This window comes from Gossypium hirsutum, chromosome A02 (assembly GCF_007990345.1).
Source record: "Gossypium hirsutum isolate 1008001.06 chromosome A02, Gossypium_hirsutum_v2.1, whole genome shotgun sequence".
NCBI classification, from domain to species: Eukaryota; Viridiplantae; Streptophyta; class Magnoliopsida; order Malvales; family Malvaceae; genus Gossypium; species Gossypium hirsutum.
This window is the reverse complement of record NC_053425.1, coordinates 83,027,384-83,099,472: the sequence shown is the minus strand read 5'-3', so window position 1 is coordinate 83,099,472 and position 72,089 is coordinate 83,027,384. Positions and strand designations below refer to the sequence as shown.

General features: G+C 36.6%; 1 protein-coding gene and 1 pseudogene across 3 annotated transcripts; both read left to right on the top strand.

Moving 5' to 3' along the window:
• Positions 1-21,996: 21,996 nt before the first annotated feature.
• Positions 21,997-25,645, top strand: LOC107951809 (ATP-dependent 6-phosphofructokinase 6-like; annotated as a pseudogene).
• Positions 25,368-28,573, top strand: LOC107951808 (protein CHUP1, chloroplastic). 3 transcript variants are annotated; one of them, XM_041085705.1, is made up of 5 exons: positions 25,368-25,441; positions 26,167-26,234; positions 26,314-27,054; positions 27,125-27,876; positions 28,194-28,570. In XM_041085705.1, exons 3-5 carry the CDS (start codon positions 26,320-26,322, stop codon positions 28,228-28,230), a joined length of 1,524 nt encoding a protein of 507 aa, XP_040941639.1. In that variant the 5' UTR covers positions 25,368-25,441; positions 26,167-26,234; positions 26,314-26,319; the 3' UTR covers positions 28,231-28,570. The 3 variants fall into 3 exon arrangements, with proteins under 3 accessions (XP_040941639.1, XP_040941634.1, XP_016742442.1); XM_041085700.1 differs by lacking the exon at positions 25,368-25,441 and adding an exon at positions 25,760-26,070 and having other exon boundaries at positions 28,194-28,573; XM_016886953.2 differs by lacking the exons at positions 25,368-25,441; positions 28,194-28,570 and adding an exon at positions 25,760-26,070 and having other exon boundaries at positions 27,125-28,116.
• The last annotated feature ends 43,516 nt before the right edge of the window (positions 28,574-72,089 follow it).

Here is a 72,089-nt window from a genome sequence, read left to right as displayed (position 1 = left end):
AATCAAGGGAACTTAATGAAATTAAATTCTCTTCAATTTTGGAACATGTTGTACGTCACTAAGTGTTTTGACAACTCCATCAAACATCTTAACTTTAATTGTTCCAACACCTGCGATTTTACACAAAGCATTATTTCCCATCAAAACAACACCTTCAGACACAGTTTTGTAAGTTGTAAACCAGTCCTGATTGGGACTCATGTGGAAGGTGCAGCTCGAATCAAGGATCCACTCCTCGCTCACTTTAGAATTGTTGACAGAAGCGACTAAAAGTTCACCATCGCTATAGCCTTCTACAACATCAGCTTTACCGGAATTCTCTGGTTGTTTTTCCTTTTGATTCACAGACTCTATTTTGATTTTGTTCTGTAGCTTATAGCACTCAGATTTAATATGTCATTTCTTCTTGTAGAAGTTACAAGTTTTACCTCTATTTTAAGACTTCGATCTACCCTTAGATTTACCGCAAGGATTCCGTTCCTGTGTCCTTCCATGATCATCATCAGTATTCTGATCTTGTCTCCCACGAACAATGAGACCCTCTCCCTGAGAGTCGGTTTTAACCACAAGATGCTTCATCTTATCATACGAGGTCAAAGAATCATAAACCTCATCAACTGTGAGAGACTTGCGGCTATATAAGATCGTGTCTCTAAATGTTGAATAAGAAGGGGAAAACGAACAAAGTAGAATCAACCCTAGATCTTCCTTATCATACTAAACCTCTATGGCCACCAACTTTGAGAGAATTTCTTTAAACACTGTTAAGTGTTCATGCGCAGGCGCACCTTCCTCCAAACGATGAGCATAAAGACACTGCTTTATATGTAGCTTGCTGGTTAGAGTTTTCGACATACATATTTGTTCCAACCTTTTTCATAATCCAGCGGTGGTCTTCTCCTTCATGACATCCTGCAAAATTTCGTTAGACAAATGTATATGTAACTGTGTTAACGCCTTTCGATCCTTGTTCTTCTTCTCTTTCTCCATCAATGTCGAAGGCATCTTATCTACTCCTAGTAGGGCTTCCTCTAAGTCCATCTGCGCAAGAACTGCCTGCATCTTTTTCTACCACAACGTGAATCTGGTGTTGCGATCCAACAGTAGAATTTTATACTTCAAAGACACCATTATCGTGATTGAGATGAACAACCCGGAAGCTCTAATACCAATTTGTAAAAAAATAGAATGTCGGCAATGACAATATATCATAAAGAAAATATAAATAAAAATAAAGAGTACAAAGATTTTTACGTGGAAACCCTTTTGAAAAAAAACCACGGGCAGAGGAGAAGAAAATTCACTATGTCGAATTCGAATGATTACAAGAGAAGAAGACTATGTCTATTTATAGGCTTTTAAAACTATATTCTAATAGGAGTGTAGTAAGATTGAAACACCTTATTCTAATCAATATCAAATAGATGGAGTTTAATAAGGTTTAAAAAACCTTATTCTAAAATAAAATAAAAGAAGTGTAGTTCTATATGGATTTTATTTTTAATTTATTTTACCACTGTATTTTATTTAAATAAGGATTTGGGTCACTTAATTCTAACATTCTTTAATTTTTTTATTGAACATAATCAAGAGCAAATAATAAAAGCATAAACCCATGACCCTTCTTTCTATTTATCAATTAATCAAATAACTTTTTATAACCAACAACAACAACATATATAGTTTAGGTTTTATAACCAAAAGTGAAAAGCCGTAGAAATTAAATTAAAAAAATAATCGAAACAAGATTGAATCATAATTAATCAAACCTAAAAAAAAATTATCAAGAATTTCAAAGATTTAACATGGTATGTAATTAAAATATCAGATTTATAAAATCTGAAAAATGAATTAGTCCAAAAGAATAGAGAATCAATTCATTCCAAAAAGAATAGAAACTTAATCAATTTCCAATGATTTAATATGATGAGGCTCGGATACCATTTATTAAAACCGCAAAATAAAATTTGATATAAAACTTAACAAACTAGGATCTATCATGTCAGATCATTAAGAACAAAACTGTATGCGAAAGCGTACCTGAATCCATTATTGAAGATTACACAAAAGGTTTTGATCTTCCAAGAAAATAATTTTTATCTTTGAATAATTCTCTGGGATGGAGAAAATATACGAGATAACCTTATTTCTTGGGGACAACTACCTCTTTAAATAACTGATTATTAAATCAACTTTGGGTATATACAATTTGGTTCCTCATCAAATTAAAAATACAACTTTAGTATTACTCATGAGATAAACAAAGAAAATGAAAATGAATTTATAAATTTTAGATACTAAATATATGCTAATTTGTTGGGATTTTAATTTTGTTCAAAGTTACGTGAAAAGAAATTAAAGAGAAAAGGAAGTTGTAGCACTTTTTACATGTTCCGATGGCCAATACAATTAAGTAATGCCACATTAACATGTTCCAAGCATTTAGAAGTTTTCTTTAAGCAAAATCACCATTTAATTTAATTAATTTAGTAAAATCCATTGGAAAACTTGCAACACATTTTAAAATAATTTGAAATCATTTTTTTATTGTTAGGACATGGAAAATAGATAAAATGGATCTTTGGATAACTTAAAACAACTAAAAATTCACATTATGTAAATGTAAAAGGGCATGTATTGAGACATTAGCTTCAAACTTTCAAGTCACAAGAATATGGGCCTCTAGAAAAAGAATTGAACCTTTGAACTTGTTTGTCTCAAGACATAAGTGACGTGTTTCCAGACTTGGGTGCAAGGAACCAAAACTTAGCCCCTAAAACACATTTAAACCATTTCAAAACACACCTAAACATTACCAACATATGACACAACATTTCTAAGGCATTAAAGACCTTTGAAAAATCACCCATTCACTTGAAATACCACATATTCAAGGCTTATAATCAATAATGCCACATCAATGAACCAAAATTATACCAAATAGTTATAGAACATGCATGCATCTCAAAGTTAATTGATCATTCAATCACCACTTCAAGGTCAAAACACATGTAACCATTCAAAATATAGTTTCAAAATCAAGCATCAATAACCTCCAACATCAAGACATTCAAGTAATATGAAACTAACACAAGTACAACTTAAATGAACCCTTAAGTACATGCCACTAGAGGCAACAATACACTACTTTCATACTCTTAGAGTCTCATAATGGTGTGGTGAAGATGTAATCCAAAAGTTGAGTCGACTTTTGATCTGCCACAATTCGTTGTGGCAAGTTAGAATTTTTTCGGCACTTAAGGAGCTTGTTTATGAGTCATTTTGTGTTATTTGGTTATGTTTTCTATTTCTATTATCTTTGGTTTAATTTTAGTAAAATTCGAGTTTTTACACATATTTGTTTTGATGTAATGACCAATTGGGCCAATACGGGCCAAGGAACACTAGGGACGACTCCAACGTTGTAACACCAACATACAACGTCACAACATTGCATTACAAAGCTAAAGAAGTTCTCTGCAAATTTCAGTGTCGCGACACCGGTGTGACGGAAAGTAATTAACCCAAAGGTGTTTTTATCTGCACAATGCAACTTATTCAACCTAATGACTTGTATTTGACCTAATTAGGGTAGAAACGATTGCTATATATATATTAATACTTAGGTTAACTTAATGAGAGTTTTTTAGAGTTGTTTTAGAGTAGATTTTAGGATTTTATTTTAGTTTTAAGTTTATTTCAATTTAGTCTATTTTAAAACACAAAATTTTCTCTATTGTTTAAACTTGGATTCAATTAGACTCCAAGGTTTTATTCCTTTAGTAATTCATAGTTTCTATTTGGTCTTCAATTGCAATTGGTATTATCTTGACAATTGTTAGGAAGTGCGAACTCTTTGTAAGGCGATCCACAATCACCTATATTGCATCTTTCTTTGTTGAAGTTAGGGGTAAGCCAAAAACAAAGCCCATGGTGATCTTTTCCCACTTTCACCCTAGAATTTTGAGTGGTTGTAACAATCCTAAGGGAAATTGATGCTCTGCTTTCACCATTTGTTAGACCAAGCACTTTTCCACAAATTTTGTGACATCTCTCTTCAACCCAGGCCATCAATACAGTTCACGAAGGTCACGATACATCTTATTGCTTCCTAGGTGCATTGTGTAAGGGTTGTTATGAGCTTTAGTAATGATCACCTATCTAAGCTCTTTGTCACAGGGCACACAGAGTTTTCTATGAAAATAGAGAATCCTTGATTGGGCACAGTTAAATATCGAACGAATTATAAGTATAGTATGTTGTACATATAATGAAAAATATGGTTAAATTAATATACGAATTTGATTCTTATAAAATTTAACTAAAAATAATTTTTTGAAATCCTTGTTATAATTATTGTAATTATAATTTAGGATCAAATATTATCATAATTATTCTAATTGTAATTTTTTGGTCAAACATTATTATAATTATGGTAATTATAATTATTATATTCGATTAATTATTATGATTTGATTTATAAAAAAAATATCAATTATTCTTGAATTAGGATATATAGGGTTTTTAAGAAAAAAACCTAAGATTCCCTATGATAAACCGTAATTTATACATATTTTTATCCCATGCTAAGCACATTTATGGATGATTTCTCCTTAAATTTGGTGAATTCAATGCTCCTAATCCTTTAATTTCATGTTTTATACTTAGGTGAGCATAGAAGAGTAAAAAGAGCGAGAAACGGGCCAAAAACGGAGAAAATGGGTCGAGGTGAGAAATCAACACGGCTTGGACTTCCTCACATGGGTAGTTCACACGCCCGTGTATATTTAACAGATTGCAACACGGCCTAAGCCATCTCACACGGGCATGTCCCTGTCGAGCCCAAGTCTAGTCCTATTCGGAAAAGGACACTCTTGAGGGTTTTGAAGCATTCTAAAGCATATATAAACATTCCAGGAGGTACCTAGAAGACACATACGAAGTAGGAGGCAAGGAATTACTCGAAGAAAGCCGATTGATCCATCTCAGAAGCCGAATTCACCTTTAAGACTGAAGATCTGCCTTAATTCCCTTCAAGAGTTCTTAAGTTTTCTTTATGTTTTGTTATCATTATTCTTTTGAGATGTTTTCTTTCATAAATATGAACTAAACCCCCTAAATACCTAAGGGGAATGAAACCTAAGACGAATCTTGTTATTATTATATGAATTACATGATAAATATTTGACTTGTTCTTAATTATGAGTTCTTAATTCTTGCTTTAATATTCCAGGATATTGATTCAAGTATTGATGTGCTTATTCAGAGGAGCAAAGTCCCTGTCTAAGAGTAGATCTAACATAATTAAGTGGAGTTGATTGCACGCCTAGAGATAGGGTGACATAATTTTGCTGGATTAGGGTGAAACCTAATAAGGGAATCCAGAGATCGAGTTAATGCAACACTAGGGGTTTTAATTAGAAAGAGATTTCAATTAATCAACCTAGGGTTAGATGTTGTTAGTCTCGAGAGAGATAATAATATAACTTAGGGATTTCTACGGATTAAGTCAAGTGAATAAAGCATCTGATTCAGAGTCAATAACAAGTGAAGTCTAGGTGGACGTTTCCCTTAGGTATTGTCCAAATCATTCAATTTTACCAAAAGTTATTTACCCAATTTACTTTCTGTGCATTCTTAGTTTAGTAATTAGTTTAGATAAAACAAACCCCTTTATTTTTAGGCTAGATGATAAAAAGAAAGTTAATACTAATACTTTTAGTTCCTTTGGGTTCGACATCCCGGTCTTGCCATAAGCTATACTATTGTTCGATAAGGTGCGCTTGCCTTTGTCGTGATAGTAGTTAGTTTTCAAGAACAGACATTCATAAATTATAAAACTTATCACGATTCACATCATATCACCCTAAATAAGGTGTGTGTGAGGTCTAGCAGTCGTTAAGAGATTTTTCTCTCTCGAAAAAAGTTTTAGAGAGTGCTTACCGTTGGTTGTCACACCGGGTGGATTACGTAGAGATCGAAACGTTTTGTAACTGTTTGGAATTGACATACAATTGTGTAATCTGTTTCTTTAATTTTTCAGATAATTAAAGGTAATCATTCATACCCTTTTCACCATAATTCATTCCTTGCACATGGATCCCTAGATGTGATTGTCAGACTTAATTTTTTTACTGCGCCATAGAGTGTACCGATGATCCATCACCCATGTTAATGAGGCAGTCAATCTTTTGCCTTTCATGGTGATGTCTACAAATATAAACCATTTTCTCTTACTACCTTTCTTGGTTTCAATAGAACTCAAGATCATACCAAGCTTCATCGTTGCTTTATCTGGCTTATCATCCCATTTGATGGTTGGAAATGCAAATTTTTTTGGACAATCCTTACCATATGCAGACCATCACAAAGGAAGCGCTTCACTGGGCCCTTTTCATTATTCTTCTCCCACTGTTTGTTAGGTTTAGCCCTCTAGATAGTCTAGAACTTACCATTATCATTCTTAGTTGGCTTGTCTTTGTCTCCGCCAGTAGTGCCTTTGGGTTTGAATTTGATCTTGAAAGACTCAAAATTATCTGACTTTTTACCCCTAAACTTACAAAATGCCTCAACCTCTACCATGGCTATGGTAAGTTCAATGATGCCCTATTGGCACAACTTTTATTTTTCCCACGTCTTTAACCCATCCTCAAACCAGTAGAATGTTTTTTTCTCACTCAAGTTAGAAATTTGAAGCATCAACTCACTAAACTCTAGCACATACTCCCAAATAGTGCTTTGTTGCATAAGACAGCGCAACTTAGCCCAAGCCTCCTTCTTAGTATACTGTGGATAAAACTACTTCTTGAACTCCATTTGGAACTCCTCTCAAGTTCCTATTGCGCTCTCACCTCGTTTCTTAGCTGTGGCCCTACGACACCACCACAAGTGAGCGCTATTAGTAAAATAGATAGCATCAATGTTTACCTTAGTGGCATCATCCTTGATGCCCATTGCACAGAAGTATTGCTCCATCCCCTAAAGAAAATTGTCCACATATCTTGCGGACCTCATCCTGTTAAACTTTTCTGGCTTGGGGACATCCATTCTAGGATGCTTTGGAGTCGAAGCCAACATTCTATTACCTAGAGCAACTTTACAGATAGTGAGCTCGCCCTTGAGCTCCACAACCTGTTCTTTCAAAGTCGTTACCATGGCTTCAAGAGCATCATTTTTCTCTGTCTGATCACCCTTGGTGCCATTGAGGGCCTCTTTCATAACATCTCAATTGGCACTAAGATCCTCCGTTACATAGTCCCTAATTTTCTTTTTTATGTCCAACTCATCGGTGCGTCTCTTGACTATCTCAAAGGTCTCCCTCACATCCCCTATGGAGCCTTCAAGTTTGGCAACCCTACCTTCCAAAGCTAACATCATATATCTCGAGTTTCTAGCTTTATTGCTCCTCCCACGGGTTTCTATCGTCTCAACTTGTTCTTCTACTCCTTTCAACATCCCAATAAGGTCCTTCAAACAGTGGCTCAGATACCAACTATCGTGAAGCTAGAACTTTAGTTTGACAAATCGCATGATCTTAGGAGATTTCTTGGGTTCAAATCTTGCCTAAGTCAGCCTACTCTCGAAAGATGAGAATTCTTACAAAAATTCTTTAAGGCACCAAAGCAAAGCTAAAGCAAACTCGAAACGGAAAAGCAAATAATGAACAAAAAAGCCAAAGAAAAATATCCATTACAAGAATTTACGGTTTTAGCGGCATTTTTAGTGGCATTTGAACGGAAAATGCTACAAATATTATACGTTAGTGGCGCTAACAAAAAAACGCCATAATAGGTAAAGCAGTAGTGGCATTTTTCTCATAAATGCCGCAAAAGGTTAAGCATTAGCAGCACTATGAGAAAAATGCCGCAAAAGTTCTAGCATTAGCGGTGCTATAAGTAAAACACCGTAAAATATCATTTTTTTAACAAGGTAAAATATCATTTTATTTTAAATGAAGCGGTGTTGTTTTGGTCTGCTCAGTTTTATCCCCAACTCATCCCCAAAATCCCTTATTTTTTTCCCTAAAAATTTTCCCCAAATCAAAATCCCTAAATCTTTCCCCGACCATCTGCTGCATCACCGTCAACTGTCCCTTCTGTTGTATCGCATTCAACACTCCTCTGTTGTATCGCCCTGTAAGTTTTTACTCTTTGTTTCTCGAGAAAAATCACCAGTTGGAAGAAGTTCAACGGAGTTTGAATTCTAGAATCATCACCGAGGGTTTTACTTTTACCTATATATCACTTCAGTTTGAACAAGATTAGTCTTCAACCGGACTAGTATCTTTAACTGTAAAACAGACAAAGACATTTTTTATTAAACCAAAAAACGAAATCAAAATTAAAAGATTTTAGAGCATGAAAACTTAAAAAGTCTTTCTATGGTAGAATCTTTGTTTCGAAGTCATTTTTATTTGTGTTAGTTAAAAAGGGTAGGGTGGGTGTTGCTACTTGAATTAGTTTTGCAATTTTTGGTACTTTATTTCACGTGCAAGCCTATGTTTCTTTTCCCAGAAAGTTTGATTTTCCATTATTGTTTTTGAACCACTTGTTTCTTCAATTTTCCCTTTACATGCCTACCAAACACGGCTGAGGTTACTTTGTTATACATTTATTTTCTGTCCAATTTACTGCAATTAACTATATAGGCATGTTTTACGATCATTTTTAATGGTTCTAAAAGCAAAACATATTGACCTATTGGCATTAATTCACATGCTAAATTTTTCCTTAAAATTTGTAAGATCATCAAGATATTTATATTCTATTGTTGTGGTATTAAACGATAGATCAAGTTTAAGTTGTTATCGTAGCATAAAATTATTTTATTAACATATTAAAGAACATAATTCCTGGATGATTGAATTGTGTGTGTTCTTGTTAAAAAAAGAAGAAACCATATACATTAAAGTTCATAACACGGCATGAAAATTTGTGGGTTGCATGCCAAGGTGTCACTAGTTCATTGAGTTCTTTTTTATTTATTTTTATTTATCATAATATGATTTATGGAAAGTGTGATGAGAAATGGGTGCATTTATGATGTTGTTAGGAAACTCTTTCTTTTCTCCATTTTTGGATCTTGCCAGATTAGGAAACTATTGCTTTCTCTTCGCTTGGCTTTTATGTGTTCTATAAGCTAATGATATGTACTTAGCGATGTCTATTATATTAAGATATTGGATATTTGATGCTTTAAAATATTGCAATATGCTAAATACAACACATTTTCTCTGGTAGATACTTTGAGAATGAAGTTGAATTTCAATAGGTTGTTTAGTTGTAAACCTTTTTGCATGCTTTGTCATTTCATGAAATTATAAAAAAGGATATTGCTTGGCTCATCTCTGTATAGATGATCCCTTTTTTTGTCCATGAATTTAATTCTTTCCCTTAATGATCATTTGACCCAGTATAATGTTTTTGCAGCCAACTGCATTAGAAAGTAGCCTTTTCGATCATTTGATAAACTGCTGGGAATTCAATCCTGGAGCAATCCCAAGAACTTTCAGCCTTCACTTCCTTGTGGACTTTAAGTTCCAGTCACCACTCGGCAGGTAATGTCCCAATAGGCCTTTGTAGGATTGCTCTATTAACAAACTTACGTACTTACCAAAGATAAAAGAATATCTACTATTAACTATTATCTCTTACAACCCTGAAGTTATATAAATTAACAAATTGGTTTATTCTATTTGAACTCATAATTTTGCTATTTATACTCTTTTATTTTTCATTTATTTTATTATTTTCGCTATTATGGAGTTTCTTTTTATTCTTCTTGTAGCATCTCAAAAGTTTTGGGCGTGTTTTGCTCACCACAATACTAATTGCTGGAATCAACTCTACCATCCAATTTACAATTTCTAAGAGGTGTGTATATTTAATTTGCTAAATTTAAATTGCACATAATATCATTAAATTATTGACCCTTGCTTCCAATAATAATTTAGTTACTTAAAGTTATGTTTCTCTCCATTGCAACTGTTATTGTATATTTTATGTGCAAAAAAGTATGAAAGTACCTTATGTTTGTATGTTAGTTAAGCAGATTATAGATAGAACATGGCAAATTTCATTTTGTGAAGTTTCCAATAGTGATTTCATTGAAATATCTAGAGTTTGATTGCTACTTTTCAAATTAAGATGAAGGTGCATACATGTGAATGTTCTCTCTTCAAAACTTGGAACCAGAAAATAAAGTAAACTGACTTTATTAATTCTTCCTAATGAAAACTTTAAAGGCATTTTCCATATATAGAGTGATTGGTTTTGACTTTATTCTGATAATTGAATAGTATTTTATATGCATGTTGAAGGTGGACTTTCTATGTTCATCTTGCTCAAAAGTTGCCCAAGTCTGCCTGTAGTAGGATCAACTAGTTAGCTGATAAAAAACTACACCAAGTTTTGTAATCGTCTACTTGCATATTTGCATACTTAATAATAATCTCATGTCAACTAATTATTCTATTTTTTATTTAATTGTTTTGTTTTCAACATTTTATTTTTATTTGAGTTGAAAGAAGAAAAACACGAACTGAAATTTTGACTTAGAAAAGAGAATATTCATTAGCAGCCCAAATTGATCAATTTAAATAATCGTTTGGTACGTCTCTTCGTTAAGTTTTGATATTAAGTAAAATTGTTTATTCAGTAATATCATTTATATGGTTAATTTTAGTATTGACAAAATAAACAAATGAAAAGAAGTAAACAAAATAAATAACAAATCTTTAATGTCTTTAATAAAAAAATAGAATAATCAATTTAAATAATCAATGTTGATATTTCACATGGGAATGGATATTCAAATCTTATATTTTACATGGTTATGATTTAAGTCCTTAATTCATTTAAGTAACTTTATTATAATATCTTATTTTATTAATATCTTTATATTTAATCCAATTTTTATTATTTATTTTAGTTTTAATTCTAAATTTTTATTTTTATTTTAAAATCTAAGATAACTTGAGTTCTAACTTTTGGATTTTAATTGGTTATTAATTTATTATTTTAAATTCTAAATTTAAATTCATTAATTTTTATAATTAGTTTTAAAGTTAAAACTTTCATAGAAAATTTAATTTAAATAATATTTTTTATTTATACTTAATTTAAATAATATTTTTTTATTTATACTTAAAAGTATATAGTTTAAATTTCAAATTTCAAAAATAAAACATAATATAATATTTATCACAGGAATAAATATTATTTAATTAAAATAAATTTTTTAAAGGAAAATAATATTTATCTTAATGTAAAAATTATTTTAATATTTTTCATAAATATTATCATAAAAATAAATTGATCGATTTTAATGTGTAGTATAAAGTTAAAGAAATCATCGAAATTTAATTTAAATATTAACTCAAAATAGATGAAAATTTAACAAATATTAACTTTATTAACATATGATTATTAATTTGTTAATTTTTGTCTTTTTAAGTATAGTAAACATAAAGGTGATAAAAAACACAAATTTATAAATTAAAGAGTATAATTAAAGGGTTAAAATTTAAAGTTAAAATTTAAAGATGATAATCATAACTTACATAAACATTTAAAGAATAAAAAAAACTTTGGATCATAAGTTACATAACTTATATAACTTACATAACTTACATAATACATAAATATATATATCATATCATAACTTACATAAAACTTTGGATCAAAATATATAAAAATCATAGAAATTTGGGCAACACTATTGTTTTTCCCTACTCTTAATTATACTTATAAATAAACAGCTTACTTGAATTAGTTTACACCCATTAGATACTTGATACTTGATATTTATTATCTATTTTAGTATAATGACATGATTTAAATCAATTTAGAACACTTAAGTAACCATAATTTATTGTCAACTTTAGACTCCAAGAACTATGAAATGGATAAGAGTTGGATGAATTTGTCAAGGGTAAGCAACGACTATCGAAATGAAGTACAAACTTTTCTAAGTTTTACATTTCAAAATGCAAGCCAAGAGAATATGATTCTTTGCTAGTGTAAGAAGTGTGACAACATCAATTGGCATATTCGTCAACTTGTCTACGAACATCTAATTGTTGATGGCTTTATTCGGGGGTATAAAAAATAGATTTTCCATGGAGAGTGTACACCTCGTAGAACCTCTTCAACAATTAATCCAGCTTATCCTCATAATGCTTGTCATTAGTCTGTTAGAGAATATGACATGGAAGGTATGTTGCAGGATGCATTTAATATGCGCAGTCATGGTTTGCAATCGTTTCCACCTAAAATTATTGCATCTGATGATTGTGGTATTGGTGGAAATGCTTTTACCGAAACAGGAAGAAGTGTACCTGATAAAGAGCCAAATGGAGAAGTGGTGAAGTTCTACAAGTTACTTAATGATATAAATGAAGAACTTTATGAGTGATCAAAATTTTCAAAACTATCCTTCTACATTCGTCTTTTTCACTTAAAATGTTTGGGAGGGAGGACCGAAAACTCTTTTACACTGTTGTTAGAGTTTTTGAAAGATATGTTTCCATTTGTAAAAATCTCTCATTCATACAAAGATATGAAGAAACTGATAAAAGATTTAGGCATTGGGTATGACAAAATTCATAGTTGCCCAAATGACTACATGTTGTATTGAGGTGATCAGAAAAACCAACAGTCTTGTCATGTTTGTAGTAAATCTCATTGGATGAATAGGAATACGAAGATGTGAATGAGGATGAAGGTGAGACACAGTCAAGAAAGAAGCCAATAAAGATTTTGCGATATTTTCCACTAATACCAAGGCTTCAAAGGCTTTTCATGTCGTCAAAGATAGCTGAGTCCATGAGGTGGCATCATGATCAACGAACCGATGATGGATTATTAAGGCATCCTACGGATTCTTTAGCTTGGAAATCATTTGACACTAAATTTCCAAGCTTTGCAAGCAATCCTCGAAATGTGAAGCTTGGGTTAGCATCTGATGCTTTTAAAATCATGAGTACTTCGTACAGTACTTGGCCTATAGTGCTTGTTCCTTACAATTTGTCTCTATGGATTTGCATGAAGCAATCTTCTGTTATTTTATCTATGATTGTCTCTGGAGAGAAAGGTCTTGAAAATGATATTGACATTTATAAGCCACCAGTTATTGAAGAGTTAAAACAGTTATGGCCAGGTGTTGAAACATATGATGTCCTGAGAAAGGAGAACTTTTATTTACATGTAGCTTTGTTGTGGACTATTAATGATTTCCCAGCTTATGGCAATTTACCTGGTTAGAATACCAAAGGACATTATGCTTGTCCTTGTTGTGCGACACAAACATGTTCGAAGTGAATATATAATGGGAAGAAGTTATCTTATATGGGGCATCGTCGGTCGTTAGATGGAAATCATAGATTTAGATTTTAGAGGATTGTATTTGATGGTACTGAAGAATTTAGAGAAGCTCCTGAGTAGACTATTGGATTTGAAATCTTGTTCATAGTAAAAGATATCAATTTCAGTTATGGGAAGATGAATCAACCACCCCACACGCAAAAAAAAAGAGAAGACCGAGGGAGGCGTATGTTGGCGATGTTGACCGGCAGATTGATGATAAATCTGATGAATAGAGTGGTCCTAATAAGGCAGACTTGTGGAAAAAAAGAAGAAGTATTTTTTTAGTTTCCTTATTGAGAGCATCGCATTTTGCAACATAATCTTGATGTCATGCATCTTGAAAAGAATGTTTGCAAGAACATTATTGGGACAATTCTGAATGTCGATAGAAAATTGAAAGATAATTTTCAGGGTCGACTTGATCTAGTTGACATGGAAATTTGACGTGATCTTCATCCCTAATTACTTCCAAATGGAAAATCTCAGGTGCCGCCTTCTATTTTTGCAATGTCGAAGAAAGAAAAAGAAGTGTTCTGTACGGTGTTGAAGGATATAAAGGTCCCAGATGCGTATGCATCAAATATATCTCGATGTGTGAATCTTTGTAACAGTCTGGTTTAGACCCTAGTCGGAATAGTGGTTTCAGGACCACATATTCAAGTCAGAAAAATAGTTAAATATTATTTTCTGTGTTTATGATGTGTGAATTAGTATGTGTGTAAGTTTCGTATGAAAATTTAATCGTTTGTGTGCTTAATTTGATAAAAGGACCTAATCGTGAAAATGTAAAAGTTGCTTGCTATATGTTAAAAGTGCCTATTTGATTTGGCTTATTAATTGTGAGGTCCTTATGTGGTTATTTGACCATTAGAAGTTTGAATAGACATTAATAACCATCCATTAGGTGATTTTATAATGGTTATTAAAAGGGTAAATTAGTAAATTGTTTATTAAATGAATTAAAATAAACAAAGGCATGAAAATATGGTCATTTTGTGTTCATAATCAATCAAAAATCATAGTAAAAGAAAAGAAAAAGAGAGTTAGGGTTTTGAAACACACAAGGCTTAATTCAAGGTTCATTTTTTATTCATTTTCGATAATTTCTACGTTTTTGTGATCGTTGCTTTGTGTTTTACTAAACCCATGCCTCAATTTCTGATTTTTATGATGAATTTGAAATGTACCATGGATAAATTCATGAGTTTTATGTTGTTATATGATGAAATATGAAAGTTTGATGTTGGGTTTATATGTTTTGTCTTTGGATTTTTGATGATTTTGAGTAAAATGGGCTAAATTGTGAAATCTGTAAATTGAGGGACTAAAATGTCAAATAAATGAAATGTTTGGACTTGTATGAGAGCTATGAAAGTTTGGATAAGCTTGTGTACAAGCAAACTTTGTGTATTTTGTGATTTTGTGAATTAGGGACTAAAGTGTCAAAATGTGAAAATGTGAGGGCTAGTTTGTAATATGCCTTAATTGTGTGTATATGGATTGGTTTGAATGATTTAGTGAATAAAAGGGTTAATTTTGAATACATATAGATCAAGAAAAGAGGAATTTAGATTTAGACCGAGGGAAGTCGAAGGTTATTGAGTAAACAATCCGAGTCGACTACTCCGAGTACAAGGTAAGTTCGTATGTAAAACATGATGTTATAAGTATGTTTTGATGCTTTGTTTATACATAGATTGTATATACATTTAGTTTGGATGAATGCAATGAGAAATCAATGGTATTTGTCACTAAATGTGCGATTTAAACGAGCTTTGGCTATATGAGGCACTAAGTGTGCGATACCGAGATAGCTTTGGTTTATTGAGAAAGCACTTAGTGTGCGAAATTATTATAGCTTCGGCTAATCTTTAAAGCATTAAGTGTGCGGATGTTTAAAGCATTAGTAATCTTGGGAAAGTCTTAAAATCCGAACAAGAGGTGAGAATGAAAATGAATACATATGGGAATGTTCAAGTAAGTTTAATATCTATGTGGTAGATGGTATAATGCATATAAAGTTTATTGTATTGGTGTAAATATATAGATGATGTTGGAATGAAATTGATAGATGAGTATAGAATTTATAAGTACTTATGTGTTGTTGTTTCATATTTTATATATTGTTGTTGATTTTGGTACGAACTTACTAAGCTTTTGAAAGCTTACTTTGTGTGTGTGTGTTTGCATTGTTTTATAGATATCGAACTACTGTGAGTTGGGGATCGTCTAGGATCATCACCACACTATCGAACCTCATTTTGGTACTTTGAAAATGTATATATTAAAGTATGGCATGTATAAGCTAGAAGTGTTTAGATTATGTTTTGTGATTGTATATATTTAGCCATGTGATATGGCTTGGTATGGATGTGATTATGATATGGTTTTGGTATATGAATTATGAGGCAATATGATAAATTTAGTGTGTTTGAGTATGAATATAAGAAATGGTAAGATATGTAAGCTTTTGGCATGTGTTAGCTATGGTAATTGATAAGGTTTGGTCATGAAGTTGAAACTTATGTTTGGTATGATTTTATTTTAGATTTGTTATGATTTGGTTGATGTATTGAGATGGAAATTTGGTTGGCAATGATATGTCATGAATGGCTTATGTTTTGGTTGTGAATTGGTCATAAAATGTTGTGAAAATATGCTTGGTTTGGTGCTTGTAGGTTTGACTCAATTGGGGTGGAAAGTTGGCTATTCAAATGGCCTATTTTTGTCCAAACGGGCAGGGACACGGGCATGTGTCTCAACCGTATGCTACACACGACTATGTTGCATGGTCGTGTGTCCCCTAGGGTACCCTACAATTATAAGTCAGGCTCAAGGACAGCCAAGGCACACGGGCGTGGGGCTAGCCGTGTGGCCCAAGTCAGATTCGACCACGGCCAAAGCACACGCGTGTGTCTTGTGGCCGTGTGGGCAAGTCAGTATGTATGCCCTGTTTTGTCATGGCCTAGGAACACAGGCGTGTCTAATGTCGTGTAAGGCACACGGCCTGTTCACACAGGCGTGTGACTTGTACTTGTTTGAAAAATGTTTAAATTTTGGAGAAATTTTGTATGTGTTTGGTTTAGTCCTGACCCCTTTCTAATACATGTTTAAGGTCTCGATGACTTATATAAGAGACTCTATATTGATGACTGATCTTTAATGCTTTGATGCTTATGAGATGAATGTTAATATTCTGATTTTGTCCGGTAATACCTTTAACCCTAGTTCGGCAACAAATACGGGTTAGGGGTGTTACAGTCTTAAAGATCAAAAACTATATTCCCTAGATTACATGATTATCACATCTTGATGTAAAGTTTACTGTCAGTTGCTTTAAGGTGTTGTATGTCAAAAAAGGTGACGTCTTGTATAATTGAACTAACCAATATAATGAAAGCTATTTGTGGAAAAGTTTCGATTGTTGAAGAACTTGAGAAAGTACAAGATCGAGCCACCTTGACTTTATGCAATTTGGAGAAGATCTTTCCACCTTCCTTCTTCACTATTATGGTGCACTTGCTAATCTATCTCTCTCATGAAGCAAAACTTGGTGGACCGATTTTCTATCAGTGGATGTATCCTATAGAGAAGTGTTAATTTATTTGTAAAGTTTTCATTCATTCATGAATATACCTTTAGTTACAACTTTTGATAATGTTGTATATTGTGTTTAGGTTCTTATACAAATTGAAGTTTTATTGTTGTAATAAACATTATCCAGAAGGAGCAATTGCTGAAGGTTACTTGGCAGAGGAGTGTATGACTTTCTGCTCTAGATATTTAGAAGATGATGAATCAAGACTGAATAGACCAAGTAGAAATGCTGGGCTCACTAATTATAACTTAGTTGAAACTTATCTATTTCGAAGTTATGGAGAACCAATCAGTAAAGTTAAAATTGCATACTCAAATGATAGATCTTGGGTACAAGCACATCGATATGTTTTTTTTCACCACGATTCAACTGAACCATTCGTAAGTAAATTTTAGAATTTGATAAATATTCATCTTTTTAATTTGTTTATCTTCGAACCAAGTAATCTACTTTTTAAATAGTGAGTACAAACAAGTCTTGAGATCTCGTTCACTCTCCCGAAGATTACAACATCGAGAGATTCATAAGTTATTCACAGAATTTTTTTTTGAATAGTTAGGGCAAACGGTATGCAACTAAAGCTTTCATTGACAAATAACAATGTTTTTGTATAACATTTATAATTAATCAATTTACTTTCGATTCAATAGGTTTGGAGTGGAAAAGACGTCAATGACGAAGTTAAATGGCTTTCCCAAGGTCTGAAGAGAGTAGTAAAAAGAAATATTGCCTTTCTCATTAACGGATTCAAGTTTTATACAAAATTTCACGAAAGATTGAGGAGGACTCAAAATTGTGGAATAGTTGTTAATTCTTCAATTACAAGTTATGCTAGTGCTAGGGACAGTAATCCTGTTGAGGGAAATGTAGAGTATTACGGACTTCTTACTAACATTATTGAGTTGGATTACTATGGCAAACAGAAGGTTGTCTTATTTTGATATGATTGGGCTGATGTTAATACTGCTCGCGGAATTAAAAAAGACCAATTTGGTTTTACAATGGTGAACTTCTCTCAATTAATTCACATGGACAACAATTGATAGATGAGCAGTATGTATTTTCTTCTCAAGTCAAACAAGTTTTTTACTCGAAAGATCCAACTGATGAGGGTTGGTACATTGTACTCCGTAACACCCCTAGAGGCTTGTTTGACATGGGTAATGGAAGTAGAGATGACATCGATGAAAGATCAGAAACTTTTTCTTTTCCAGAACAAAACTTAAATGAAACTATCCCTAGTACTAGTACATAATTTCAATGGGTTCGCCAGGATGTGGACAAAGATATTTACGAATCATGATGTAGTAAGATTTTACGATTTTTTAATTATATTTAATATTATAATTTAAATCTTGATCTTGTTAAATATTTCAAATATTGTATATGTACTATTATTGTTGTAATTAGTTACTAATATTTCAACTATTTTATGTGTATTGCAGATAAAATGCCTAGAAGAAGATTACAAGATCTCAGTATTATTCAAAATCCTCCAAATTCAGAAGAAACAAATAATGAGTAACAGATTGCTATTGAATCTTCGAATGTTCCAAATACAACTGACGAACTTGCAAAAATTCAAAGTAATGTTAACTTTAATTTATATGAATGTTGACTTTTATTATTGATTTTTGTTTCAAATTCTTATATTATAATATACTATTTTTTTAGCTGAAAGTTGTGGGAGGCGCAAAACTCGAGAACGTACTCTATTAAAATATTTATACGGGTTAAATTCTGTTGAGCATGTCAAAGTAGCTAGAAACAATCTTAGTTTTGTCAGCCTATTGGATCAAAAGCTCGCCTTTTAGCAAGATACTTGGGCATTATAGCACGAAATGTCAATCTGTTGCCTATCAACTACGAGTCCTGGCATCATATGCCTGATAGTAACAAAAATCAAGCTCTCGATAATATTAAAGTAATAACGTGAATGTAATTTATAATACTTTGGTTTAAGTTTTATTTATATTTACTTTCTAAACTTGTGTTATTTGCAGGAGAGATTTGCTTTAAAGATCTCGAATAATTATGTGAAGTAGGCATTAGGAAACAAATGGAGAGACCATAAAAGTGCTTTAAAGAAGAAATATTATAAGAAAAATATAAGCCTCGAACAAAAATTGCGAAATGTCCTACCGGGATTGCTGAGGTACCAATAGGAAGATGCAATTAAATTTTGGAATTCAAAGAAATGTGAGGTATTATGTACTTCCAAACTCTTATAAATATTTTGGTTTATAGTATTTACTATATACGTAATAATAATTTTATAATGTAGGATCGTGAGCGAGTTGGAACTACAAGTAGGCAAAAACAAAAATTCATGCACACAACTGGGTCGAAAAGTTTTGCTTGTGTAGCTGATGAAGAGGTATTTTGAATTTATTAATTATGTCAAATATCAATTACTTTCTACTAAATAATATTTTTCCTACTATATTGTAGGAACTGTCGTCTGGTCAAAAAGTTGGATGCCTTCAGCTTTTTAATATTACATATAGAAAGAAAGATAGATCTCTTATGACTACTGAAGCTGCAAAAATTATGGTATATTTACTTAATAAAATTTGAATTATTTTAAATATTTATCATGTTTAATTATAATGGTTTAATTCGTCGTTTGTAATGCAAATAACGTTAAGTTATGTTGCATTTATTTTGATTATATATTTCATTTCTAACTCTTTGATTGACTTATTAGAAGAAAATAAAGGATAAAAGGGTGGAGTATGAAGCGATCGCTTCAAGTGATAGTTTTGTTAATCTTCACGACATTGATAACCGAATTATTACTGAAGTTTTGGGTCCTGAAAGGTATGGTCAGGTTTGATTTCAAGGATCTTTTGTTAACCCAACCCAATATTTTGGATCCAGCTCGCAACAATAAATGCCTTCGGGGAATCAGGCTCAAAGAAAATATGAAAAACTCCAGCTACAACTTAAAGCCGAGGCAGCAGCGAGGGAAGTAGAGGCAAGCAGAAAATATGACAAACTCCAGCTACAGCTTCAAAATATGATGAAGATGTTTCAGTAGTAGCAGAATCCGCCATTTTAGACGTCTGTTTTCTTATTGTGAGAGTATTTTAACAATATAACTTTTTAATATAATTTATTTTGTGATTTCATTTATCAATTTAGATCACATACATATTTCTTTCGTTGGATTTGAAGTATCATTTAGATTTGCAATTTTTGGTTGAATTTGATGTTACAGGAAATTATGTTGACAATTCGGGTTCTATATGAATGAAAATGGGTTGGTAAAAATCTGCTAAAGTTAGTGGCGTTCGTGGGGAAAGCACCTATAAAGGTTATGTTCTATAGCAGCGTTTTTCCACATAAACGCCACAAAATTTAGCGGCATTATTTATAGTGGCATTTTTTGCCGCGCTTATCAAAACACCGTAAATTGTTTTAGCGGTGCATACCCTAAAAAAATGCTACTAAAAACCTGCTTTGCTGTAGTGATCGTGCACCAAGTATTTAAGTAAATACTCTCAATGTATTATTTAACTCAAGAAAGGAATGATTACAAATGAAAGGGGAAAACTCTATTTATAGTTGAGCTTTCCTAAATCTGACGATATAGATCAAATTATAACAATGATTGAAATTAGTTCTCATCTGCAATAAGAGATTCCTCAAGGATTTAAATTCTATACATTTTTATCCTTTAAGATTTACAATAATTTCCTTGGTAAAATACAATGTTTACTATTTAACCAAGATTGAAGAAGATAGGCCTTGGGTCTCTTCCAACCAATGGGCGAATCCTGTCGGGCCGCATGACCCCTAATCAACAAGAGGGAACATCATAGTGTGCCTTGGTCATGAGCTTCTTTGTGTGGCCTGTGACATTAACACACACAAAAACCTATTTCAACACGATAAGTTAGAATGAATATTTTTAAGAAAAAATTTGGCCTTAACATTTTAACCATAATAACTAAGGTTGTCAATTATTTGATAATAAATCCTAAATTCAAACATAGTAGAGGGACCATTACCATAATTTGATCTAAAATAGTCTATGCCTACTGCAATCATTTGTTATTTGATTTAATAGAAAATTGATTTTTTTCAAAGATTATTTTTAATTTAATCTGTACTATTATAATGTGCTTGGCTAAGTTGTTGACATCCATCAATCAAACTCTAACTCAATTATGAAATTATCAAAAATCCATTCATTTTATAAAGCAACAATTAATATTTTAAGGGTATTTAGAAAAAAGTACCATGAAGGGCCCTGTACTAGGAGTCAGATTGCATTTTTGTCCACTTTACCCAAAAATAGGCAAATTAGTCATTGTATGTTAAATCAAAAAGCAAATTGGTAATTTTTGTTAATATTTTCATATATTTGTACTGTTAAAAACCGACGTGGTTGACGGAATATTCAAGTGACACGTGGCATGTCATATGTACCTCATGCTGATGTAAGGACTAGTCTTTAACAGTAAAATTGGATGAATTTTTTAATAGAAAGATCAATTTGCTCTTTGATCTAATGTGTAGGAACTAATTTATCTATTTTTTGAGTAGAGAGTGCAAAATGCCATTTAGTTTTTAGTATAGGAGCCTCTATGATACTTTTAACGAGTATTAATTTTTTTAATATTTTGTTAAATTTAAATATATATATATATTACAAGAATCATGAGATATGAACCTATAAGTACATCATAATTTTTACCATATCAATTTTACTCTTTCAATTAAAGTCATATTTCTTGTTATATTGAAAATTTTATAAATTTATTATATAAAATTTTTAATCATAATCGCTATAATCTAATTTAATTTAATTGATATAAGTAATTATATATTTACTATTAAAAAGAAAAAAAATACGATGAATGATTTTTATATGTGAGAACCATGGATAACGAAGCAGAAAAAAGAAATCCTTAGGATAATATTTGTTGTTGTAAATAAAATCCAATTATTTATTGTTAAAATGATTTAATTTGCCGACCAACGGACAATAAGCCCATTTATTAACAACTACAAATACCTCCACATGGTTGGCGCCTGTTCTCGCAACTTGTCTGCTTAACACAATTTGTAATTCATCTTTCTGTTTCAATGGATTCCACTTCCAGTTCTGCTTCGCTCATAATTCCCAGCTTCAGGTGCTTCGACGCTACCAATCACCGCCGCTACTACTCCACCTTGCCTTCTTGTTCCCCAACTCCCAGGGGCGGTGCTGGTGGCTCTGCCAGCATCCATGTTATGGGCAATTCAACGACTATCGCCGACCCCAAAATCGTCACCGGCGACTGTGGCTACCTTCTCGATGATGTTCCTCACTTGTCTGATTATATTCAAGACCTCCCTGTAATTATATTATTAAAAAAAATCGTTAAGCATTCAAAAAAGTATGCTATGTTAATGTTTCTCACTTTGTTTTACTTTTTTAACTGGAGCAGACATATTCGAATCCATTGCAAGACAATCCTGCATATTCAGTTGTGAAGTAAGTTGTTTTTTTTTAATGGAATTTCTTTTAAACCTCTTTAGAACTTGACAAAAATTGTTCTGTTTCACCAGGCAGTACTTCGTTGATGTTGATGATACTGTTGCCGAAAAGGTAAAAACCTCTTGTTATGTTTACTTTTCTGCATTACAATCCGACTCAGCCCGCGGACCGTATCGTGAGAATATAATTCGGAATTGTACTCTTTGAGCCAAGGGGCATGGGTCAGGTTGTGACAAATACTATGATACATAATTTTCATTTTCTGACACTTTTTTTTTTTAAACATTGATTGATTCATAAAATATAAGATGTTGCTTGTAATAAACATGGGAATCAAGCTATTTGGTAGTCCACAAAATGAACTCAATGTTTCTGAATCTGAATATGGTTTGCTGCTTCATATGCATAGATTGTTGTTTCAAAAGAGAGTCCGAGAGGAACTCATTTTAGGCGAGCAGGGCCCCGCCAGAAGGTTTGCAAATCAAATCCTTGTTTGAGGTTCAATTCATTTCAGAAATTGTGATTGTTCACTGAACATTGATTTTACGGTTTCAGGTTTACTTTGAATCTGATGAAGTTCGTGCATGTATTGTAACATGTGGGGTCTATGCCCTGGTATAAACACTGTGATTAGGGAAATTGTTTGTGGATTATACCACATGTATGGTGTTACTGGAGTCCTTGGGATCGAAGTAAGTGTATGCAAAACCAGAAACATCATTTTGTTTTCAGATGATTGATTGGTTTGATTAACTGTTATGCTAATTTGTTATTCCAGGGAGGATACAAAGGTTTTTATGCTCGAAACACAATCCCTTTAACGCCCAAAGTTGTAAATGACATTCATAAACGTGTTGGTACCATCCTCGGAACATCAAGAGGAGGACATGATACTTCAAAGATTGTTGATAGCATTCAAGATCGTGGTATTAATCAGGTATATATATATATATATACTTCCTTTTCCTTTGCCTATGAATTCCATATGCGGATTTGAGCATTGAAACTCAATATATCTCAGGTATACATAATCGGGGGAGATGGAACTCAGAAAGGGGCTTCTGTGATTTTTGAGGTGATTGATCTGGATTTTGTTATTGAAGAAGATTCAACTTGGAATAAATAGGCTGTGATTCATGCTTATGGAAAATAGTTATCAGATTTGATTAGTTGGTAAATTCCGACCTTAAATGTAGGAGATTAGAAGGCGTGGCCTGAAGGTTGCAGTCGTGGGAATTCCGAAGACCATCGATAATGATATCCCGGTACATATCTAGCATGCACAATTGGCAGATACCATCATATTTTGATGCATACTCGTACATGATTTTTTATTACAAAAGGAATTCCTATTCACTAATTGTTCGAGTTCTTTTGTAACAGGTTATAGACAAATCCTTTGGTTTTGACACTGCTGTTGAAGAGGCACAGCGAGCAATTAGTGCAGCGCATGTTGAATCAGAAAGTATTGAGAATGGTATTGGTCTTGTGAAGCTAATGGGCCGCCACAGCGGTAAATTTACACCTCTATGCGAATTATTTCAAGTAGATGATTTGAAAGATTGGTTTTGAAGATTTCCATAAGATTTGATATTGAAGAGTGTTTGTTGAAAAGACAGATGAAGATTGCATTCATTTTGTAGCAAATTGATAACCTAGATTGCATTCCCTGGGATTGTCATTGTTTCTTCAGGTCCTTTATATTGTTTCTATGTTTTACTGATTTGTTAGATTTAGGAATTCGTGTTTCCAGTTTGGAATCATTTCACAACTTAGACTGTTTCTAATAGAATAGTTCTTGCTTACATCCTACAACACTAACTTTATACAGTTCTTGCTAAACGATATTAAACATAGGGTTTATAGCAATGTATGCTACTTTGGCAAGCAGAGATGTTGACTGCTGCTTGATCCCCGAGTCACCCTTTTATCTCGAAGGACCTGGTGGACTGTTTGAATACATTGGAAAAAGACTAAATGAAAATGCGCACATGGTTATTGTAGTAGCTGAAGGTGCAGGACAAGAGTTACTTTCCGGAAACACCTGCACCATGGACAACATAGATGCTTCGGGAAACAAGCAGCTTCAAGATGTTGGATTTTGGATATCCCAGAAAATAAAGGTAAAGATGTTCTTGAACAACTTGTTGGCGTTAAACAAGTTTTGCATGTCTTATGTTTAACTCGAGTTGGTTTCAATAAAAAATTCGTTAACTTGGAAGTAAGACCATGTTAGGTTGATCTGGTGTTCATCTTCATTTGCCATTCATCAGCAATCCATCCATTTTTTTTCTTATCGAAAGGCAGCAGCATATATGGGATGTTTTCATGCTTCAATGTCCATTCGACAAAACATTGATAGTTTCTGAAATACTGCTGCTTCATCTATACTTATTTTTCTCTACTATGTTGCAGGACCACTTCAGTGAGAAGCAAAAGTTGACTATAAATCTCAAATATATAGGTTAGTTTGTTGTTGAATACATGCATAAATACTCACATCCATTGCTCTCTGTTGAGAATTTTCTTTGATCCATTTCAAACAATTAACCAATCATCGCTTTGATTTTCGGCAGATCCTACTTATATGATCTGCGCTGTACCGAGTAATGCTTCTGATAATGTGTACTGCACACTCCTTGCTCACAGTGCAATTCATGGTGCAATGGCTAGGTACACAGGTTTCACAGTTGGCTCTGTTAATGGCAAACATAGTTGCATACCATTCCAAGTAAATTATAAGCCCGCCTTCGTTTTTTTTGGTCTGATCCATACAAACTGCTTAAGGACTCAGTTTTTGTGTATATAATGAATCTTGGGTAACATGCAGCGGATTACTGAAAGACAAAACAAGGTAGTAATCACAGACAGGATGTGGGCAAGGTGCCTGTCATCAACCAATCAACCAAGCTTCTTTAGCGCAAAGCAGCCGTTTGAAAAGATTGGAGACGAAAAACATGGGGATAATCATGTTGAGGACTTAGCAATCAAGTAAAGAAACCTTTTGACTAAATTGTTCATTGTGGCACCGGAGAATTTCAGACTTTTGATCTTCTGTTTTTCCATAGATCCATACTGGTTGCCTGCAATACGTTTTTCTTTTTCTTTTTTTATTTTATTTATGTAACTTGATTCCGATTGTATTCTATTGAAAAATGGGTTTCTCTTGCAATGCGTTTAAGGACTCCTTTAATAGTAGTAGGGATTCTGTTTCTCTTACAAAATGGGTTATTGGTATTACCTCGTTTCATACTTGTCTTTTTCCTTGTTTTTCGTTATTCTGAGGTAGACCGAATGCTTTTATATTATCCACGAGTGACTAATATTAGCATATCTAAATTATTTTTGCCTTTGCCATTGTATGTATCTAACACCAATTTATCATTTTGTTTTAAAATTTTGAGATTCTATGATCTTGCTTTATCTGGGATTCCTAAATACTATGATAGAAATTAAACGTTGTTAAGCTATGGTGTTAAGAGAAAATATAGATATTAGGCCATTTTTCATGAAATTTGGGGTGGTGGTTGCTCTCTCTTTCGCTGGCTTTCTTTATCATCGACTTAAAACTCGAAAGATCAAACCATATTTGCCTCCTCCGCCATTGCTGCATGTTTCGGGTTCGCATTTTTAGCCTTTCTTTAATTCCTCAATATATATATATTTTATTAACTAAATGGGTTTTTAAAACTTGGTTGTTATTTTGATTTATATAGATTGTTTGGTTGAGATTGATTCCAGTGGAAATGATCGGCATAAAGAGATATTACCAACATCTGAGCCTGTAAGTTTGCTTGGATGAATGAGATTGTAAAATTATGGTGTTAAGTTTGGTGCACATGATAAAATGGTTTCTCTGACAGGAAGAAATGTCCATGCAACGAACAAGTGTTGATGCGTCGGTTGATCTTTCTCCAAGCAATAAACATGGGGAAGATGTGTTTCTGTTACCAGAGTTTTCAGACAATGTAGGGACATCCCTTAAGCTCCAAACTGAAACAGCAAGGTTAGAGTTAGACACTTCAACAACATCTAGAAGTGCAGAAAAGGATGATTATGAACAAGAAATCAAGTACCTGAGAAACATGGTGAGGATGCTTAGTGAAAGAGAGAGGAATCTTGAGCTCCAGCTGCTGGAATATTATGGGCTTAAAGAACAAGAAGCAGCAGTTTTCGAGCTCCAAAACCAACTGAAGATCAACAAAATGGAGGCTAAGCGTTTTAATCACAAGATTGAGTCATTGCAATCGGAAAACCAGAGATTAGAGGCCCAAGTGGTTGATCATGCAAGAGTCATGGCTGAGCTTGAAACTGCTAAATCCAAAATTAAGCTTTTCAAGAAGAAACTTAAGCAAGAAGCTGAGCAGAATAGAGAGCAGATTTTAAGCCTTCAAAAGAAGGTTGCTAGATTTCAAGAACAAGAACTCAAGGCCTCTGCAAATAATCAGGATGCTGAATCCAACTTGCAAAGGGTAAAAGCTTTGGAAATTAAGGGTGATGAGTTGAGGAAATCTAATATGAGATTGCAGATGGAAAACTCTGAACTCTCTCACAAGTTACAGTCTACCCAAATCCTTGCAAATTCTGTTTTCGATCATTCTGAGGTATCTGCTTCTCCTTGGTTGTAATATTATAGTTGTATTTGGATTTATAATATGTAACTTGTGGTTGCAGGTAGAAGCTTTAAATGAAATGAGCAACCATTTAAGGGAAGAAAACCAGGAATTGACAAAGCACATAGAACAGCTGAGAGCAGAAAAATTTACAGACGTAGAAGAGCTGGTGTATCTGCGTTGGATCAATGCATGCTTGCGATATGAGCTGAAGAATTATCAACCCCTTGCTGGGAGAACTGTGGCCAGAGATTTAAGCAAAGGCCTAAGCCCCCGGTCTGAAGAGAAAGCCAAAAAACTCGTACTCGAATACGCCAAAGCCGATGGAGGAATTGGGGATAAAGGGATCATCAATCACATGGATTTCGATTGCGATCAATGGTTCCACTCCTCCTCCCAAACTTCATTCGCCACCGATGATTCTTCATGCGACAATTCTTCATCCGCTTCCAAACCCACCAATAAAATCAAGTTCTTCAAGAAACTCAGGAGATTACTACGGGGAAAAGACAACACCAGCAAAGCCGAAGAAGACGCCGATTCCCCCACCTCCAATTGTTCATCCGTGGATATCCCCCGATGGAGGAGCTTGAATCTGGATCAAACAAAAGAAGCGGAAAAATTCCGAAGAAACAGTGATTTCAGTTCATACGGATTTAAAAGACTGATATCAGGGAAGGATGATGGTTTGGATTCACCGGTTGAACCCTCAAGATTGTATCAAGATGCCGATTCCGTCCTCAAGTTTGCCGAAGTTTTGAAACAACCAATACCCGCCAAAGGGAAGATTCCCAAGAAAGCCGCAAGCATCATGTAAATTCTTCTTCTTCTTTTTTCTTTTTTTTTTTATTTACTTTGATGTAAATAACTTGATAAGAAGACACTCTCTATGTTTCAATATTATTGTACTAACGGGTTTTTAGTCTAGTTAGCATTTATGTCAGTAGAGGAGCATCTGGCTTTTTTATGTAATAATATAATAAAAAATTATATACCAAATTGGTATATCAGTTAGATTATATATCAAAATGGTATACCAAAGTATATAAGTGACACCATCTTCTTCATTTTTTTAATTATTTCTTTAATGTTAAAAAAATAATTTTATATTAACAATGCCTTATTGGTAGGCGACACAACAAAAAAAATGTTGGTTTCGAGTTTTAACCTGGTATCAAAGTACGCATAGGACAAAGAGAGAGGTGGTGCCACATTCACTAGTGACACCAGTCACGCCTCCCTGACAGGCGACACTGGTGCCAGCGACCCATCCCGTTCGTCACTGCGCAGTGTACTACAAATGCAGTGTTTAGTCCCGTCGAAGCACAGGAAGAAAGAGAGAGGAGCAGAAGAGGGACCTTATAATCATGGTCCAGGAAATTCTCTATATTAAATTCTGAATTATCTTCAAATTCATGTTCTACAATCCAATTTGAAAATTCTTCAGGATCTTTTTCCTCTTCAATCTTTATAACGGGTATTGAATTTATAAATTCTTTTAGTAATTTCCTAACAACTAATTTATCTATCCATGGCATGTCAAAGACATTTTACTTCCCAGTAAACTTTCGTGAACTTACACTTTTTCTCACTATTTTCCTTACTCCATAAGAGATTATAAACTTCACGAAGTATATAACTATATTCTAATAGGTTCGTGGTACCAATGTCTTCCAAAATTGGTCTAAAATGATTTGATGCTCCCGTTCTATTAATGTCCCTCTAAGGGTCAAGTATTATACTTTATTCTTTCTAATCAGTTCATGACTCTTCCATAACTTATTACATCTTTTTGTTTACAGTAATAAGGTGTTGAATGATGTCATTTTTGTAACGCCCCAAATTTTCGTAGTTTCGCCTTTTGTAAGTGTTGGGCTTGGAAGTGTCTGAATCTGTGTTTCGAGTTATTTTTGGTTATTTTTATTATTATTAGTGAATAAAGCTTGACTTGAGGTCACTGGGCTTAAAATGAATTATGGGTAAAAACTTAACAGAATGGGCCTGCTGGTCTAGTGGTTAAGTGGCAAGGGAATACGCTTAGGGTCAGGGGTTCGATTCCTTACAGTGGTGATGGATTATTTTTGCTGCAAGTTGCAATTAAGAGTTGGGTTTTATTAAAATTCTGAGTTGTGAGCTTTAGGGAAGAATTAGGGTTTTCTTATTTTCTTATGGTTGACAAAATAGTTTCTCTGTCGTTTCTTCCTCTTCCAAACCCTTGCTGCCGAAGTTCTTTTCTTTTCTTTCTTTTTCCTTCTACTCCGTTTTTCTTCTCCTTTGATTTCCTGTTCTCTTCCGTTTAGCTGTGATATTTGCTAGTGGTTCTGACGATTCGGTAAATAACATTTAAACTAAGTTACGAGATTTCAGTTGGAGATTATTTAAAAGGATTTTGGTTGTTGTTTAGGGATTAATCAAAGTTCGGTAGATCAATAATTGAATTCTTAGCAGTGAGGAAACACCGTTCTTCGTCGACGGTAAATAGATCTCGCGTTTTGAGATTTGTTTATTCTTACGTAAGTTGATTTAAGTGATTGATATGGGCTCGGTATTGTCAATCTTAGGCTTTAGAGTGATAGTGGTTGGATTAGCAGCGAAAACGAATCAGGTGTGTACTCCGATCGCGTAGAAAATGAGTTTCGGCGAAAGCCGAAAAGTGACCTGTCGATGCCACACGGGCGTGTGGTAGCTTGCGACGCGAGACACAAGCGTGTGACTGACTAGCCAGGCCATGCGCGCGCCACACGAGCGTGACAGACACAGGCGTGTGAGGCTGGCGAGGCCGTGTGTGAGGCACAGGCTCGACCAATTGGGCCGTGTAGGCCGCATGGGCATGTGGGTGAGCCACACGGCATGTGGGACTTTTGGCCAGGCCGTGTGATCCACACGGGCAAAGCCAAGTTGAGCCATGTGGGCTCACATGGGCAGGGCAAGCGGACGTGTGAGCCCAATTAATTTGAAATGTTCTCTAAGGTTGCACAGGTTGCCTAAGTCAACTGTGACCTGATTGTAGGGGTGGTAAGCATTACTTAAACCCCATACTCTGATTGATTACTGAATTGTGTGCAAAAGCATGTTATTATAAGCATGTGTATCTATTTGACTCCGTATATCAGTTCTGCCATGATTTTGATGAAATCTGATATCTGCATATAAGCATGTCATGGTATATAGGTTGTATGCATTGCATTGGGTTGGGATTGTTGTGAAGAGAAGGAAGTCTAAGAGGCGATTAGCCTATTATCTGGCAGTTACGCTGCATATATCCATTATGTACTGTTTTACGGTACCTTTTGGTGTGTAGGGTTGGATAGGTTGATTATATCTCCATACTTGGTATGTAGGGTTGGGTGGGTGAATTCTATCCCCACATGGTATGTTGGGTTGGTCGGAGATGGTGTTCAGCGTTGGTGGGCATGTTTTCTGATATCTGATTTGTTATGCATGCGATGCCTGTATGGCTAATCTATCTGTATTCTGTTATCTGTTTGTATGCATACTGTTTGTGAGGATGTACACACTGAGTTTGTGAAAACTCACCCCTTTGTTTATTTGTCTGTCAAGTAATCCTCAGCAGTAGATGGACCGGTACGACGAGGGGCTTGATGGTGACTACTGTTGGACATTTATGGATTTTTGAGTAACATTCTATTTGTCTGCTTTATTTTAAATATTTATTTTTGGGATTAAAATGTCTTTAAGCTTAAACTATTTTTAAGTTTATTTTGGGATTTTAAACTATTAAGCTATTGATTAATGAATTAATGATATTTTAGCTTCCGCGATAATGAGATGTGTTCACCTAATAATCAGTTTAGAGATTTCACGACTTAAGTAACGACAATGAACTGAACAATTTTTAACTTGCTAAAATTTTCTAAAAAAACTCTCATGTGACGCTGCCAAATTTGGCCATAACGTATAGGCCAAGTTTGGGGTGTTACATTTAGTGGTATCAGATCCAGGTTTGCAAAAACTTGGCTGTGGATTTGGGCAGTAAAAAGAATGGGTTTGGAAAGTATAACACCCCAAACCCGGCCCAGAAGTTATGGCCGGATCCGGCATGCCACATCAAAAACGTAAAAAAAAATTTCCATTCTAAGTCCAGAAAATCGTACTTGATGTTCAAAAGATTAATTCATTAAAGGTTAAAGTGAATGGAAGCTGTGCACCAGGTAGGAAACCGGAAAAGAGGTGGTGAGTCCATCGGACTACTTAAGTACCAAGCTCCCTTCGGATCCAATCCTAGACATGCATACCGCCATTGCCACACCTTAACGTCATGGATATTTCTAGGAAACCGATTTGATTAAGTCATTTTTAGGAAAAGTGATTAATTTTGGAAAATACTTTCATTGCGGAAGCTTTGCTTGTTGTCGTGTTATTTTGAAATCAATTGTTGTTTTTGAAAACGTGCCCTAAAGCTATCCAATTTCAACAGTTAAAATAAGTATTACCTATCTTAGTAATACATATTAAAACCATCAAAAATAATTAAGCGGCCTTATTATATTTAAAAGCCCAAAAACTTCAAACGTAAATAAAAGGATGTCCAGTTCACCAGAAGAAAATCAAACTTTCAGAACGGGTGGCCACTCCGAATTCCCTCACAGCTCCAAGCCCACTATGGTTGGGGATTTCCTGCGTGGATGAAAATAAAAGGGGTGAGTTTGGGGAAACTCAGTGTGTAAGGAAAACCCATTCAAAGCCCAAGTTACCTCAAGCCCGTTGGGCCTAAGCCCATTCAGGTAACAGTGGTACTGGACCAGAGCCCTTTTCAGATTACAATAAATTGGGCCTTAGCCCCTTATTCAGATAACAGTATGGCCCATAGGCCCATTTGGAAATACATGCAACATCAATAACATATGCAAGCCCATTTGGGGAGACTACTCAACCCACCAACCACTACACTCCACCCGTACCAGCCATACACTCCATGTGGGGAATAGCTCAACCCACCCAGCCCAACACTCTACAGTTGCAGCCTTGCTGCTGAGTTAACAGTAAATTGAGGCAAAGCCTCCACTATGTGGACAAGCCACTTTCAGTACTTCCTCCGTCAATATCCCAATCCCATGCATCAGATAATAACAACATGGCATGCAGTAAATAAAAACAGTCAAACATGCATTTAGGTCAATTTAACCCTAGGGGTATTTCGGTAATTTATCTACTAGGGGTAAAACTGTAAATTTTCCACTTTTAAAGGTATTTCAGTAATTTATCTATTTTAGGGTTTTTCATGCATATTCCTACCTTTCACGTACTACAAAATCACGTATCCAAGGTTCTTACCGAATTGGGCCCGTTGGCCCATCATTCCAATTTTGGCCTATTAAGCCCATATATATCAAGGGCACAGAAATCATGCACTTTGCAGTCCAAATTTTGCAGCTTACCAAAAACATTAATCGATTTACCTCACGAGCATTCGCACACTCGTAAATCTACAAAATACCGGTTTTTGGCATTTCAGCTTTTCGGCTTTTTCCGATCTAGACTAAGAAAGAGGGTGTTAGTTACACACCTATTTGCGACGATATGTTGACGAGATCCACACACGAACTGCCTACAATTGGATTACTAACACATTAATCTAACTATTCAAATACGAACTACGTATTAACCCCTTACAATATTCGGCCAATCACACCTACAGATCATAGTAAGCTTATAAGAAAACAATAAGCAACTCATTAACAAATTTTTTGCCAATGTTTACAACATAATCATAATTTCACTGCAAGCTATCTTCCTGAGCAACAGTCACTAAATTATTTATAACTGGAGCTACGAAACTCCAAATCAAGTGCCGTTAATTTTCTCTGAAAATAGACTCATATATCTTCTATCCATAAAATTTTCAAAATTTTTGGTTTGGCCAATCAATACCAGATTTTTTTGAAAGTTTCCCATGTTTTACTGTTTGACTAATCTAACCACTCTTCATTACGAATCAAATTTCTCATTGTACAGAATTCAAAATATGTTCTCATTTATTTTATTTGAAACTAGACTCATTAAGATTTAATTACATAGTTTATGCAGCTTCTAACTCATCTCCCGCAATTTATGGTGATTTTCCAAAGTCACGTTACTGCTGCTGTCCCAAGCAGATTTATTACCAAATCACTCTTTCACACCTAACTTGCATGCTTGTTATTTAAACATGAATATCACCAATCAATCATCACATATCTATGATTTTACTTAAGTATAATCTCCATTTCATCATTTTAAAGCACAACATGTTAGCCGAATTTTCCCCTTAGCATCTAAGGCACATGCATGCTCATTTGTTTGGCTCAACTTCACCTATCTTCCATTTTTCATCAAAAGAACATGAAACAACAACCATTTCCTTCATTTTAATTCATGACTAAATGCTCACAACACAACTAAAAACCAAAATATGCTTCAAGAGTTAAGGTAGAATCAAGAAGAGCTCATGAACATCAAGATAGAAGCAAACTACCATGAACTTACCTTCAATTTTCTTCCCCAAGTGACCGAACATTCAAAAGCTTTCTCCTCTCCTTTCTCTTCTCTAACTTTCAGCTATGATGAACAAAGATGGACAAAACTTTGTTCTTTTCACCCCTTTTTCTTTTAATAAAACTTCATATTTCATCCATTTAATTCTTTAATACAAAAGACATGAAATTTTTATCATGAAACATTTACCTAACCCATTATCATGAAACATTTACCTAACCCATTATCATGGAACATTTACCTAACCTATTATCATGGAACATTTACCTAACCTATTATCAATTTGTATCAATTTGTACCATAAATTATGGATATCAAGTGTAAATTTTGTCTACAACAACATGATGGCTGGCCACTTCATGTAAAATGGGAGGTTTGTCATGCAAATCCTCCTATTTTGCACTCCTATTTATTTGGCCACTTCAATTTAGCCTATAGCATTTTCAAACATTTTCACATAGGTCCTATTTCATAATTTCACTTCTTTTTTCTTATGGAACAAAAATTAACTAAAATTACCGGGTTCTATCTTAAGCTTGGGCCTTCTAGAGGCCCACTAACATAATTAAACCTATGCCAACATTCACAGGATTCCCGAAAATTGGGGCGTTACAGAAAGTAAGCGGTAAAGTAATTTGAAATATTTTTGATAAATAAGTGGTTCACCGAGTCTTCAGTGCCGATCCTATAAGTTTTTTGAAACTCTGATATGTACTGTTTGAAAGCATGCTTATACTGAAATTATCTGTCTCTTTTTGAAATATTATGTCTGTATTGTGAGACCTCTATAGGTAGTACTTTATTAAAAAACTTTAGGTAGCGTAAACTAGAAACCATAGTAAGCCTATTACTCGCGATAATTGATTCTGAAACTCTGATACGGCTCTGCATAAAATATCTGCTAATAATTATCGGAATTGTAAATTGATGTGCATAAAATTTTTAAATACAGATTAATTCAATAGCTACGATGAGCATGCGTGGTACTAGTGGACGGGGTACTAGAGGCCGAGGTAGAGGTCGTAGAGGGATTCAAGCTGAGTCATTCTCATTTGATACGATCCCTAATTTTGACACTAGCGTGACGCCGGTGTCACCTGTTACTGAGACTGGTGCTAAGTCTCAAGACCGTGCAGCTAGGGATGACGCACTGTCCCAGGCTATGCTGCAAATTTTGAAGATGGTCTTAGGGCTAATGTTAGATCTGGAGGCCATAGGTCGGTTACGGAACGACTCCGGTCGAATGGGGCTGAGATATTTAGAGGCATCGCTAGAGTTGCTCCGAGTGTGGCCGAGTATTAGATGGAGGCCATAGAGCACATAATGGATGATTTGGATTTTACTGATGAACAGAAGCTCAAAAGGACTATGTCTCTGCTTCGCGATGAGGCATACCAGTGGTGGTTGACCGTTAAGGAGGGTACTTAGCCTGATAAGTTGACTTGGAATTTGTTTAAGACCACTTATCAGAGTAAGTATGTGGGAGATAGCTACACTGATGCTAGGCGATGTGAGTTTCTGAATCTTACTTAGGGAGACCGTTCAGTGGCCGAGTATGAGGCTGAATTTCTGAGGCTGAGTCGCTATGCGAGGGGCATGGTGACGAATGAGTACGAGCGTTGTGTTCGATTTGAGGATGGTCTTCGTGATAGTCTACGAGTTCTGATAGCTCCTCAGAGGGAGACAGATTTCTCAGTCTTGGTCGGGAAGGCTAAGATAGCCGAGGAGGTGAAGCGCTCTGAGCGCCAAAACCATGAGAAATGGAAAGTTAAGAGGGATTCTGGGTCTACTGGTTCTGGGATGAGGCCTAAGAAAAAGGCCAGGGCTGACGGGTCCATTAGAGTTAGGCCTACTGTTGCACCTGCTAGGGTGGCGATCTATCAGCTATGTAATAGACGCCATCTAGGCAAGTGTTAGAGATCTACTGACGCTTGTTTGAGGTGTGGATTGACTGAGCATCGAGTTAAAGATTGTCCACTGAGGGGTAATCAGGTGCAAGCTCTGGTTTTTGAGACTGCACAGCCGTCGAGAGGAGTACAACAGCCACCTAGGGGCCGAGGATAGGTTAGGGGTGGTAACGGTATGGGTCAAGGTCAAGGAGCACTTGACAGGGGTGCCGGGCCGACTGAGGCAAGGCATCCTACACTTGTCTATGCTGCACGTCGTCGTGAGGATGGAGATGCTCCAGAAGTCCACGGGTACGTTTTTTATTCTTAATGTACTTTATGTAGCACTGATAGATGTAGGCTCTACGCATTCTTATGTTGCATGTTTTGTGTCTGAGACCTTGGGGATTTCGCATGAGAGTACTTCTAGTGAGATTTATGTGGTGAGTCCGTTGGGGCAGACCATTAGGGTTAGTAAGCTGTTCAGGGACGTTCCGTTGGAAGTTTATGGGACAATATTTTTGGCTGATTTAATGGACCTTCTGTTTGGGTAGTTTGACTTAATTCTTGGTATGGATTGGTTGGTGAAGCATCGTGTAAGTCTGGATTATGCTAAAACGAGGGTGGTTCTGAGGACCGAGGAGGATAATGAGGTAGTCGTGATTGGAGAACGATGGAATTATCTAAGTAATATGGTAGCTACGTTGGCAGAGAAGCTGGTGAGGAAAGGATGTGAGGCATACTTGGCTTACATCAGTGTTTCTAATTCTGTGGACTCTTCGGTTAAGGACATCCGTACTGTGAAGGATTTTCTAGATGTTTTTCCAGAGGAATTACCAGGATTACCTCCGAGTCGTGAGGTAGATTTTGGGATAGAATTGATTTTCGATACAGCTCCGGTGTCAATCGCCCCTTATCGAATGGCACCGAAAGAGCTGGCAGAACTGAAGGCTCAAGTTTAGGAGCTGTTAGATCGTGGATTTATTCATCCTAGTATGTCTCCATGGGAAGCACTAATTTTGTTCGTAAAGAAGAAGGACGGTATGATGAGGATGTGCATCGACTATCGTCAGTTGAATAAGTTGACAATTAAGAATAAATACCCACTTTCGAGGATAGACGATTTATTCGATTAGTTCAGAGGGGCTTCTGTGTTCTCTAAAATTTGTCTGCGATTAGGATATCGTCAGTTGAGAGTAAAGAAGGTTGATGTGCATAAGACGGCATTAAGGATTCGATATTGACATTACGAGTTCTTAGTTATGCCTTTTGGATTGACTAATGCACCAGCAGTGTTCATGGATCTGATGAATCGAATGTTCTAGCCCTACTTAGATCAATTTATGGTAGTGTTCATCGACAACATCTTGGTATACTCTAGGACAGAGGATGAGCACGATAGGCATCTGCGGGTGGTTCTCCAGATTCTTTGGGAGAAACAGCTATGTGAGAAGTTTAGTAAGTGTGAATTCTGGCTTTGAGAGGTAACATTCCTGGGACATATAGTTTCTGCAGATGGGATTAGAGTAGATCTTCGTAAGGTTGAGGTTGTGTTGGATTAGAAATAGACGAATAGTGTGTCGAAGGTTCGCAGTTTTTTAGGTTTGGTAGGTTATTACTGATGCTTCATAGAAGGGTTCTCGTTGATCGCAGCGCCGTTGACTAAGTTACTGCGTAAGGGAACTCCCTTTGTTTGGAAGGACGCTTAGCAGGAGAGCTTTGAGAAGCTCAACACAGTCTTGACTCAGGCTCCAGTTCTGATACAACCTGAGTTTGGCAAGGATTTCGTGGTTTACAATGATGTATCACATATGGGTTTGGGTTGTGTCTTGACGCGGGATGGTAAAGTGGTCGCGTATGTATCTCGTCAACTCAAGACTCACGAGGCTAATTATCCGACGCATGATTTGGAGTTGGCAGCAGTGGTTTTTGCTCTTAATATCTGGAGGCATTACTTGTACGGTGAAAAGTGTATCATCTACATTGATCACAAAAGCTTCAAGCATCTCTTCACTCAGAAGGAGTTAAATCTTAGACAGCATCGCTGAGTGGAGCTACTTAAGGATTATGACTACGTTATCGAGTACCATCCGCGTAAAGCCAATGTGGTGACGGATACGTTAAGTCGTAGGGTGATGACTGACTTGAGGGTGATGTTTGTTCGACTGAGTCTTTATGACGATGGGAGTCTTCTGGCTGAGTTGCAGGTTAAACCGACGTGGTTGGATCAGATTAAGGATAAGCAATTGGGAGATAAGTCTCTTGAGTTGCGATTCTGTCAAGTTGAGGCTGGAATAACCACTGATTTTAGGATTGACAGTGATGGGGTGTTGCATTTCCGAGATAGGATCTGTGCACCTAATGATGAGAATTTGAGGTTGTCGATTCTGAAGAAGGAACATAGTAGCCCTTACGCTATGCATCCTGGGGGCAACAAAATGTATAGGGATCTTCGAGAGTTGTACTAGTGGCCAGGGTTGAAACGTGAGGTGACATACTTTGTTGCTTGTTGTTTGACTTGCTAGCAGGTTAAGGCTGAGCATCAGTTACCTTCAGGTTTGCTTCAGCCAGTAAGGACACCAATGTGAAAATGGGAGCGAGTAACGATGGACTTCATTAGTAGGTTGCCTCTAACACCGACTAAGAAGGATTTTGTGTAGGTTGTCGTGGATCGATTGACCAAGTCTGCACATTTTATTCCTGTTAGGATGTACTTCTCCTTGCAAAAGCTAGCTAAGCTCTATATTTCCAAGATAGTGAGGTTACATAGGGTTCCTGTTTCGATCATCTCTGATAGGGATCCTCGTTTTACATCTTGATTTTGGCACAAATTTCATGAAGCTCTGGGTTCTCGTCTAGATTTTAGTACTGCTTTTCATCCTCAGACAAATGGTCAGTCAAAGAGGGTGATTCAGATATTGGAGGATATGTTAAGGCTTTGTGTCATGGATTTCTATGGTAGTTGGGAGGAGTATATGCCCTTGGCAGAGTTTGCTTACAATAACAACTATCAATCTAGTATTCAGATGGCACCGTACAAGGCACTTTATGGTCGTAAATGTCGCACTCCTTTGTACTGGACTAAGTTAGGTGAATGACGTATTCTGGGTCCGGAGTTAGTATCAGAGACTGAGGATAAAGTCCACGTGATTCGTGATCGACTGAAAGCGGCTTCTGATAGACAGAAGTCCTATGCAGATTTGAAAAGAAAGGACATCGAGTATTCTGTGGGAGAAATGGTTTTTCTTAAGGTCTCGCCATGGAAGAAGGTTCTGAGGTTCGGTCGTAAGGGCAAGTTGAGTCCTCGATTTATTGTGTCGTATCAGATTCTAAAGCGAGTGGGATCAATCGCATATCAGTTGGAGCTTCCTCCAGAGTTGAATCGTATACATGACATATTTCACATGTCGATGTTGAGATGCTATAGCTCCGATCCTCCTCACATTGTGCTTGTAGAGGAGATTGAGGTTCGACCAGATCTGACATTTGAGGAGGAGCCAGTTTAGATTTTAGATCGCGACGTTAAGATTCTGCGTAGGAAATCTATTCCCTTGGTGAAGGTGTTGTTGTAACGCCCCAATTTTCGGGAATTCTGTGAATGTTGGCAAAATTTCATGCTTTGATTTTGTCATTTGTGAGTGAAATTATGAAATAGGACCTATGTGAAAATGTTTGAAAATGCTATAGGCTAATTTGTAGTGGCCAAATAAATAGTAGTGCAAAATAGGAGGATTTGCATGTCAAACCTCCCATTTTACAAGAAGGGGCCGGCCATCATGTTGTTGAAGACAATATGTGCACTTGATATCCATAATTTATGGTACAAATTGATAAAAAAAATTGATAATGGGTTAGGTAAATGTTCCATGATGGGCATGATAAGCATTATGGGCATTTTTTTTATTAACATTATGGCATAGGTATGACACAAATAATATAGGTTATTTTGTGTCATAAAATGTTGGGTAATAAAATATCAAAAGGATGAAAAGAACAAAGTTTTGTCCATCTTTGTTCATCATAGCCGAAAGTTAGAGAAGAGAAAGGAAATGAGAAAGCTCTTGAGTATTCGGTCACTAGGAGGAGGAAAATTGAAGATAAGTTCTTGGTACCTTGCTTCTATTTTGAGGTTCATGAGTTCTTCTTGATTCTACCTTAACTCTTGAAGCATATTTTGGTTTTTAGTTGTGTTGTGAGCATTTATTCATGAATTAAAATGAAGGAAATGGTTGTTGTTTCATGTTCTTTTGATGAAAAATGGAAGATAGGTGAAGTTAAGCCAAACAAATGAGCATGCATGTGCCTTAGATGTTAAAGGAAAAAATCGGCTAACTTGTTATGCTTTAAAATGATGAAATGGAGATTATACTTAAGTAAAATCATAGATATGTGATGATTGATTGGTGATATACATGTTTAAATAACATGCATGCAAGGTATGTGTGAAAGAGTGATTTGGTAATAAATCTGCTTGGGACAGCAGCAGTAACATGATTTTGGAAAATCACCATAAATTGTGGAAGATGAATTAGAAGCTTAATAAATTATGTAATTAAATCTTATTGAGTCTAGTTTCAAATGAAATAAACAAGAACATATTTTGAATTTTGTACAATGAGAAATTTGATTCGTAATGAAGAGTGGTCAGATTAGTCAAATAGTGAAACATGGGAAATTTTGAGAAAAATCTAGTATTGATTGGCTAAACCAAAAATTTTGAAAATTTTATGGATAAACGATATATGAGTCTATTTTCAGGGAAAATTAACGGAACTTGATTTGGAGTTTCGTAGCTCTAGTTATAAATGATTTAGTGACTGTTGCTCAGGAAGACAGCTTGCAGTGAAATTATGATTATGTGGTAAACACTGACAAAAATTTGTTAATGAGTTGCTTATTGATTTCTTAAAAGCTTACTCTAATCTGTAGGTATGGTTGGCCGAATACTGTAAGGGGTTAATACGTAGTTCGTATTTGAATAGTTAGATTAACGTGTTAGTAATCCAATTGTAGGCGGTTCGTGTGTGGATCTCGTCAGCTTATCGTCGCAAACAGGTGTGTAACTAACACCCTCTTATAGACTAGATTGGCACAAGCCGAAAAGCCAAAATGCCGAAAAGCCAGTATTTTGAGATCCTGCGAGTGTGTGAATGCTCATAGATTAATAGTTTGATGTATATGGTAAATTAAAGTGATAAGACTGCAGAGTGTGAGATTCTGTGCATTTCGATATTTTTGGGTGTAATGGGCCAAAAACGGGATAATGGGCCAACGGGCCTAAATTGGTAAGAAAACGCGGTAAGTGTTTCTGATCGTACGTAAATGGCTATGTTATGTATGAAAACCTTAAGAATAGTTAAATTACTTGAATACCCCTATGTATGTAAAATTACCATTATACCCCTAGGGTTACTTTTGACTGAAAAGCATGACGACCTGATTCTGTATGATGTATGCCATGATTATATATCTGTTGCATGGGGACTTGGGTTATACTATGGAGGAAGCGTCCTGGTGGCTATGCCACAATTATCTGATCTGGTGGCTCTGCCGCATATATCTGTCCTGGTGGCTATGCCACAATTATCTGATCTGGTGGCTCTGCCACATATATCTGTTCTAGTGGCTCTGCCACAATATCTGTATCTGGTGACTTCGTCACAATATCTGGCAGCCTCGCTGTGATTTCTGTGGTGTGTAGCGGCTGGGTGGGCCGAGTAGTCTCCCCACATAGTGTAAGGCTGGTACAGGGGTGTTATGGATGAATCTGGGTTGGGTTTCTGCATAAACATGTAATATCTATTCTGTTCTGTTATGGGCCTATGGGCTTTATTCTGAATTCTGTTATGGGCTAAGGCCAACTTATTCTATTTCTGTGGTTTGAGCTGATATATGCTATGGTTGGGTTAATTTACACACTGAGTTTCCCCAAACTCACCCCTTTTATTTTCATCCACGCAGGTAATCCCCAACCATAGTGGGCTTGGAGCTATGAGGGAATTCGAAGTGGCCACCCGTTCTCAAAGTTTGATTTTCTTTTAGTGAACTGGACATCCTTTTATTTACGTTTGAAGTTTTGGGTTTTTAAATGTAATAAGGCTGCTTAATTATTTTTGATGGTTTTAATATGTATTACTAAGATAGGTATTACTTGTTTTAACTGTTGAAATTGGATAGCTTTAGGGCACGTTTTCAAAAACAACAATTGATTTCAAAATAACACGATAACAAACAAAGCTTCCGCAATGAAAGTATTTTCCAAAATTAATCACTTTTCTTACAAATGACTTAATCAAATCGGTTTCCTAGAAATATCCATGACGTTAAGGTGTGGCAATGGCAGTATGCATGTCTAGGATTAGATTCGAAGGGAGCTTGGTACTTAAGCAGTCCAATGGACTCACCACCCCTTTTCCGGTTTCCTACCTGGTGCACAGCTTCCATTCGCTTTAACCTATAATGAAATTATCTTTTAAAACACCAAGTAAGTTTTTTCTGGATCAACAGTATAAAATGTTTTAAACGCTTCGATGTGGCATGTCGGATCTGGTCATAACGTCTGGGTCGGGTTTAGGGTGTTACATTTAGTGGTATCAAAGCCTAGGTTGCAACAACTCGACTGTGCAATGGGTTTACAAAAACAAAGATTTTCGAAAGCGAAAATTTTATAAAGAATGCGAAAAACTCGATTTTCAAAATTTAGATCTTTAGAAGGTGGCATTCTGAATCTCCGGCTCAAGTCTATAAGTATTCTGAATTTTACTGAATATTTTCTTGATTTATCTGTCTGTACTGAAACCCTACTAGGACACTCTAGATAGGATGATACTGAAACCATAGGAAAATCTAATAAGAGATTGAAACTGTAGCTAGACTTCGATTCTGCGAAAACAAACTTTGAATTACTGTCTGATTCATAAAACATCTGTAATAATCACTGGAATACTAAGTTAATGCATAAAATTTGTAAACAGATAATACGATATGAGTACAAGAGCTACTCGTGGAAGAAGCCGTGGACGTGGCCGAGGAAGGGCTCGAGCGGTATCTTCGTCTTCGGGACATATTCCGGCGGCAGATGCACTGGTACCATCGATAAAAGAAGTGGAGTCTCATGATCGTGGTGCCAGAGATGACGCTCTGTCGCAGGCAATGCTTCGTGTTCTGGAAAGGGTTGCCGGGACAAGTTCGGGCAACGAAATTCGAGGATCGATTTCTGAATGACTCCGGGCCAACGGAGCGGAGATCTTTAGGGGTGTGTCTGGTATCACCTCGAATGTGGCAGAATATTAGTTGGAGGCCACAGAACGAATTATGGATGACTTGGATTGCTCTGTGGAGCAGAAGCTGAAGGGAGCCGTATCGTTGCTACGGGACGAGGCTTACCAGTGGTGGCTCACCGTGAGAGAAGGAAACCCAGCTGATAGGGTAACTTGGGAACTGTTTAAGACGGCCTTTAAAGGGAAGTATGTTGGAGCGAGTTATGTGGACGCCCGCAGGAAGGAATTCCTGAATCTGGTGCAAGAAGGTAAAATAGTTGCCGAGTACGATGCCGAGTTTCTGAGGTTGAGCCGGTATGTCGTGGGCATAGTTGCTACGGAGTATGAGCGAAGTGTGCGCTTCGAGGATGGTCTTAGAGATGACCTTAGGGTGTTGATCGCTCCGCAGAGGGAGCGAGACTTCGCGGTCTTTGTGGAGAAGGCAAGGATCACTGAGGAGGTTAAGCGTGCTGAAAAGCAAAATCGGAAAAAGGATCGAAACCGTTTTCGGAGGGATTTAGGACCCTCAGGTGGTGCAAATAAGATTATTAAGAGAGCAAGAGTGGAGGAACCAGTTCCAGCAGTGTCGATGAATGTGGTCAGACCATCAATTTGTGGAGACTGTGGTAAGGTACATTTGGCGAGTGTAGGAAACGCTCTGGTGCTTGTTTCCAATGTGGATCTATGGAGCATAGAGTACGGGACTGCCCTCAGAAAGCTGATCAGGTTCAAGTTGCTGAACAGAGGATTGCTCAACCCGTAAGGGGTAGACCCCAACCACCGAGAGGACGTGGACAAGGTAGGGGTGGAAATGGAAATGGTCGAGGTCGGGGGGCACCTGGCAGGGGTGTCGAAAATGCTGAAGCTCGACAGCCAGCTTTGGTGTATCCAGCTCGTCATCGAGAGGAGGGCGACGCACCTGACATCATAACTGGTACGTTCTTAGTTTCTAGCATGCCATATACTGCTTTGGTGGATATTGGATCTACTCATTCCTATGTTGCATGTGCCATATCTGAGTTGTTGGGTGTGCACTCTGAGAAGATGGTGAGTGGGGTATCTGTGTTAAGTCCTTTAGGTCATTCTGTTAGGGTAGACAAACTATATAGGAATGTACCCTCAGAAACTCAAGGCAAGGTTTTCCCTGGAGATCTGATGGAGTTACCGTTCGGAGAGTTTGACCTCATTCTGGGAATGGACTGGCTTGTTAAGCATAGGGCGACTTTGGATTGTGCTGCAAAACAAATGGTGTTAAGAACCACGGAGGGTGAGGAGGTTATGATGATAGGCGAGCGAAGGGATTATTTGTCCAATGTGGTGTCAGCATTAAGAGTCGAAAAGTGGATTCGAAAATGTTATGAGACCTATTTGGCATTTGTAAGTCAGTCGGAAGGGGAGGGATTGCCAGTGGATAAGGTTAGGACTATAAAGGAGTTCCAAGATGTTTTTTCAGAGGAGCTTCCAGGATTACCTCCGAACCGAGAACTGGAGTTTGGAATCGACTTATTGCCTGGAACGGCACCAGTGTCTATCGCACCGTATAGAATGGCACCGAAGGAGTTGGTGGAGCTAAAGGCACAAATTCAAGAGTTGTTGGATAGGGGCTTCATTAGGCCAAGCGTGTCTCCATGGGGAGCACCGGTGCTGTTCGTGAAGAAGAAGGATGATACAATGCGGATGTGCATTGATTATCGCCAGTTGAACAAACTGACAATTAAAAATAAGTATCCACTGCCAAGGATTGACTATCTGTTTGACCAGCTTAGAGGGGCTTCTGTATTTTCTAAGATCAACCTCCGATCTGGATATCATCAGTTAAGGGTCAAGGAGGCGGATATCCATAAGACGGCATTCAGGACTCGGTATGGTCATTACGAGTTTTTGGTTATGCCATTTGGACTGACGAACGCTCCTGCAGCATTTATGGATCTGATGAATCGGGTGTTCCAACCATTCTTGGATCGATTCATAGTCACATTTATTGATGATATCCTGGTATATTCTGAAACTGAAGCGAAACATGATGAGCATCTTCGTATAGTGCTGCGAGTGTTAAGGGAGAAGGAACTCTTTGCGAAGTTCAGCAAGTGTGAATTTTGGTTGAGGGTTCTTAGGACATGTGGTCTCTGCCGAAGGGATTAAGGTAGACCTTCGAAAGATTGAAGCAATTTTGGAGTGGAAGCCACCTAGGACGGTGTCGGAAATTCGAAGTTTCCTAGGGTTGACAGGATACTATAGAAGGTTTGTGGAAGGTTTTTCTGTGATGGCAGCACCTCTGACAAAACTCATAAGGAAAGGAGTACCGTTTGTATAGACTGAGAAGCAGCAGAAAGCTTTTGAGAAGTTGAAGAAAGTTCTGACTGAAGCACCTGTGGTGATTCAGCCGGAGTCTGAGAAGGATTTTACTGTACAGTGACGCATCACACGTGGGTTTAGGCTGCGTGTTAATGCAAGAGGGTAAGGTGGTTGTATATGCATCACGATAGCTTAAGCTTCATGAGGAGAACTATCTGACTCATGATTTGGAGTTGGCAGCAGTGATATTCGCACTTAAGATTTGGAGACATTACTTGTACGGAGAAAGGTGTATTATATACACTGACCATAAGAGTCTTAAGTATTTGTTGACTCAGAAGGAGCTAAACCTTAGGTAAATGAGATGTATTGAGTTGCTTAAGGATTATGACTGTTCGATCGAGTATCACCCAGGCAAGGCTAATATGGTAGCCGATGCTCTAAGTCGTAGGACTGTATCAGATCTGAGAGCAATGTTTGCTCGTCTGAGTCTGTATGATGATGGAGGTCTGTTGGCTGAGTTGCAAGTGAGGCCAACCTGGGTGGATCAGATTAAGGAAAAGTAGTTGAACGATGAGTCTTTGGTCACTCGTTTCCAACAAGTTAAGGAAGGGGAAACTTTTGAGTTTGGGTTAGATGGCGAAGGAGTTCTGTGTTTCCGAGGAAGAACTTATGTTCCGAAGGACTCTGATTTGAGGCAGATAATATTGAAAGAAGCTCATGGAGGACTTTGTGCCATGCATCTTGGAGGGAACAAGTTGTATCATGACTTGCGAGAATTGTACTGGTGGCCTGGACTTAAACGAGAAGTAACGGAGTTTGTAGGGAAATGTCTGACATGCCAGCAAGTGAAAGCTAAGCATCAATTACCTTCTGGACTGTTACAGCCAGTGAAGATACCACTTTGGAAGTGGGAGAGGCTAACCATGGACTTTGTGAGTGGGCTGCCCTTGACACCATCGAAGAAAGACTCGGTGTGGGTGATTGTGGATAGGTTGACCAAATTGGCCCATTTCATACTTGTTCGTACTGACTTTTCACTTCAAAAGTTAGCCAAGTTGTATGTGGCGGAGATTGTGCGACTTCATGGAGTCCCAGTTTCAATTATTTCTGATCGGGATCCCAGATTTACATATCGGTTTTGGCAAAAGTTGCATGAGGCGTTGGGGACGCGATTGAATTTTAGTACGGCTTTCCATTCCCAGACTAATGGTCAATCGGAAAGGGTTATTCAGATTTGGGAGGACATGTTGAGGGGATGCGTGATTGATTTTTGAGATAGTTAGGAGGATTACTTGCCGTTGGCAGAATTTGCATACAATAACAGTTACCAGACGAGTATTCAAATGGCACCGTATGAACATTGTATGGACGAAGGTGTCGTACACCTAGTTGTTGGACTGAACTAGGAGAGCGACAAATTCTTGGACCAGAGTTGGTAGCTGATACTGAGGATAAGGTCAGAATAATTAGGGACCGGTTAAAAGAAGCATCTGATAGGCAAAAGTCGTATGCAGATTTGAAGCGTAAGGAGATTGAGTACTCAGTAGGTGATATGGTTTTCTTAAAAGTTTCTCCTTGGAAGAAGATATTAAGGTTCGGTAAGAAGGGCAAGTTGAGTCCGCAGTTCTTTGGGCCTTATCGGGTTTTAAAGAGAGTAGGCTCAGTGGCTTATCAGTTGGAATTGCCTTCAGAGTTAGACAGGATTCACGATGTTTTTCACGTCTCCATGTTAAGGCGTTATCATTCTGACCCTGCTCATGTCCTGCCAGTTGCAAAAATTGAAGTTCAGACTGATTTGACCTTTGAGGAGGAGCCTGTGCAAATATTGGCTCGAGATGTTAAGGTTCTCAGAAGGAAATCTGTCCCGTTAGTGAAAGTGCTTTGGTGTAATCATGGAAGGGAAGAAGCTACTTGGGAATCAGAAGAGACTATGCGTCAACAATACCCTCAACTATTTGGATCAAGTAAATTTCGAGGCCGAAATTTCTTTCAGGGGGTAGAGTTGTAACGCCCCAATTTTCGGGAATTCTGTGAATGTTGGAAAAATTTCATGCTTTGATTTTGTCATTTGTGAGTGAAATTATGAAATAGGACCTATGTGAAAATGTTTGAAAATGCTATAGGCTAATTTGTAGTGGCCAAATAAACAGTAGTGCAAAATAGGAGGATTTGCATGTCAAACCTCCCATTTTACAAGAAGTGGCCGGCCATCATGTTGTTGAAGACAATATGTCCACTTGATATCCATAATTTATGGTACAAATTGATAAAAAATTGATAATGGGTTAGGTAAATATTCCATGATGGGCATGATAAGCATTATGGACATTTTTTTTATTGACATTATGGCATAGGTATGGCACAAATAATATAGGTTATTTTGTGTCATAAAATGTTGGGTAATAAAATAACAAAAGGATGAAAAGAACAAAGTTTTGTCCATCTTTGTTCATCATAGCCGAAAGTTAGAGAAGAGAAAGGAAAGGAGAAAGCTCTTGAGTATTCGGTCACTAAGAGGAGGAAAATTGAAGGTAAGTTCTTGGTGCCTTGCTTCTATTTTGAGGTTCATGAGTTCTTCGTGATTCTACCTTAACTCTTGAAGCATATTTTGGTTTTTAGTTGTGTTGTGAGCATTTAGTCATGAATTAAAATGAAGGAAATGGTTGTTGTCTCCTATTCTTTTGATGAAAAATGGAAGATAGGTGAAGTTGAGCCAAACAAATGAGCATGCATGTGCCTTAGATGTTAAAGGGAAAAATCGGCTAACATGCTATGCTTTAAAATGATGAAATGGAGATTATACTTAAGTAAAATCATTGATATGTGATGATTTATTGGTGATATACATGTTTAAATAACATGCATGCAAGGTATGTGTGAAAGAGTGATTTGGTAATAAATCTGCTTGGGACAGCAGCAGTAACGTGACTTTGGAAAATCACCATAAATTGTGGGAGATGAATTAGAAGCTTAATAAATTATGTAATTAAAGCTTATTAAGTCTAGTTTCAAATGAAATAAACAAGAACTAGTTTGAATTCTGTACAATGAGAAATTTGATTCGTAATGAAGAGTGGTCAGATTAGTCAAACAGTGAAACATGGGAAACTTTGAGAAAAATCTAGTGTTGATTGGCTAAACCAAAAATTATGAAAATTTTATGGATAAAAGATATATGAGTCTATTTCAGGGAATATTAACGGCACTTTATTTGGAGTTTCATAGCTCCAGTTATAAATGATTTAGTGACTATTGCTCAGGAAGACAGCTTGCAGTGAAATTATGATTATGTGGTAAACACTGACAAAAATTTGTTAATGAGTTGCTTATTGATTTCTTATAAGCTTACTCTGATCTGTAGGTGTGGTTGGCCGAATATTGTAAGGGGTTAATACGTAGTTCGTATTTGAATAGTTAGATTAACGTGTTAGTAATCCAATTGTAGGCGGTTCGTGTGTGGATCTCGTCAGCATATCGTCGCAAACAGGTGTGTAATTAACACCCTCTTATAGACTAGATCGGCACAAGCCGAAAAGCCGAAAAGCCGGTATTTTGAGATCTTGCGAGTGTGTGAATGCTTATGAGATTAATAGTTTGATGTATATGGTATATTAAAGTGATAAGACTGCAGAGTACGCGATTCTGTGCATTTCGATATTTTTGGGTTTAATGGGCCAAAAACGAGATAATGGGCCAACGGGCCCAAATTGGTAAGAAAACGCGGTAAGTGTTTCTGATCGTACATAAATGGCTATGTTATGTATGAAAACCTTAAGAATAGTTAAATTACATGAATACCCCTATGTATGCAAAATTACCATTATACCCCTAGGGTTACTTTTGACTGAAAAGCATGACGACCTGATTCTGTATGATGTATGCCATGATTATATATCTGTTGCATGGGGAATTGGGTTATACTATGGAGGAAGCGTCCTGGTGGCTATGCCACAATTATCTGATCTGGTGGCTCTGCCACATATATCTCCTGGTGGCTATGCCACAATTATCTGATCTGGTGGCTCTGCCACATATATCTGTTCTGATGGCTCTGCCACAATATCTGTATCTGGTGACTTCGTCACAATATCTAGCAGCCTCGCTGCGATTTCTGTGGTGTGTAGCGGTTGGGTGGGCCGAGTAGTCTCCCCACATGGTGTAAGGCTGGTACGGGGGTGTTATGGATGAATCTGGGTTGGGTTTCTGCATAAACATGTAATATCTATTCTGTTCTGTTATGGGCCTATGGGCTTTATTCTGAATTCTGTTCTGGGCTAAGGCCAACTTATTCTATTTCTGTGGTTTGAGCTGATATAGGCTATGGTTGGGTTAATTTACACATTGAATTTCCCCAAACTCACCACTTTTATTTTCATCCACGCAGGTAATCCCCAACCATAGTGGGCTTGGAGCTGTGAGGGAATTCGGAGTGGCCACCCGTTCTGAAAGTTTGATTTTCTTCTAGTGAACTGGACATCGTTTTATTTACGTTTGAAGTTTTGGGTTTTTAAATGTAATAAGGTCGCTTAATTATTTTTGATGGTTTTAATATGTATTACTAAGATAGGTATTACTTATTTTAACTGTTGAAATTGGATAGCTTTAGGGCGCGTCTTCAAAAACAATAGTTGATTTCAAAATAACACGACAACAAGCAAAGCTTCCGCAATGAAAGTATTTTCCAAAATTAATCACTTTTCCTAAAAATGACGTAATCAAATCAGTTTCCTAGAAATATCCATGAAGTTAAGGTGTGGCAATTGCGGTATGCATGTCTAGGATTGGATCCGAAGGGAGCTTGGTACTTAAGTAGTCTGATGGACTCACCACCTCTTTTCCGGTTTCCTACCTGGTGCACAGCTTCTATTCACTTTAACCTTTAATGAATTAATCTTTTGAACAGCAAGTACGATTTTCTGGATCAACAGTATAAAATGTTTTGAACGCTTCGATGTGGCATGTCAGATCCGGTCATAACGTCTAGGCCGGGTTTGGGGTGTTACAGTTGTGGCGGAATCATAGCACTGAGGAGGCTACTTGAGAGCCAAAGGATTCAATGCGTCAGCAGTATCCTCACATTTTCTGATCAGGTAAAATTCAAGGACAAATTTTCTTTAATTGGGGTAGAGTTGTAACGCCCAAATTTTTGTAGTTTCGGCTTTTGTAAGTGTTGGGCTTGACAGTGTATGAATCTGTGTTTTGAGTTATTTTTGGTTTTTTTATTATTAGTGAATAAAGCTGACTTGAGGTCAGTGGGCTTATAATGAATTATGGGTAAAAACTTAACAGAATGGGCCTACTGGTTTAGTGGTTAAGTGGCAAGGGAATACGCTTAGGGTCAGGGGTTCGATTCCCTGCAGTGGCGATGGGATTCTTTTTGCTGCAAGTTGCAATTAAGAGTTGGGTTTTATTAAATTTCTGAGTTGTGGGCTTTAGGGAAGAATTAGGGTTTTCTTATTATCTTCTAGTTGACAAAATAGTTTCTGTGTCGTTTCTTCCTCTTCCAAACCCTTGCTGCCGAAATTAAATTCTTTTCTTTTCTTTCTTTTTCCTTCTTTTCCGTTTTTCTTCTCCTTCGATTTCCGTTCTTTTCCGCTTAACTGTGACAGTTGCTAGTGTAGCACCCCAAACCCGGCCCAGAAGTTATGGCCGGATCCGGCATGCCACATCAAAAACGTAAAAAAAAATTTCCATTCTAAGTCCAGAAAATCGTACTTGATGTTCAAAAGATTAATTCATTAAAGGTTAAAGTGAATGGAAGCTGTGCACCAGGTAGGAAGCCGGAAAAGAGGTGGTGAGTCCATCGGACTACTTAAGTACCAAGCTCCCTTCGGATCCAATCCTAGACATGCATACCGCCATTGCCACACCTTAACGTCATGGATATTTCTAGGAAACCGATTTGATTAAGTTATTTTTAGGAAAAGTGATTAATTTTGGAAAATACTTTCATTGCGGAAGCTTTGCTTGTTGTCGTGTTATTTTGAAATCAACTATTGTTTTCGAAAATGCGCCCTAAAGCTATCCAATTTCAACAGTTAAAATAAATAATACCTATCTTAGTAATACATATTAAAACCATCAAAAATAATTAAGCGGCTTTATTACATTTAAAAACCTAAAACTTCAAACGTAAATAAAAGGATGTCCAGTTCACCAGAAGAAAATCAAACTTTCAGAACGGGTGGCCACTCCGAATTCCCTTACAGCTCCAAGCCTACTATGGCTGGGGATTTCCTGCGTGGATAAAAATAAAAGGGGTGAGTTTGGGGAAACTCAGTGTGTAAGGAAAACCTATTCAAAGCCCAAGTCAGCTCAAGCCTATTGGGCCTAAGCCCATTCCGGTAACAGTGGTACTGGACCAGAGCCCTTTTCCGATTACAACAAACTGGGCCTTAGCCCCTTATTTAGATAACAGTATGGCCCATAGGCCTATTTCAAAATACATGCAACATCAGTAAACATATGCAAGCCCATTTGGGTAACAGTGGTACTGGGCCAGAGCCCTTTTCAAATTACAATATACTGGGCCTTAGCCCCTTATTCAGATAACAGTATGGCCCATAGGCCCATTTCAAAACACATGCAACATCAGTAAACATATGCAAGCCCATTTGGGGAGACTACTCAACCCACCAACCACTACACTCCACCCGTACCAGCCATACACTCCATGTGGGGAATAGCTCAACCCACCCAGCCCAACACTCCACAGTTGCAGCCTTGCTGCTCAGTTAACAGTAAATTGAGGCAAAGCCTCCAGTACGTGGACAAGCCACTTTCAGTACTTCCTCCGTCAATATCCCAATCCCATACATCATATAATAACAACATGGCATGCAGTAAATAACAACAGTCAAACATGCATTTAAGTCAATTTAACCCTAGGGGTATTTCGGTAATTTATCTCCTAGGGGTAAAACTGTAAATTTTCCACTTTTAAAGGTATTTCAGTAATTTATCTATTTTAGGGTTTTTCATGCATATTCCTACCTTTCACATACTACAGAATCACGTACCCAGGGTTCTTACCGAATTGGGCTCGTTGGCCCATCATTCCAATTTTGGCCCATTAAGCCCATACATATCAATGGCACAGAAATCATGCACTTTGCAGTCCAAATTTTGTAGCTTACCAAAAACATTAATCGATTTACCTCACGAGTATTCGCACACTCACAAATCTACAAAATACCGGTTTTCGGCATTTCGGCATTTCGGCTTTTGCCGATCTAAACTAAGAAAGAGAGTGTTAGTTACACACCTGTTTGCGACGATATGCTGACGAGATCCACACATGAACCGCCTACAATTGGATTACTAACACGTTAATCTAACTATTCAAATACAAACTACGTATTAACCCCTTACAATATTCGGCCAACCACACCTACAGATCATAGTAAGCTTATAAGAAATCAATAAGCAACTCATTAACAAATTTTTGTCAATGTTTACCACATAATCATAATTTCACTGCAAGCTGTCTTCCTGAGCAATAGTCACTAAATTATTTATAACTGGAGCTACGAAACTCCAAATCAAGTTCCGTTAATTTTCCCTGAAAATAGAATCATATATCTTCTATCCATAAAATTTTCAGAATTTTTGGTTTAGCCAATCAATACCAGATTTTTCTCAAAGTTTCCCATGTTTCACTGTTTGACTAATCTGACCACTCTTCATTACAAATAAAATTTCTCATTGTACAGAATTCAAAATATGTTCTTGTTTATTTTATTAGAAACTAGACTCAATAATCTTTAATTACATAATTTATTCAGCTTCTAATTCATCTCTCACAATTTTTGGTGATTTTCCAAAGTCACGTTACTGGTGCTGTCCCAAGCAGATTTATTACCAAATCACTCTTTCACACCTAACTTGCATGCTTGTTATTTAAACATGTATATCACCAATCAATCATCACATATCTATGATTTTACTTAGGTATAATCTCCATTTCATCATTTTAAAGCACAATATGTTAGCCGATTTTTCCCCTTAGCATACTCTTTAATACAAAAGACATGAAATTATTATCATGAAACATTTACCTAACCCATTATCATGAAACATTTACCTAACCCATTATCATGGAACATTTACCTAACCTATTATCATGGAACATTTACCTAACCTATTATCAATTTGTATCAATTTGTACTATAAATTATGGATATCAAGTGTAAATTTTGTCTACAACAACATGATGGCTGGCCACTTCATGTAAAATGGGAGGTTTGTCATGCAAATCCTCCTATTTTGCACTCCTATTTATTTGGCCACTTCAATTTAGCCTATAGCATTTTCAAACATTTTCACATAGGTCCTATTTCATAATTTCACTCCCTTTTTCTTATGGAACAAAAATTAACTAAAATTACCGGGTTCTGTCTTAAGCTTGGGCCTTCTAGAGGCCCACTAACATAATTAAACCTATGCCAACATTCACAGGATTCTCGAAAATTGGGGCGTTACAACTCTACCCTCCTTAAAGAAATTTCGTCCTCGAAATTTACCTAATCCAAACAGATGAGGGTATTGCTGTTGCATCGTCTCTTCTGGCTCCCAAACTCAGAAGTTTCCCCTTCCTTAACTTGTTGAAAACGAGTGACCAAAGACTCATCGTTCAACTATTTTTCCTTAATCTGATCCACCCAGGTTGGCCTTACTTGCAACTCAGCCAACAGACTTCTATCATCATACAGACCCAGATGAGCAAACATTGCTCTCAGATCAGATACAGTTCTACGACTTAGAGCATTGGCTATCACATTAGCCTTGCCTGGGTGATACTCGATCGAACAGTCATAATCCTTAAGCAACTCAATCCATCTCCTTTGCCTAAGGTTCAGCTCCTTCTGAGTCAACAAATACTTAAGACTCTTATGGTCAGTGTATATAATACACCTTTCTCCGTACAAGTAATGTCTCCAAATCTTAAGTGCAAATATCACTGCTGCCAACTCTAAATCATGAGTCAAATAGTTTCCCTCATGAGGCTTAAGCTATCGTGATGCATATGCAACCACCTTACCCTCTTGCATTAACACGCAGCCTAAACCCACGTGTGATGCGTCACTGTACACAGTAAAATCATTCCCAAACTCCGGCTAAATTAACACAAGTGCTTCAGTCAGAACTTTCTTCAACTTCTCAAAAGCTTCTTGCTGCTTCTTAGTCCATACAAACGGTACTCCTTTCCTTATGAGTTTTTTCAGAGGTGCTGCCATCACAGAAAAACCTTCTACAAACCTTCTGTAGTATCCTGTCAGTCCTAGGAAACTCCGTATTTCTGACATTGACCTAGGCGGCTTCCACTCCAAAATCACTTCAATTTTCCGAGGGTCCACCTTAATCCCCTCAGCAGAGACCACATGTCCTAAGAAGGTTACCTCCCTCAACCAAAATTCACACTTGCTGAACTTCGCAAAGAGTTCCTTCTCCCTTAATACTTACAGCACTATACGGAGATGCTCATCATGTTTCGTTTCAGTTTCAGAATATACCAGTATATCGTCAATAAAGACGACTACGAACTGATCCAAAAATGGTTGGAACACACGATTCATCAGATCCATTAACGCTGTAGGAGCGTTCGTTAGTCCAAATGGCATAACCAGAAACTCGTAATGACCATACCGAGTCCTGAATGTCGCCTTTTGGATATCTACCTCTTTGACCCTTAACTGATGATATCCAGATCGAAGGTCGATCTTGGAAAATACAGAAGCCCCTCTAAGCTGGTCAAACAGATCGTCAATCCTTGGCAGTGGATACTTATTCTTAATTGTCAGTTTGTTCAACTGGCGATAATCAATGCACATCCGCATTGTACCATCCTTCTTTTTCACGAATAGCACCGGTGCTCCCCATTGAGACACGCTTGGCCTAATGAAGCCTCTATCCAACAACTCTTTAATTTGAGTCTTTAACTCCACTAACTCCTTCGGTCCCATCCTATACGGTGCGATGGACATGGGCGCCGTTCCAGGCAATAAATCTTTTCCAAACTCAACTTCTCGGTTCAGAGGCAATCCTGGAAGCTCCTCCGGAAAAACATCTTGAATCTCATTTACGGTTCTAACCTTATCCACTGTCAGTCCCTCCTCTTCTAACTGACTTACAAATGCCAAATAGGCCTCACAACCTTTCCGAATCCACTTTTCAGCTCTTAAAGTCGACACCACATTGGACAAATAATCCCTTCGCTCACCTATCACTATAACCTCCTCATCCTTTGTGGTCCTTAACACCATTCATTTAGCAGCACAATCCAGGGTCACCTTATGCTTAACAAGCCAGTCCATTCCCAAAATGAGATCAAATTCTCCGAACGGTAACTCTATCAGATCTCCAGGGAAAATCCTACCTTGAGTTTCTAAGGGTATATCCCTATACAGTTTGTCTACCCTAACCGAGTGACCCAAAGGACTTAGTACAGATACCCCACTCACAATCTCCTCAGAGCAGTCCAAGTCGTCCATAATCTGTTCTGTGGCCTCCAATCAATATTCCGCCACATTCAGGGCTATACCAGACATGCCCCTAAAGATCTCCGCTCCGTTAGCCCGAAGTCATTCAGAAATAGATCCCCGAACTCCATTGCCCGTACTTGCCCCAGCAACTCTTTCCAGAACACGAAGCATTGCCTGTGACAGGGCATTATCCCCGACACCACGGTCATGAGACTCTACCTCTGTTGCCGGTGGTACTGGTGCATCCACCGTCGGCATATGTCCCGAAGACGAAGATCTCGCTCGAGCACTTCCTCGGCTCCGTCCACGGCCTCTTGTACTCATATCGTATTATCTTGATTACGAATTTTTATGCATCAATTAATATTCCAGTGTTTATTATAGATGTTTTATGAATCAGACAGTAGTTCAAAGTTTGTTTTCGCAGAATCGAAGTCTAGCTACAGTTTCAATCTCTTATCAGATTTTCCAATGGTTTCAGTATCATCCTATCTAGAGTATCCTAATAGGGTTTCAGTACAGACAAATAATTCAGGAAAATATTCAGAAAAGTTCAGAGTAATACTTACAGGCTTGGGCCAGAGATTCGGAATGCCACCTTTTAAAGATCTAAATTTTGAAAATCGAGTTTTTCGCATTCTTTATAAAATTTTCGCTTTCGAAAATCTTTGTTTTTGTAAACCCATTCCACAGCCGAATTGTTGCAACCTAGGCTCTGATATCACTCAATGTAGCACCCCAAACCCGGCCCAGAAGTTATGGCCGGATCCGGCATGCCACATCAAAAATGTAAAAAAAAATTCCATTCTAAGTCCAGAAAATCGTACTTGATGTTCAAAAGATTAATTCATTAAAGGTTAAAGTGAATGAAAGCTGTGCACCAGGTAGGAAACCGGAAAAGAGGTGGTGAGTCCATCGGACTGCTTAAGTACCAAGCTCCCTTCGGATCCAATCCTAGACATGCATACCGCAATTGCCACACCTTAACGTCATGGATATTTCTAGGAAACTGATTTGATTACGTCATTTTTAGGAAAAGTGATTAATTTTGGAAAATACTTTCATTGCGGAAGCTTTGCTTGTTGTCGTGTTATTTTGAAATCAACTATTGTTTTTGAAGACGCGCCCTAAAGCTATCCAATTTCAACAGTTAAAATAAGTAATACCTATCTTAGTAATACATATTAAAACCATCAAAAATAATTAAGCGGCCTTATTACATTTAAAAACCCAAAATTTCAAACGTAAATAAAAGGATGTCCAGTTCACCAGAAGAAAATCAAACTTTCAGAACGGGTGGCCACTCCGAATTCCCTCACAGCTCCAAGCCTACTATGGTTGGGGATTTCCTCCGTGGATGAAAATAAAAGGGGTGAGTTTGGGGAAACTCAGTGTGTAAGGAAAACCCATTCAAAGCCCAAGTCAGCTCAAGCCTATTGGGCCTAAGCCCATTCAGGTAACAGTGGTACTGGACCAGAGCCCTTTTCAGATTACAATAAACTGGGCCTTAGCCCCTTATTCAGATAACAGTATGGCCCATAGGCCCATTTCAAAATACATGCAACATCAGTAAACATATGCAAGCCCATTTGGGTAACAGTGGTACTGGGCCAGAGCCCTTTTCAAATTACAATAAACTGGGCCTTAGCCCCTTATTCAGATAACAGTATGGCCCATAGGCCCATTTCAAAACACATGCAACATCAGTAAACATATGCAAGCCCATTTGGGGAGACTACTCAACCCACCAACCACTACACTCCACCCGTACCAGCCATACACTCCATGTGGGGAATAGCTCAACCCACCCAGCCCCACTCCATAGTTGCAGCCTTGCTGCTCAGTTAACAGTAAATTGGGGCAAAGCCTCCAGTACGTGGACAAGCCACTTTTAGTACTTCCTCCGTCAATATCCCAATCCCATGCATCAGATAATAACAACATGGCATGCAGTAAATAACAACAGTCAAACATGCATTTAAGTCAATTTAACCCTAGGGGTATTTCGGTAATTTATCTCCTAGGGGTAAAACTATAAATTTTCCACTTTTAAAGGTATTTCAGTAATTTATCTATTTTAGGGTTTTTCATGCATATTCCTACCTTTCACGTACTACAGAATCACGTACCCAGGGTTCTTACCGAATTGGGCCCATTGGCCCATCATTCCAATTTTGGCCCATTAAGCCCATAAATATCAAGGGCACAGAAATCATGTACTTTGCAGTCCAAATTTTGCAGCTTACCAAAAATATTAATCGATTTACCTCACGAGCATTCGCACACTCGCAAATCTACAAAATACCGGTTTTCGACATTTTGACTTTTCGGCTTTTGCCGATCTAGACTAAGAAAGAGGGTGTTAGTTACACACCTGTTTGCGACGATATGCTGACGAGATCCACACACGAACCGCCTACAATTGGATTACTAACACGTTAATCTAACTATTCAAATACAAACTACGTATTAACCCCTTAACAATATTCGGCCAACCACACCTACAGATCATAGTAAGCTTATAAGAAATCAATAAGCAACTCATTAACAAATTTTTGTCAATGTTTACCACATAATCATAATTTCACTGCAAGCTGTCTTCCTGAGCAATAGTCACTAAATTATTTATAACTGGAGCTACGAAACTCCAAATCAAGTTCCGTTAATTTTCCCTGAAAATAGAATCATATATCTTCTATCCATAAAATTTTCAGAATTTTTGGTTTAGCCAATCAATACCAGATTTTTCTCAAAGTTTCCCATGTTTCACTGTTTGACTAATCTGACCACTCTTCATTATGAATCAAATTTCTCATTGTACAGAATTTAAAATATGTTCTTGTTTATTTCATTAGAAACTAGACTGAATAAGCTTTAATTACATAATTTATTCAGATTCTAATTCATCTCCCACAATTTATGGTGATTTTCCAAAGTCACGTTACTACTGTTGTCCCAAGCAGATTTATTACCAAATCACTCTTTCACACCTAACTTGCATGCTTGTTATTTAAACATGTATATCACCAATCAATCATCACATATCTATGATTTTACTTAAGTATAATCTCCATTTCATCATTTTAAAGCACAACATGTTAGCCGATTTTTCCCCTTAGCATCTAAGGCACATGCATGCTCATTTGTTTGGCTCAACTTCACCTATCTTCCATTTTTCATCAAAAGAACATGAAACAACAACCATTTCCTTCATTTTAGTTCATGACTAAATGCTCGCAACACAACTAAAAACTAAAATATGCTTCAAGAGTTAAGGTAGAATCAAGAAGAACTCATGAACATCAAGATAGAAGCCAACTACCATGAACTTACCTTCAATTTTCTTCCCCAAGTGACCGAACACTCAAGAGCTTTCTCCTCTCCTTTCTCTTCTCTAACTTTCAGCTATGATGAACAAAGATGGACAAAACTTTGTTCTTTTCACCCCTTTTTCTTTTAATAAAACTTCATATTTCATACATTTAATTCTTTAATACAAAAGACATGAAATTCTTATCATGAAACATTTACCTAACCCATTATCATGAAACATTTACCTAACCCATTATCATGGAACATTTACCTAACCTATTATCATGGAACATTTACCTAACCTATTATCAATTTGTATCAATTTGTACCATAAATTATGGATATCAAGTGTACATTTTGTCTACAACAACATGATGGCTGGCCACTTCATGTAAAATGGGAGGTTTGTCATGCAAATCCTCCTATTTTGCACTCCTATTTATTTGGCCACTTCAATTTAGCCTATAGCATTTTCAAACATTTTCACATAGGTCCTATTTCATAATTTCACTCCATTTTTCTTATGGAACAAAAATTAACTAAAATTACCGGGTTCTATCTTAAGCTTGGGCCTTCTAGAGGCCCACTAACATAATTAAACCTATGCCAACATTCACAGGATTCCCGAAAATTGGGGCGTTACAGCTAGTGTTTGACGATTTGGTAAGTAACGTTTAAACTAAGTTACGAGATTTTAGTTGGAGATTATTTAAAAGGATTTTGGTCATTGTTTAGGGATTAATCAAGGTTCGGTAGATCAGCAATTGAATTCTTAGTAGTGAGGAAAACACCGTTCTTCGTCGAAGGTAAGTACATCTCGCGTTTTGGGATTTTTCCATTTTTGTGTAAGTCGATTTAAGTGATTGATTTGGGCTCGGTATTGTCAATCTTAGGCTTTCGACTGCTCGTGGTTGGATTAGTAGCGAAAATTCAGGTGTGTACTCCGATAGCGTAGAAAATGAGTTTCAGCGAAAGCCGAAAAGTAGCATGTCGACGCCACACAGGTGTGTGGTCTGCCCGTGTGGTAGCCTGCGACGTGAGACACGGGCATGTGACTAACTAGCCAGGCCGTACGCGCGTCACACGGGCTCGACTAATTAGGTCGTGTAAGTCGCACGGGCGTGTGGGTGAGCCACACAGGCATGTGGGAGTTTGGGCCAAGCGGTGTGATCCACACAGGCAAAGCCAAGTTGGGCCGTGTGGGCCCATACAGGCAGGGCACGTGGGCGTGTGAGCCCAATTAATTTGAAATGTTCTCTAAGGTTGCACAGGTTGCACAGGTTGCCTAAGTTGGCTGTGACCTGATTGTAGGGGCGGTAAGTGTTACTTAGACCCCATACTCTAATTGATTACTGAATTGTATGCAAAAGCATGTTATTATAAGTATGTGTATCTGTCTGACTCCGTATATCCATTCTGCTATGATTTTGATAAGATCTGATATCTGTATATAAGCATGTCATGGTATGTATGTTGCATTGCATTGCATTGGGATTGTTGTGAAGAGAAGGAAGTCTGAGAGGTGATTAGCTTGTTATCTGGCAGCTACGCTGCATATATCCATTATGTACTGTTTTACGGTACCTTTTGGTGTGTATGGTTGGATGGGTTGATTATATCTCCATACTTGGTGTGTAGGGTTGGGTAGGTCGATTGTATCCCCACATGGTGTGTTGGGTTGGTTGGAGATGGTGTGCAGGGTTGGTGGGCATGTTTTCTTATATCTGATTTGTTATGCATGCGATACTTGTATGGCTAAGGCCAAACTATTTGTATTCTATTATCTGTTTGTATGCATGCTGTTTGTGGGGATGTACACACTGAGTTTGCGAAAACTCACCCCTTTGTTTATTTGTCTGTCAGGTAATCCTCAGCAGCAGATGGATCGGTGCGACGGAGGGCTCGATGGTGACCACTGTTGGACATTTATGGATTTTTTAGTAACATTCTATTTGTCTACTTTATTTTAAATATTTATTTTTGGGATTAAAATGTCTTTGAACTTGAACTATTTTAAAGTTTATTTCGGCATTTTAAACTATTAAGCTATTGATTAACGAATTCATGATGTTTTAGCTTCCGCAATAATGAAATGTGTTCACCTAATAATCGGTTTGGAGATTTCACGACTTAAGTAATGACAACGAACTGAACGATTTTTAACTTGCTAAGATTTTCTAAAAACACTCTCATGTGACGTCGCCAGATTTAGCCATAACGTCTAGGCCAGTTTTGGGGTGTTACAAATTTCTTGTTTCATTCTGTAATCTTGCAAGTCTCTCATCATCTTATCAACTTTTTCTCTTTGTACTGAAGTTATTATTTGTACTGAAGTTGTTATTTCATTAGGCAATATTAGATTTATTGTCATTTCTACCAATATCTATGACAAAAAATATTTTTTTTTTCGAATTTCAGTATTTATCTATTTTTCTCTGGTGTTATCTTTACTAAGAATCAATTTATAATAGTTACTAACAAAATAATTTTAAAATAAATTAAAAAATAATAAAAGATTACATTCATAACCTACAAAATCACAATAAACATTAAACTAAACAAACAATTAACCTAATCACAAAAATTACTAACAAAATAAATTAAAAATTAATAAAAATTTACACTCATAACTTAACAAATCACAATAAACGTTAAACTAAATAAATAATTTATAATAGTTGTCGAAACCGTTTTTTATTGTTTTTGAAAAAACGAAAAAAAAGGGGATCGACTTTTAAAACAAAGTGTGGAGTCGCCACCAATCTTTTGTTTTGGTGTGATTGGATCACCTTAATAAAATATTTTATTCCATTTAAATCAATTTTGGCCTACGAAATTTGAGAAAACGAGTTCGGGAGCCGGTTACGTATGAGGAAGGATTAGCACCCTCGCTACGCCCAAAATTGGTACCAAATTGATTAAATAATGTCCTTATGTCTAAACAATATTTTGGAATACGATTACTTTTAAAACACTTGAATGACTCAAATTGGACGTCAAGATTCGCTTGTTTCAAAGGAATAGAGTATCACATCCAGTATGTTAGGACACGATCCTTTAAACCCTCGAAACTACGATCAATTCCGATTTCTAAAAGCCTATACACTTGAAAATTACAAAAGGATGTTCGCTTATTTGGTCCAACGAAAAACTGAAACCTGGCACGGTAGAGCACGATTTCTCGAATTTCCAAACATTGAACATTGCCTTATTTTAGAATTTAGAAAATACAGAAGAAATTTCAAAGGAATATTTGATTATATTGGACAAACAGAAAATCGAAACCCAGCACGGCAGGGCACGATTCCTCGAGTTCCCAAACATCAATCATTACCTTTGTTTTAGTAAATTTTTAAATAAACAATTGTAGAACTAGCTCAAAACGCATTAATTTAACTTAAAATAAAATGAAATAATTAGTTTAGATTAATAAGTTGAAAATCACAATGAGTCAATTGCGAATGAAAGACAAAATTATAAACATGAGACAATATGCATGGATAGCGAACTCTATTAATGAATAGAAATAGTATAAAAATAAAAACAAATTGACATCTACAAAATAAAATTAAGCTCACATCCAAACATGTATAATTCGAACAATGAAAACTAGTAATATAATTAATTAAAGGAACGAATAAGCATAAAGACTAAAGTAAGTTTCCAAGCATAGATAAAAAAAGCAACACAAAAGACTAACTGGCAATATAAAACTATAATGTATTAACAATATGCAAACCAAAAACCCCACATAATATACCAAATAATATAGACACTAGGAACTAATACGATGCGAAACAATATAAAAACTATGTATAAAAAATTATAAGTGAATAACACATGCAAAATTTGAAATAATTTATATATATAAAAAACTAAGTATATACATAACTTATTATTAAAATAGATATTATAAAAGAGGAAATTTGAGTCAAATAATGTACAAAATATTTTTTAAAATGAAATATCTATTTAAAGTTGACCATATACATAATAATAAAAAAAGAAAAATAATTTAAATAACATATACAATATGAAAGATTTTTAAAATGACAAAAATGTATAATAAAATATATTATATACACATAAGGTTTAAAGAAGTATATAAGTATATTTAAAAGAGATTATGTATGTAAAGTAACATAGGATTAATAATATATATGGAATAAAAACAAACTCTATCATGAGCTACATATGTATAGTAATATATAAGAACTTTTAAGTGAAATATTATACGAAATTTTTAAAAACAATAAAATATAAAAAAAAGACTTAAAATAAAGATTTTATATATAAAAAAGAGGTAAAATTATCATGGTAAATCAAATATATATAAATATAAAAAATAAGTATTAAATGAACCTTAAAAAGTAATGAATTATACAAATCGAATGGACTCAATTAAAAAAGAATTAAACTAAAAATGATACTTAATAAATAAAATAGACTACTGAAATTAAAAGAAGGACTAAAGTGCAATGTGCGAGAATGCACAGGGACCAAAACTGGAAATATACCAGCTCCTAAAGCGCTGCGTTTAGGTGCGGGTTAAATTGCAATAACGCGCAAATCTCAGGGAAAAATTAAAAAACAAAGAAAATGCACAGAAGGCCCAATCAGATACCATCGCGAATGAGAGGGATCAAATGCGCAATTAGCCCCTTAAAGACCAAAACACGCGAATCCCCATGGGTACGGGTCTGGTCATCGGGTCACGACTCCTAAACGGTGCCGTTTTGAAGCCATTGGAATTGGCTCAAAACAACATCGTTTCTTCTATATTATAAATATAACATTTAAGAAAACAAATGAGACAAACAACTTTTTTTTTAAAAGAAACCCTAGCCCCCCATTTTATTCCTCTCAGCCGATCCCTAAATGTTTTTATAGGCGCCGATCCGCCACCATGAACGGCGACCAGCTCGCCCGAGCCTCGGAGTTGCTTTTTCAACCTTAAGACCCCTTCTATACTTTGATTTCGACGAAGAAGAAGGAATTTCATGGTGTACTTTCAAGGTCAGGCCTTATTTTCTTCTTCTTTTCGATTTTTAAATGCTAAAACGAATGACCAAGAAGAAATAATCGGAAGAAAAAAGGAATAAAAAACTCGAGCAATGAATCACCTTTAAAGATTTTAATAGCTTTCTTTGTGTTCAGTGTGCGTAAAAAACAATTAATACATTGTTCACGACTTTATAGCCGAAAAGAAAAATCAAAATATAATTTTTCCTTTTTTTTGTATTTGCTATTGTTTTTCTCTCTGTTGTGTTGTCCTTTTTGCAGGTACAAGGCCGGATGCAAGTGTAGCATGTTAGTATACGGACGTGGAGGCCGTACGGTGGTGGCGTTGGGGGCTGGGGGCTGCGGTGCGCCTAAAGAAACCTTAAGGTTTCTTAGTTTTTAACTTTCGGGCTAGTTGGGCCATGTATTTGTTGGGCTAGGTTTTAGGTTTTGGGTTTAGTTGGGTATTATGTAGTTGGGCTCAGGTTATAATTTTGGGCTGTGTAAATTTGACAGTGGACATTTTATTTTTTGTTTATCTTATGGTTTTGGGCCTGGGCTAAATTGGCCCATTACAGCTACCCCTCTTTGCTCGTTTTCGTGTAACGAGAATGGAGCAAAGACTCCAAAAGGGCCAATTTTGCCAGGTCTCCGAATCTCGACTTCTTTGGCGCTCCTCTTATTCAAGTGGCCCTACTGCAACTTCAGGAAAGTGATACTTGTAGCTTTGATTCACTCCATTGTAATTTCAGGGAGAAGAGATTTGTAGCTTCGATCTACTCAGCTGGAACTTAAAGGATATAAGAATCGGTAATTTCACCTGCTCTACTTAACTTCAGAGAGATAAGGATTGTGGCTTTGATTTGCTCTACTGCAACTTCAAGGAGATAAGATCTGCCATCTTCAGTCTACTCCACTGCAGCTTCAGGGAGATAAGACTTGCTATCTTAGATTTAATTTGACCTACTGCAACTTCAGAGAGATATGATCTGTTTATTTATAGGTTCAATATGTTTCACTGCATCTTTAGGGAAATAAGATTCACTAACTTCAGCCTGCTCCACTGCAACTTCAGGGAGATAAGACTTACTACTTCAACCTACTCCACTGCAACTTTAGGGAGATAAGGTCTTCAATCTTCAGTCTGCTCTACTGCAACTTCAGGGGGATAAGACTTGCTACTTCAACTTGCTTCACTACAACTGCTTCACTGCAACTTTAGGGGGATAAGGTTTGCTATGATCTACTCTACTACAACTTCAGAGAGATAATATCTATTTATTTATAGCTTCAATCTGTTCCACTGCATCCTCAGGGAAATAAGATTCGCTATCTTCAGTCTGCTCCACTGCAACTTTAGGGAGATAAGGTCTTCAATCTTCAGTCTACTTCCTTGCTACCCCAGGAAGATAAGACTAGCGGCTTAAATCTGCTCTATTATTGATACATGGAGATAAGATTTGCCGTCTTTGGTTTGCTCCACTACTGCTTAGGGAGACAAGACCTGTGAATTCACTGATATCACTACACTGTCCTCTAGGGACATGATCTGTAAAATCGGTTTCACGTGTCTATGCTTATGCCAAATAATTAGGATGCTATGATTGAAATGAATCAAATGCTCCTAACTAGATGCGTTATGAATGATATATGAATGAAAAAATAAGAATGATCCTTTTTTAAATGCTTAAGGTATCATTGCTCGTTGTTCATCAGGGTATTACCACCGACGTATTACGCTGCCATCTTGTTCGGCTGGTATTCTTGACGAAAAACCCTAAGAAACAATCACATTCTGCTCAGCAAGCTTGCCCCGCTGTAATCTCAAAGCCCCTTCCACTGTACCTCCTGGGACATAAAGGTTGTACTTCCCACTGCCACTTTATGGGAGTAACATTTGGTTTCTTCCATCCATCCTACTGCAACTCAGAGGTATAGGATTTGTATCATCTTCAATCAATTTGATCTGTTACACCATTCTCTGGGTGTAATGACCAGATGTATATGTTTGATATCTGCATAAATACAGAGTATCATTTTCTTTTTCCAGAGAATGTTTTCATTGCTCGTTCTTCGTCGGGATTATAACACCGAAGTAATTTCTTTTTGTTCAACCAATATATTTGATAGAAAATCCAAGGAAATAATCTCAATTTGGGCTTAAATATTTCCAACCCTTATGCTTAGTGTATTCTAAACAAAAATTCCGTTTCAGGTTCTTGTATTATTTAGAAACTTCCAAAGTAATATGTGAAACTCCTTTTGTGAAAGTATTATTAGTCCACTAATCGTTATTTCAATGCGAAATGCTTGAAAAAGATCATAATCAGGGATAGGAAAGGAATTAATTGAGAGCATAGCTTGAAACAAACAAATTAATCAAAGATAGCAAATGCAATTAAGAAGGAAATTTATTAAAAGCGTTTTGAAAAGAATAGGGTAATCAAGGATAGAAAATTCAAAAATGGGTAACATGAAAAACTAGGTGCCCTAGATATCGTAGCTTGAGCTTCTCTGTCCGAACTTCTTAAGGACCATTTTGAGCTCAACATGAGTTTAGGGGGTCTGGAGTACTTTGTCGATACCCCAAGACATAGCATACTTCTTCATTGTTAATTTAGGCATAGCAAGACTACTGTGTGCCCCACTTTGATCTAAATTTGAGCCGCCATTTACGGATTTTCAATTCAAATCCCTTTTGGTCTCAAGGTGCCCTTTGCAGGTTTTCGCCTTGACCTCTCCCCTTTTAGATAAAATTCTTTCTTGACTAAATTTTGAATTCCCTGGATTGGGCAAACCCTTTTTGGTCAATATCAATGCTCTTCTAGAACAGGCCTTCTTTACCACATAAGGTCCTTCCCAGCTTTGAAATTCTTTTCTTTGAAGCCCTTTTGTATAGGAAGGATCTTCTTTAATATCAAGCTCCCCTCGTGAAATTCTCTAGGATAACCTCTCTGTCATAAGCCCGCATCATTGTGACGGACATCCTTCAAATTCGATCGACCATATCGAGATTGGGTTCATTCTACCCTATCCAACTTCAACTCTAACAAGAATCGGAGAAAAAGAATCTCATCTTCAAAACCGTTTATATCCCATAAACCAATGAGCAATGTGTTGCCCCAAGTGAAGGTCCTAGCCGACGTTTGATAAGCATATAGGGTAAATGGTAACTTATTTATGTCAATATTTACAAGTCTTGGTCCCCTTTCACTATAACCTTTGTTTCATTGTTTTTATTCTTCTTTTTGCTTTTTATTTTTTGTACTTTTGTTTTTCTTTTTGGCTGCCTTCGCTGCATTGTGATATGATGTCTGACCTTTGAACAGACTACAATCTTTTGACATTGTGCAGTTGTATGATCCTTTCTGCCATTCCTGTCGACTTTGTAACATTGGCATATAAGGTGACCTTCACCCTCTTCATGAAGTAATCGAAGAGTGCCGAGGTGAATCGATGTATGAGAATGGCCTTATAACACCCATGCCCCACATAGAGAAAGTTTGTGAAGAGATGAATGAGGCACATAAATCTTGCCTCCTTAAATACAGCCTGACTAATGCAATCCCCTTCCATGGTGGATCAACAATACCTAAACCTCATGATTAGCGTGGCTACCATGAAACCATTTACATATGTCCTTCTGATACCTGTATAGACATTTTTTAGCATCCACAAATCTCAGCATCCTAGGTATATCTTGACATGGTTATGCAGAAACATTTTTGAATTCTTGAAATAACTCAATGACGATTCGCTTTGTCTTCGCAGTGACTCAGGCTTTGATCTTTGCCTTTGGCTCACCATGTCCACTGACTCTTCGTAGATTAAGCTCTTATTCTACCATCCTTAACAAATCAGGAGATAAGTTACGATCTCTGTCATCTTCAAAGTCTTGAGATCCGCTTAAACACATATCTCAACCCAAAAGGGAGTCAGTTACAGCGTTGCTCATGTCATTGATATCTGAGGGCCTGTTGTAAGTAATAAGGCAAGTTCCAAATGATTCTAAGGATGATTATTTGTATGGTATGATCATGAATGAAAAATGAAAGAATATTCGAAAGAAAATTCAAAGAACAATAGAATCTATAAATAGAAAGAATAAAAGAATATTTGCTCAAAAAGATGCATTTTATTGAAATAAAGATTCTGGAAACAAGCCTATTTCACAAAAGGATTCCTATTAATTCTAGGTTTAAATCAACAAGCATGTTTTAAATATTACTCTAGATTAGTTCTAAAAATACAGGAATTTGTTCCACAGTCCTATTGTTCAAAATATTCCCAAGTATGCAAGGGTTTGGAAACTTTTACTCCCCGGTTCCCTTTTCGGATATGTCATTTAGATTCCCCAATATTTCTTCCAGGCTTTTGACTTATTCAAGGCATCGCGACTCTCTTGCCCCTACTTTCAAATATTTCATTTACTTTATTGTCAGAGCAATTAGGTTTTGAAGAATCGTCAAACTTCACAATTCCCATTTCAATGAACCTTTCAACCAACTTTTTAAATGTAGTGCAGTTTTCAATTGAGTGCCCCATTATTCCCACATGGTACTCGCATTAAGCATTCTCATTATACCATTTTGGGAATGGAGGTTGCACAGGTTCCGAATAGAACGAAGACACTACATGCACATCAAAAATATTCTGATACAATTCCTTATATGACATTGGAATAGGTGTAAACAGGAGCCTTTTTGTATGTGACCTCGAGTTGGATTCTTCCCTTGAAGAGTCTGGATAACTAATAGTTACAGCCCCTGGATAGTCTACATTGACAAATTTGGAAGGCATGCTCACAATGTTCACTTCATTTTTCTTATTCTTCGAGGTTGACCTTTTAGCACATTCTCTCGTATCTATTTGCCCACTTCTTACTGCATTTTCGATCATCTCACCAGACATTACTATATCTGAAAAGCTCAGAGTAGTGCTTCCCAACATATAATTAATGAATGGGGCTTTCAGAGTATTGATGAAAATCATCGCAGTCTCTTTTTCAAGAAGAGGCGACTGGACTTGTGTTGCTACCTCTCTTCATCTTTGGGCATATTGCCAGAAGCTCCCATTTTGCTTATTTTCCATATTCTGTAAGGTAATTCTATCGGGTGCCATGTCTGTTACATGGCTATACTGCTTCATAAAAGCTTGTACTAAGTCCTTTCATGAATTGATTTTAGCACGACTCAATTGACTGTAGCATTTAGCTGCTGACCTGATCAGACTGTCTTGGAAGCAATGGATTAATAGTTGATCATTATTAGCATATCCTGTCATCCTTTGATAGAACATTGTGATGTGAGCTTCAGGACAACTAGTCCCATTGTACTTTTCAAACTCTGGCATTTTGAACTTGAGGGGAAGGACTAAGTCTGGGACCAAACTCAGATCCTTAGCATCAATTCCATGATGGCTATCAACGCTTTCTATTGCTCTGAATTTTTCCTCCAGCCATTTACACCGTTCCTCTAATTGCTTTTGTGATTCCATCCTTGCCCTTTCCTCTTCTGCAACTTCATCTAAATCAGGAACAAGTGGATAATTCGAGTTATTAACAGGGTTAGAGCCTGAGCCAGCTTGGAAATTCATTGGTATTGAAGCTCCAGCCTGAATCTGTTGAGGCCTGATCGTAACAGATGGTCTTTGCAGATTAATCTCAAGTTGTGTCGGTACATGTGTTGGAGTGAAGCTAGGAGGATATTGAGGGTCTTCATTATTTTCCCCAACATTATCCATAGGATCCTTTCCCTTATCCATTCTTCCCATCAGCAATTGGGACAACTGACTCATCTTCTCTCTTTGGGACTCCATTATTTGATCTTTCATCTCCTGCTGAATCTTAGCTAGCTGCTCTTGCATATGTGACTGCATTTGTTCTTGCATATCCTTTTGCATTTGCTCTAACTTTTCAAGTCTTTTGTCCATTGACTTGGTCTTTTTCCTTATACCGTAGGGATGCGTAGTCGTTTGAACTTTGTCAGTTTCTAGATTAAGTAAAATAATTTTACCTAATTAGGGTCCCTTTTGTGGAAGTTTGACGAAAATGATGCAATGCAATGCAATGCAGATGCGTGGAATGAATGCAAAAGAAAGAAAGGCGTTGATTTTGAATTCAATTCCATTAAAACAACTTTTCTAGAAAACAAATTCCTTTACATAAAATGAATTACATATACGGTCTTATTTTCGTATTCCAGGCAAAGACACCAATCCTTTTTCTTCCTAAAAGTAAAATCTCACAAGCTTTCAATAAATGCCTCCACTAGCTCATTTTTACTTGATCCAGACCGCGACTTATTATCCTCACGATGTTGGTTAGCTCCTTTAAGCAAATCGAGACGTGACGGCTCTCAAACAATCTTTATCGGCTTTAATCCTCAGGTAAAGTCTTGTTTTCCTCCACAGACCATCAACCTTTTTCCGTTGTGTTTACTTGAACCATATTCGGACAACCGCATTATAATTCACTTTATCAATAAATTCATTTTCTTATGACAAACTATTCTATTTAGCAATCAAATATGAATCAACACCTCCTTTCTATGATGATGTAATGCAATGCGGCCATAAACAAACAAAAACAAAACACGTTCGTACAAAAATAAATAACAAATAAAGTACCTATTCGGATGACCACTAAACTTGGGCAAGGTTTTACCTAAGGTGGACTCTCAAGGTTCACTATATATGGCTCGATTCTAGAGAAAGGGTACCTAAACCAGCAGATTCCTCAATCCTCACGCATTATAGGCTCATATGGATCAAGTTCAGTTCAGGGGAATACGTTTCCCTATGACCATGGCGAGATGAAAATCTCACGAAATCGTAAGTACGGATTTATCCCGGAATTAATCCACTAGCCCATGCGAAGATGAAAACATCACGAAGGCGTAGTTTCTTACTCTCACTTAGAAGGTGTGACCATAACGGTCATGCAATGCAATGCAAAAGTACACTACAAGACTCGAACAAAAATCATACAAACGAATGCAACAAAGAATCATGATTTTCAAATAAAATTTTAATTTTAGACAAAAGGATAGAAAATAATCAATTTTATGGCTTGACTCTCTTGTTCAGTCCCCAGTGGAGTCGCCAAGTTGTTGAAACCATTTTTTATTGTTTTTGAAAAAATTAAAAAAAACGGGGATCGACTTTTAAAACAAAGTGTGGAGTCGCCACCAATCTTTTGTTTTGGTGTGATTGGATCACCTTAATAAAATATTTTATTCCATTTAAATCAATTTTGGCCTACAAAATTTGAGAAAACGGGTTCGGGAGCCGGTTATGTACGAGGAAAGATTAGCACCCTCGCTACGTCCAAAATTGGTATCGAATTGATTAAATAATGTCCTTATGTCTAAACAATATTTTGAAATACGATTTCTTTTAAAACACTTGAATGACTCAAATTGGACGTCAAGATTTGCTTGTTTCAAAGGAATAGAGTATCACATCCAGCACGTTAGGATACGATCCTTTAAACCCTCGAAACTACGATCAATTCCGATTTCTAAAAGCCCATACACTTGAAAATTACAAAAGGATGTTCGCTTATTTGGTCCAACAAAAAACCGAAACCCGGCACGGTAGGGCACGATTTCTCGAATTTCCAAACATTGAACATTGCCTTATTTTAGAATTTAGAAAATACGGATAAAATTTCAAAGGAATATTTGATTATGTTGGACAAACGAAAAATCGAAACCCAGCACAGTAGGGCACGATTCCTCGAGTTCCCAAATATCAATCATTACCTTTGTTTTAGTAAATTTTTAAATAAAAAATTGTAGAACTAGCTCAAAACGCATTAATTTGACTTAAAATAAAATGGAATAATTAGTTTAGATTAATAAGTTGAAAATCACAATGAGTCAATTGCGAATGAAAGGCAAAATTATAAACATGAGACAATATGCATGGATAGCTTCTATTAATGAATGGAAATAGTATAAAAATAAAAACAAATTGACATCTACAAAATAAAATTAAGCTCAAATCCAAACATGTACAATTCGAACAATAAAAACTAGTAATATAATTAATTAAAGGAACGAATAAGCATAAAGACTAAAGTAAGTTTCCAAGCATAGATAAAAAAAGCAACACAAAAGACTAACGGGCAATATAAAACTATAATGTATTAACAATATGCAAACCAAAAACCCCACATAATATACCAAACAATATAGACACTAGGAACTAATACGATGCGAAACGATATAAAAGCTATGTATAAAAAATTATAAGTGAATAACACATGCAAAATTTGAAATAATTTATATATA

Bases quoted from the DNA above. Each gene is read 5' to 3' on its own strand.
- LOC107951808 (XM_041085700.1), top strand. From the start codon at position 25,920: ATGGTGTTAAGAGAAAATATAGATATTAGGCCATTTTTCATGAAATTT. The intron at 26,071-26,166 runs GTTCGCATTTTT...TGATTTATATAG, and splicing joins GCCATTGCTGCATGTTTCGG to ATTGTTTGGTTGAGATTGAT. The intron at 27,877-28,193 runs GTAAATTCTTCT...CCTTATTGGTAG, and splicing joins AAGAAAGCCGCAAGCATCAT to GCGACACAACAAAAAAAATG.